The 72,089-nt window shown below is 40.9% G+C and overlaps 1 long non-coding RNA gene across 1 annotated transcript; it reads right to left on the bottom strand.

The window, feature by feature from the left end:
- Positions 1 to 25,185: 25,185 nt before the first annotated feature.
- Positions 25,186 to 49,784, bottom strand: LOC106849887 (uncharacterized). Its single transcript, XR_015804927.1, has 4 exons — positions 49,691 to 49,784; positions 39,108 to 39,256; positions 34,768 to 34,805; positions 25,186 to 25,444 (listed from the first exon to the last, which is right to left on the bottom strand). It is a non-coding gene; the product is annotated as an uncharacterized LOC106849887 (long non-coding RNA).
- Between the last annotated feature and the right edge of the window lie 22,305 nt (positions 49,785 to 72,089).

Genomic DNA, 72,089 nt, shown 5'->3' with positions numbered 1-72,089 from the left:
CTCCAACACTGACATTTTTTACACTCTCAGTTTTCACTAATACCAAAGTCTAGATTTTGTCAGTGAGGCTGAGATGAAATATTTCATGTGATATCAGCTTTTTGGCAGCCACTGGATTTGTGTACCCATCAAAACTTCATCTTCTGAAAAGAGAAAGAATTAAGAAAAAGTCATTTACCCAGTTAATTCTGTAACTATCGATTTCAGTGTAAACCCCTTCCTCTTTATAAGATTAATTTAGTTCTTCCCATGCCCCACAGAAAAATCTTGTGCCCAGAGAAAACCTGCTATGAAAGGGATACAAATGAATCTACTTAGATAATTGTAATTCCAGTCAGACACTGGCACCATGTAGTTCATGTTTTATCATAAGAGATCAATTTCTAAGATTTAGCCATCAGTCTAAAGAGTACAAGACAAAATTTCACCCCCGGGACTGTAAAGAAATCAGGGCTGACTCTAGCCCACGAGATTGTACCTGAGACTTGGAAGATCTTTGAATAAGAGAGAGTTTTTGCACTGTGAGAGTGAAAACATCTCCATCAGTCTCATGTGTTAGTGTTGAACATGCATTTTTCTATAAAGTGAGGATCTCTTGCCCCTGTGGTCCATCAGTGATGGGTAACCAAACCAGCAGTCATGAAACCATGAGCATTACAAATGCCTGCCCTACATTTCAGAAGTAAAATCAAACAAAAACCTCACCAGTTTAATGTATTTTTGTAGTGGAATCACAGCACAAGGATTTCCCCCTCCTCTTTTTTCTAATCAAAGACTGATTAATTAATTCTCATTATCTCCATCTCTGTCACAAAGATAGCATGGTGACACTGTCAGAAAGCTGTTGTAATTTGCCTCAGGCACGGCTGTAATTTGGTGGTGGTTGGAGTGATCACTCACTATTTTTGTGGGTCTCATCACCCCCATGTCCACCAGAAACACTCCCAGACAAGAGCTGTGTGCACCAGTAGGACAGAAATAGGTGGTAAAACCAGTATGAGCCTCACTCTGCACAACCTCCAAAAGAGCTCAAGGGAACCACTCACAGCCTCAGATATTCCCACAACTGCACCAAAGGCAGTCTCAGACCAAGTCAAGAAAGCAACCAGCTCAAAAAGGAAAAAAAGCCCTTTTCCACAGCAAAATGTTTTCAGGGAAAACTTCTCTGCAGCTGCTGCTGTTGGGAGAGAGGGAAGAGCGAATAAATGCTCTGTCCCAGCAGACTGCAGAGCAGCTCCCACCGAAAGGGACCACACCAGGAAACAGCGCTCACCACAGCCCCGTCAGGGTGAGCTGGGACAGCACCACGGCTGTGGGAGGACCAGGAGCACGGCTCCTTACTGGCAGTACGAGCTGAAAGCATCCATGGCCAATTGAAACCACATGGCACCAATCCCCCTCCAAGCCCAAGGTTAGCGCCGATCCAGCTTTCAGCTCAGCCAGCTACATAAACCAGACGAGGTGCAGCGAACAATGGCTCATGCGGGTGTCCCAGTTTCCACCAACAATGTCAGCCCCACTGGTGGGGACTCGGTTTGTTTCCATCTTATGCTCTTCAGAGTCGCCTCTGGCAGCTTTATTTTTCACACTCCTTCACCAAGTGAACGTTGTCCAACAGCAGCGCCATGAGCTGGCACCCAGGAAAACGCAAACGAAGCTCTGTGCTCAGATCACACCTCGCAATTCCAGGTTTGAGGGTGGCTCCTCCTCTTCCCAACCCTTCTGGCTCGGTTTTGGCTTCATGTCAGGGCATGACATCTTCCCATGCTGCTGTTCTGTAAGGCAAAAGGACTCAGCAATACCCATACAAAACATAAACAAAGAAATGGGCTAAAAATGGATCTTTATCCTATGTGTACGTGTACCTGACTTTTATATAGAGCTGTGCTACATCATCTTTAGTGTAGAAGGAGCAAAGTACTCAGAGCAAATAAAATAAATATATATCTAACCTCAGTGAAAAAAAAAATCTTCTTTCTCAGTGTAACATACCGTAACTTGAAGTTTGCTCTCCCAGCATTATTTGTTTAATAGAAATATTTTCTGTACCACCTTGTTCTGGCAGAAAGTCAGAATTTGCATTTATATGAGGTAGTTTATCAAATATAACATACAGAAGTCTGTTAAGTACACATTGCATTTTGTTTGTGAGAAAATCTGTTTGTATTTAATGTAGTTTTTAAATTAACCTTAATGAAAGCTTCTGAAAATTGTTGTTCTAAGCATTTGAAATATGCAACAAGAACTAGTGGAAGACATAAACATGTTTTCCATTATATGTTATCAGATAGTCCAAAATTACTACAAAAAGAATGTGGGACTATGTTAAATTAGAAAGATAAGCAAGCATTTAGTTAAAAGGCAAAGGTCTTTAGAAGAGTAAAGCATCTGACAGTTAACCCCAACATCTTATGATCTCCTACCAAGAGTAGGACAGCACTTGCAGAATACAGTAGGGTGTTTTAACCACATCCATGGCTAAGAAAAACAAAAAAGAAATTGTGTTTCACAGAAATCTAATGGTGTGTGTGTTTGTTCAGTCAATATTTACAGAGTGGTAGCATGGCCACGGCCATTTTTAAAGATCTTACTCAACCACTATCAAATATGGTCTGCCCACAGTATTTATGATCTTTTGAAAAGAACCAAAAGTATGAACTTTACAAACGGCCTTACAAAAGAAATAAAAATGTATAATCCCTTCAATTATCAAAATAGCATTTTTTTTTATTGTCCTCTGCTGTCTGTTGAGTTTATTTTGTCCTTTGACAGGCTGCTTTCTGTTGATAGTCACAAGGGTGGCTTCATGAAGAACATAATGTAGGGAGCAAAAATCCCATTGGTATTATGGCATTCTTCCCATCTTTTCCTCATATAACCAATTAAATGTATTATAAAGAATAAAAGGGTATTGTGGAAAAATTGCCAAACAAGGACAGGCATCAACAAGACATTTAATATATCATGTGAGGAGTGAGGCAAGCGGTACCTAAGTAGCTCGTGGATGAGTTGTTGTTACAATAATCATTCAAAAAGCAGCAATAAAACCATCACTGGTAATGATCAAGTAAGGGAAGGAAAATCTGACTAACAACGTTGTCTTACTATTCTGGTAACCCTTTGCATAGAGAAAACTCAGTCAAATCAGGTTTTAATCAGGGCGATATTTTTCTGGAAACTCTTCCTTCCCAACACATCCTGGCACTTAACCAGTGCTTGAATAACATTCCCACAGCAAGTCTCGAGTCAAGCTCCGTTTTCATAATCAACTGCTCTGGAAAACAGAAATTTAAGGGTTTTTCTCAGAACATCATTAACTTCTCCGAGAGATAAAAAAGGAATACCCAGTTACCAACCACAGTTTTTAGGATGAAAAAGTTCTAAGCTCCAGGTGATGGAATTATGCACGAATCTGTCCAACATGAGGGCCACTTCCACTGAGCATCAGAAGCTGCTCTTTGACTTCCTCTCACTTATATTTTCTCACTAACACATTGGAAAATTGGATCATTTTCCATTTTACTTTTGAGCATAATATAGGCAGGTCAATCCAGCTGTCATCTAGGTCGTGGAATACTGGAAATCCTGTTTTGGATCGTGTTCTCAGTGTCTTGTTTAAAGGGAGTGATTTCCTATAACTGAGTTACAGATTGCTGTGCTCATAGGGTGGTCACAGAACTCCAGCTCTGCTTTGCATTAAAAGTGGAATTTTTAATAGCCAGGGAGGAAAAAGGAGAAAGAATTGAGAAGTTGCAGTATGAACATTTTGCAGTAGAGACCAAGCCTAAATATCACACAGGCCCATTGCCTGTCATGTCCAGGGATTCTGGGGTTCTTTTCAGTTATATCAGACAAAGGGTGGGCTGGAAACAGAAATTTTGGGAGAGCCAGCCTCCCAAACCCCTCCACCCTCTGGCTTTCCTGAGTTTTCTTGGAGGCTGTTAACCAGACATTTACAGCCATGAGAAGCAATAGAAGCTCTTGGATCTTGCAAATTCCGCATTAAGAGGAGAAAAACCCTAAAAACTCCCACATTTTGTGCTTTTGGCTTCCTAACTGAGCCTGGAAGGTTTAAAGGGCTTGACTCAGTTTCCCATGCTTGCAGGCTCCACATTGTAGATGGGATGGGGGATGAACAGAGCTGTTACAGGAATGCTGAGAAGCCAGACTGGGCGAGGGCAAGACCTCAGAACAATAGCAAAGAGCTTGGGGACATCTTCCACAAATAAGAAAGTTCTTGGCATACACCACAGCCATGCTTAGGAAAGTTTTCTGAGCCTTTCCTAAATAGCTAAAGGAGATTCTTTTCAGGCTTTTTTTATATATTTTTTTTCTTCTTTTTAAGAGCTGGAATGAACAGAATTTGCATATTCTTTCGGACACTGCGGGGAGAGAGATGGAACCAAGTTTTCGTGGATAGGCCAAAAGATAATTAAAGCAATTATATACAGTAAAGGAATATGTTATGCTATTCCTAAAGGAAGACTTTTGGCCAGATAGAACTGATGACAAATATTTATTTTTTTCTTTTGGCATTAATAGTCCTAGTAGGCAGTATTAGGAACATTTATCAGTATTCATATATGATATTTAGGGTGGCATTTTTATTATGTTTAGTGCAGAATTCTTTCACGTGTTAATTGAACACCCATTTGTTCTAAGATGATATTAAAGCCTGTCTAATGACAGAGTGTGGAAAACAGGGTGAGCAGAGCTTTGGGGCAACTTCGGCAAGGTCTGGGGTTGCATCACTAAAGCCAAACCAGGCAAGTTTAATACAATGGGGAGAATTACCTGGGAAAACACGCTGGAGCTGCAGGGTGATGGCCCGTGGCACAGAAAGGATACAGAGATCTTTGAGCAGGAAGCAATTTGGCAGGCTCTCAGCCTTAGCTGGCGGAGAGCAGCCAGGAGCTGATTTAGTCAGTGGGTAGGAGAGGCAGCTCCCGGTGAAGAGTTGAGAAAGCGAAGGCGGTCCCAGTGAACTATCAAGAAATACCGATCCGGAGTTATTATGTAACATTAGGGTCAGGACTGCAGATAAGAGGCTGATGCATCGCAGCGTTAGCAAACAGCCAGTGTTAATATGTTTGCATAGATAAGGCAGATTTGGCGTGGTGCACGGGCATAAAAATGAGGAGCCAACACGAGCTGAAACGGAGCTCAGAGCACCACTGCCAAGAGATGTAATTCTTGTCTTCATCTCCTTTGAATATCAAGGTTTATTTAGTTTACAAACATATGGGTTTTCAAAGCTATTACAACTGTGACATCGATTTAGAAGCTACAGACATGCAAGAGGTTAAGATTAGAGCTGGCCAGGAATTTTCTTACAAAACAGAATTTTGCTTTTTAGCCAGGATTAGTTAAGACAACTGAGCCTTACAACATCATCCTGCCAGGTGAAAAAATGACTCACTTGACAAGCACAGTGCTGCTGGGATGAGTCCTTTTAAACTGTGTATTTACATAAACATTTATGGGCTGTTATGATTATTAAGAAAAGATGTGATAGGGAGAATTGCACCTTTCAGTTGCTCAGGCAAGTGAAGGATAGTTTGGGAGCCACTACCTTCCTTGGATTTATTAAAGTGGTGAGGAAACTCTTGCTTCTCTATGCAGCAGGGTGGGTTATGCCTTCGTGACATGCCCTATACCCACTATAAACTGAGGTTTTTCAAAAGGGCATAAAAGCAGAAGAATTATAAATATTTTATATCTGAACTTAATTAAAACTGACATCTAAAATCTGAAATAAAAAAATATAATAAACAAAGAAAAGCTTGTTTCATAAAAAATTCTTTACTGGAACAAATGCCCAAATATTAAAATATGAGAATCACAGAATCATTTAGTTTAGGAAAGACCTCCAAGACTATTGAGCCCAACCTTAATACCACTGCTACTACTAATAATAATAATAATGATAATGAACAGCATATCTGTCCTTTTTACACACTAAAGCCCCTTCTACAAAATGAGAAAAGCAGCAGAATCCTGTGCCAAATCATCACTACATTCTCAATCAAAGAATTTTGAACTTCAGCTCAATTCACTCAGGCGCTGGGGATTATTTGGGCAGAACCCGAGATTACAAATCAAAGGGCACTGAGCAGCACATGTATATGCTCCAGTTATGAAAGCTGCTTAATGATTAAAGTCATCTATGCTAAAAAAAAAAAAAAAAAAAGGGAAAAAAAAAAGAAAAACTGATGCTGAGATCTGGAAGGATGTCTGTGGATTGACGTGGCAGAGGTTAAATCCAGATGAGGGTCACTCAAGCCTGGTGTTAGTCGAAATGAGTTCAGCATTAATGTTGAAAAATCCTGGCGCTGATCTCACCACCTGTCAGCTGCAGAAATCTGAGGTTCAGCTCAAACTTGGGGGTTTCTTGCATTTACAGCACTTATGTGCTGCTAACCAGGCAGGAGGAAGTGGGAAAATCTGGCTGTTGTTTCAATCGCTGCTACCATCCTTAAATTACTTTTGTTTGCTGCCTTTTAAAAAAGCACCACTTCTCAGTTCTAGTGCAACAGGATGCTTGTACTGTGCAAATATGAGAGAGAGCAGGGCTTTAAATAGTGAATCCTGTCAGGAAAAGACAGCACAATCTTTCCACTTTTGTTATTTTTGTTCTTCTTATACATTTTTCCTTTGCATTCTTATTTCCTTTTTTTTTTTTTTTTTTTTTTTTTTTTTTTGCAAAAAAGGTCTGAAAAAGCTAAAGGAGAACTGCCAATTTTCAATCCCAGCAGTGATGACAAAGCAAACATTTAGGTCCTGATCTCAACAAGAAAAATGCCTTATGGACTGAGAACTGAGCTTTGTGCAACATCAAAGGGTTAAAATAACCAACACTTAAAGGAAAGAGGAATAGATCATTTACAACACATATTCTATTATTTGTTGAAAACTTGTAGGGTGGATGTAAACTCATTATCATTTACCAGAAGATAAAATTTGCTGCAGAAGGTACACACTTTGCAAGAGTAGAACAGCTAATCTCAGACCCCTAATAGATTTAACCTTGTATATTCACAGATATTTAAAAGTGTTATGGTTTGAAGGTCAACTCCACTGTCTCTGAATACAAGGAAAGGAAAGAAAGGAATAAAAATTAGAAAGAATTAATTCTTCAAAAAGTTTTTACAAATCAAAACCCTGCAGTTTCACACTGAGAACAAAAGAAGCATATTAAACACCAAAGTTTATCAAGACAAATTAGGTCCCAGTTTCAAATTTTCTTTAATCTTTTGCATCTGAACGTTTTTTTGCCTCATGCTGTTTTCCCTAGTTAAATGTTAAAATGAATTCTAGCCAATACCATTGACTTCCTCCCTTAAAAATATTGAGACACATAATAAAAAATTAATTACTTCCCCTAATTTCCGTGTGATTCTTTAAAAAGATGTAAAATTCATTTAAAGTAAGTGGTGACTTTGTCTTTGAAGATCACGACAATTAACATGGATCAAAGCTTAGGTTCTGTAACGATGATAGCTTATTAGCATAATGAAATTAACTTAGAGACAAGAATCTTTAATAGGTACAACAAAAACGCTTTAATAATACTTGAAGAAAATTATGTATTTGCTAGAAGTACAACAGTTTCAGACTTTCTATCCAATTAATAAGTTGTTAATTAACTCCTTTTCCAAACAATGTGCACTTTAAGTTAACATCTGCCCATTGGATAACACTTTCCAATGGTATTTTTTTTTAATATACTGTAGAACTGCAACGCTTTTTTACTGGGAATTCCTTGTAGGACTATTCTTATAGAGGGAAACAGGACCCAAATATAGCAATATGCTTTCTACAGCCAACCAATTAAAAAAAAAGAGAAGGCTTATTTCAAAGATGGGGAGGAGGAATGGGTAATTCCTTAATTCTGGCTGCATTGTTTGTGTGTAGTCTCAGATTTCTTTGCATTTTCAATAGGAATTATTTTCTGCTGTTTATATTCCCCTGCAAAATGGCTCTTTGCTGATTAGTGCCTTATATAGACCTGGTTTGGGAACAATTTTCATATCTTTTAAAAATATCTATTCGTAGTTCTGTGGTACAAGATTTTACAGTCTTGTTTTATAAGATTGTAAATCAATAACTATTGGTTTTGAAGATACAGAGAGGGAAGATTGTTCACAAAAAAAAGTTAAAATAGAACTTTATATATAAAAAGAGTATTTTCACAGACTTTGCTTTGTAGTGCAGAATAAGAAGGGCTTTCAGTGCCTGAATTTTAATTAAAATTACACATTTTTGTTTTAGGGGCTTCTGCCTATAGAGTGGTGGGGGGGATCAAAAATGTCACAGAGCATTTTGCAAGTGGATTTGTGGAACACACGTGACTCTGCACTGCACGGGCTGCTTAGGCCAATGATGGAACAATTAAAGAGGCCTTATTTGAAACAAATGAGTTATTATATTCTATTGGGTCAAGGATTCATGTTTTAATAAATCCCTAATTACAGTAACTTTTCATTTAATCTGGCAAATTCTAAGCAAGTTAAGAATTTATGAGAGTTGGAATCAGCAATAAAAAATATTCCTGTCTGCCATTCTGCTCAGGGCCACACAGGTTGAACTCATTTGAGGAGCTTGGAAGCCAGGAATGTATCTCCTGAACAGGGCACTGTGACATGATTACATCTGTGCATGTACAAAATAGTATTATGCATTTATAAAATAATATTGTGCATGGATAAAATAATATTGTGCGTGTATAAAATACACTGTATATTAAATTATGCATAAAATTATATAGCAAATTATTATGTTATAGTCATTATTAATAATAGCCTGGAAAGCCTTCAATACTTTTTTGGGTTTTTTTCAGAAATAAAATGAAACAACAAAAACCAACCAAATCCCCAGCATAAACATGAGAGCATTTTTGAGGTGGGTTATTTTTTTGCTTTGGCAAACTTTTCCACCACGAACCTGTGACTACACAAAGCTTTTTGTGCACCATCCAGCCAAAACTCTTCCAGTCACTACTGGCTGAGCTCAGGATTTCTATTTCTGATCATGTGTGGTGCTGGCCAGGCTCCTCTCAGATCCTATTATGTGGCTGAGTACAGACACCTTTGAAAAAAAAACCCCAAAATTTAATTGTAATGAACATTTTCATATGAAATTCTCAGACTTAGAATTTTAGCATTAGGATTTGCTGGTTCAACACCACCTTGGCAAACATTGTTTCCTCTAGAACAATACCTTTATGAGAATTAACTAATTAACACCCAGCAAGCAAACATAGCACAGGCTTTGCCATCCACTGAAACACCTTTTTGGTAGGGATTGAAAATAAGGTGCCACCAGTAACTCACATGGAAACTGCATCACAATGGAAAGAAATCAAGGGAACTGCTGTTCTCTGCACACAAACAGGCAACACCTCTACCTTTCCAAAGTTTCTGGTCTCTTTACTGAACATAAATATGCAAAGTCCTGTGAATTACATCTCCAGATGGATTAAATTCCTTTTTTTTTTTTTTTTTTTTTTTTTTTTGTGGTTGTTTCAATTTGAAAGTTGCTGGGGTGGGTTTAGCTGGTTTGAGCTTTTTTTTTTTTTTTTTTTAATTGTAAATCAAAATTGATAATTTTTCAAAACTTCTCCCAAAATATCAAAGGCTGAAAATCCTTGTTTAGAAATGAAATAGAGCAAGAGCTGAGCACTGCAAGCCCCTTTTTGGGGCCTGAGCTTCTCAAGAGCAATGGGGACAGCACAAGGGACATTGGTTGTGTCCCAGATTACTCAACAGCTTCCAGGTCTACCTCGTTCCTTGCACCTGGAGCATTTCTGCCACCAAAATTGCTGCAGGGATCAGCAAAATGAGGAGCCCCGTAGGCAGAAGGTTCACACAGAGGAGGCTGGATTTGGCAAATCCTGGCAGGATTTGGGGCCATCCCCAGCTGAGCTCTCCCCAGGCTGAACTCACCCACTTCCAGCAGAATTTTTCTGAAAACAAAGACACCTCCTTTCAACTCCTGGCTCTTGGCACACCAGGGGGTTTTTGAGGTAAAACATTTCCAACTCGTAAATCCATCAGATAATTCCCCTGTTCCAAGTACTTTGATATCCAAGAAATATGATACAACCTTGGCTGGGAAGGGCAGTCCAAAGAATATCATCACCTATTGCCTTTCCTGCATACTTCCATGCTATACCTATTTTTCCCTGGATGACTCCCAAGCTGAGAAAAGTCTCTCTCCTTGCTTAACAAAATCCAGTGCTTCAGCTGTAAAAGACACTGATTGCAGGCCAGAAACATTACAGGTTCTTCTAAATAAGACATTATTATTCTTTACAGGAGGAAAAAGGAGATCAAGCTCATCTCTAAGCAAAGAAATGCACTTACTCTTCCAAATTTTGAGTCAATATTCAGAGTTAGTTTATACATAAGGCTCTAGTGGAGATTGACACAGTGCCAGAAGATACTAAATTCTCATTTTTAGTGAATGACCACTACACAGAGTTGCCAGCCGTGAATTTCCTTTATGATAACAAAGAGCTTGCCAGGAAAACCCTTGGTGAAAAAATGGTGCTGATAAATACATTGATTTAAAGATAACCAGTACAGCATTTCCATTGTTCACACATGGTTTCATTTTTTGGTCAGCAGAACATATTTCCCTTGCCCAACTTCTCCTTCCAACAAGGTATTTCAGCCTTTTTCCTGCTTTGGAAACAGAAAACTCTATGACTGAATGATGAGTACATGATTTAGGTTGGCCTGACTGGACACATAGCACGATTTGGCTGTTGAGAAATGGTGACCTAGCAGGTTTTTGAAATTATATTATAGCTTTCTTCACCCATCCTATTCCAAATTATCTCCACAGAATTAAAGAAGGAAAGTCTATTTGTCATTGATCATCTCCTTCGAAATATCACCTTTGCCCATCCATGTGGTGGTGTTAGTCCCAGCTTTCTGTGATTTCTCTCAGTTGTGCCCTGGATTTGGGATTCTCTTGATGGCCCTGTTCTTTCAGTGATGCTGCTCCTGTCTGCTTCCAGAATAATTTCTCTTTCACACTTCATTTGCATGTTTTTCTCACTGCATGGGAAAAAAACCCAAACAAGCACAAGTTTCCTTGTCTCCAGCTTCACAACTGAGCAAAACATATATTCCCCTTCCTTCCCATTCCCCTTACCCTGCCTAGAGTTGGAAATGTTGCTTCAGACGTTCATGTGCAGCATTGTGGAAAACCATGAGCAAAAATCCTGGCTGTGAATTGGGAAAGTCTGAGCTGATTCTCTTTGGATAATGACCTGAAGGTCACATTGCACTAAAAGGACAGAAGCTACTCAGGCTTCAGGTGAAGGCAAAATTTCATCTTTTTCAATTCATATTGGTTTCAAACCTTTAAGTTTTACTTGCAGATTTGGATAAGTACCTCCTAAATTCCACCTTTTAAAACAGGAATTTATCTCCAGTACTTATGTTTTGTTGTTTTTTGTTTGTTTTTTACAAGAACTTCCTAAATTTCAAGTGCAACACGACAGACAAACTGACTCAAAGGAAGAGCCCCATGGTGGGCTCAGCCCAATTACAGTGATTTTAGTCACCACTTGCAATTTAACTCTTTCTCCCAGCAAATACTGCATCACACACTGAAAGCTTAAGGCAGAAATCACATTAGAAAAGTTACATCACCCATTTAAGAAAAACAAACAATCTAGAACCTGAGTTATGGTGGAGGTGTTCCTGCCTATATCCAGAATTGTGCTGTTACCTGCCCCTCCTTTTCCCCTCTTGAAGGAGTTGTAGACCAGGATGAGTCTCCTCCAGCTGAACAGAGCAAGTGACTTCAGCCACTGCTCATCTTCCTCTTCTTCTTCCAATACTTTTGTGGCCCAAGTTTCAGTTTGGGGCTTCAGGGTCCTGCCCAGCAGTTTTTATTTGTTACTTGTGTTATAGCAGCAAGAAAAAGGCATCAAGATCTTGCTCCATGTGCACCCCTCACTGCTGAGTTACAACCCAGCCACAACCCACAGCATTGCCCAGCTCCTCTTGGCCCTCATTACTGAGCACTCAGCATTCTCACCCTGCTTGTCTGCTCTTTAATAAGAAATAAAGTTGTTTGTTTATTTTATACCTATTTAACTTGTCGTTTAAGATTTGCAGAATGCCATCAATCTCTGCCTCAGCACGTTGACCTCACTTTAATTGGTGGGGCTCTAAATTCTGCACAGATGTTATTACTGTGAATTTAACTTTATATAGCAAGAAATTTGGGGCTGCCATATGCTGTCTTTTATGAGCTTGCAGTTTGCAATGAATATCCATGACTAATGCTTGTGACCCAGGTAAGCCCGTGATTAGGGAAGGTAAAAAGTTTACCAAACTTTATTGCAGGGCTTTCAGTAATTTCACCAACAACTAATGAACACATCTCCCCTGCCTCTGCGTTGGTACAAAAAACTGCTTAGCTCTTCTTAATATATCTGTCAACATCTAGTGCCATTCTGGGACTCTCATGAGTCAGCCAAAATTTTCTACATTCATAGATTGCATATCAGAGGGGATAAGATGATTTCCTCTGATATCCAGCATAAATCAGACCTTTTTATGTTTTTCTAGTGGTTTCTAGTTGTGCTTGGGGGGGGTTGGCTGTTTTTTGTTGAGTAAACCAGGGCAAAACTTTCTGAAGGTTAGTAGGATTTAGCCAGGTGCTAAATCCAGAATTCAAATACATCTACTAAGTCTAGACAGAAGTAGAAAAACTACAAATACACGGAAAATTAGGAAAAACTTTTTATGAACTGTGACCTATCATAAACATCTTAAATTTCGTTCCACCCAACAGCTTCAGTTTAGCTGAAGCTCCAAGAAAACCTGTTCACTGTTAGTAAAATTATTGGCCACAAGGCCCAGGAAAAGCAAACATTATTTCAGCTAAAGGGAAAACTGGAGAGATAAAAAGTAGGAAAAAGCTGGTGGGTTTGAATTAGTCATACATATATTTGCAATGCAAAGTAGGAGAAAGTCTTCAATCAACAGAGAACTGAGGTTGTGGTGCCTCCTCACTGCAGGAATGGAGTCAGGAAACCTCACTTGTCCCAAGATAGAATTATCCAGGCTTTCAAAAGTGATTACACAGAGTGCAGCAGCAGATAGAGGCACCTGTAGATCAGAAGTCCTTGCCCAGTCTTATTTCCATGTCTCAGCCTTGCCCCTGCCCAGCCATCAGCAAACAATAATAAATTCCTGCTCACTGTCAATAAAATTTATCACAACCAGAAGCATAGAAAAAAAAATCCTGAAAATATTAATAAATCTGAAGCACCACAAAGTTAAAGCTGCTGGTTAATAAGTAGGAATATGTTTGCATCAGGTCCTGTGTTCCCAGCAGCTCTTTCACATCTACAGAGTCAGCTCAAGAAACAGGAATTGGAGTGTTGCTCTCATGAGTCACTCTGCTTGGAAACCTTTACATATCTAAAAAAAAAAAAAAAAAATCCCCAATCAAAAAAAACCCATGTGTTAAAAGTATTTTAGCCAAGCATGTTATTTCTCTTAAATATATAACAAAACACAACTGTCCTCAAGGTAAATATCCTCTGTTTTATTACTTTAGATCACTTTTCAGTGCTGTAATCATGTCATTAGGATTGCAGTTCCTGGCTCCAGAAGAAATAACCACCTAACTATAAAATTCTGGTTTCCCAGTCTATTTTGAGGGGACAACCAGAGGTCAGTGGATCTGAGCCCCTACCACTGAAACCAATGGCAGTAGGTTCAAGTCTCCTGCTCCATGGTCTGTATTTTTTTTTTTTTTTCTCAGCTGCAGTTTCTAATAGATGTTCAGGCAGCTCATGTCATTCTTCTGAACTGAATTAGAGAGCTGTGTCAGGAAAAAAGTGTGGACAGCCTGTGTCACCCACAGATGCACCAGCAACATTCCTGCTGGTACCACCAGGGGCTTCTGTGTTTCTGGTGTTTTCTTTTGTAGCTTTAAAAAGAACCCAAATTGAAATGGGGAAAAAAGCAAAGTTTCTTACTTTGCCTTATAGGTGGAAACGAATTTGAACAATAAATCATTGAAATCAGTCTGCATGAGGCCACCACAGTGACTCTGAGGATCTTGGCTTTTCCTCTGAGACCTTTTACCTTACTGTGCAATATCCTCGAGGATAAGAGCTCAAAACCTTTGGTTTCAGCCTATTATAGCTAGAACAGGCTCACAGTGTGGGAATTCCATATTTCATATTTCATAACATATTGTAATGCGTTATGTTTTATTTTCACTACCTCTGGAGCCAGGAAAGTTGCATCTGTCATAAGTAACTTCTGCAAAAAAAATAGAGTAGTGGAGACCAAAGGATAACAAAAAATGATTTCACACTGAGAGGCCTCTCCCTGCAACAACAGCATTCATCAATAATGGTAAGAGCAAGTGGCAGCAAGACACAAATGTCCTTAAACTACCTTTATGCATCTCCACACTGTTTTCTTGTCCCACCCTGCAGACAAGATCTGGATCTGCCTTGTGCAAAGGTGCCCTCCCAGGTGGTCCAGATGTGGGCAAAATCTGCATCAACAAGTGTTAAACAGCATGTCCATAGACCAAATCAGCTCAGTACAGCCCCAAGAGGTGCTCAAAGCTACTTTTAATCCCAGCCACCTCAGCTCCTGCTGGGCTTGACAGGCCTGACCTACCATGGATGTGCAGACGAGGACTCCAGTGGCCCTTAAATAATGAATTTATTCATTCTTTTTTAAGATCAAGATTGTGGGTATACTTCAATCCCCTTTCAAGGTGATTTTTAACACCCCAGTGTATATTTGTTGTGTTTCCTGAGGTCAAATCAGTGGCAGCTTTAATTGCACTGACAAAGAATGTTGTTAAAATGGGCACAGAGTCCTAAACTCAATGTTTTCTTCATTATTTTGCAACTTTGGGAGCCTGCCAACATCGTTGCGAGATTTGGCATGCACTTACCTGGAAAGTATGAGGCTTAATATTTCATTTCAGCTTTGCAAGGTTTTCTCCTCCCGCCAAAAAAAGAGCAAGCAGAGGAATCAGAAACACAGGCAAAGGGCAAGGCTGGTCCCTCTGATGTTGGTGTAGACCAGCATGGCTCTGCAAGGTTCTGGGGAGCTCTCCTGGAAAATCAAGAGCAGCTCCACCACAAGTGGCTGCACCTTTAGCAGCTGCTTCTCCACCTTGCACATTCATGTGCCCAGGGAATATTTCTCCCTCTCATTCCTAAGGCTGCATTGGTAGGTCACAGAATTATTAAGGTTGGAAAAGACCTCTAAGATCATCAAGTCCAAAAATTAAGAGGTGAGAGGTTTGTCACGCTTGGAGGTGTGAACTGCAAAGGCCAAGCTGGGAACCTCACCTGCAGCTTAAAACCAGATCTGTCTTTAACTCCTGCTTTAAACCTTTAATTCAGAAAATAATCCTCAGACAGCTGTTACTTGGTGCTTGGAACCCATAGACTACTTTTTATTGATTATTTTAATGTAAAATGTTTTGACAGCCTCAAAAAGGAGGTGGAAATAAAGGTTACCATCCCCACATCCCACAAGAGCTGCTGTCAACCAGTACCTTGACAAGTTAAGGCCAGGTTAGACAGGGCTTGGAGCAACCTGGTTTAGGGGGAGGTGTCCCAGCCATGGCAGGCAGGATGGGACAAGATGAGCTTTAGGGTTCCTTCCAACCCAAACCATCATGTGAGTGTGTGAAGTCAAATTTCTGCTTTCCTGGGTTGCTTCAATGAGGATTCAACCCACCCATGCAGGTTTCTCTTTTACTGGTTTAAAACAAGGGCTCCATAGGGCTGGGGCCCCTCTGGAAACTCATGGAATTGGAGCAGGAAGGTGCTGCTTGGAGCCAGGGTAGTTGCTGAGGATCCTGCCTGGGGTGAGCACCAGGAAAGGCAGACCCACTGCAGTGCCAAGGAGTGGATGCTTCCTCCGTTGGGATGCTTCAGCTGTTAAACAAAAATATTTTCCTGGTTAGAGATTCCCAGAGCTGTGCTTCCCCCATCCACAATGTCCGACTTTCTCCATGCAGGCTGCAAAGACTGACTCCTGACTCAAGCAAAAATAATCTACCAGGCCTAAAATTTAAGCATAGCTGTGTCAAAATCCTTCTGTGGACCTGGCCTTCCCTCTGCAGCAGCCTCACTGAAAGGATTCAGCTATTTGGGAAATGAAACACTGTTCAGTGGGAATAAGGATGTCAGATACTGCTTCCAAAGGAGTGATGCCTCAGTATATTTTGGTTTAATATTCTTATGTCAATGACACTGGTAGGAAATGGGAAAAGGTAAAAGCTCTGTGAGGCATGTAAATCAGGAATGGGAGTGTGACAGCAGGGGCTGGCACGGCTGTCACCAGGGCTGGCAGAAAACATTCCCTAAGGACCTGAATCCCTACCAGCACTCCTGACCCCAAGAGTTAAATTCTGCTGTTCGCCTCAGCGGGCATAAATCCGCAGCATTTTGACTGAATCCCATAAAAGTAAATCAGTGTAAGCGAGGCCAGACTGTGGCCCCACAATCCTGCAGGACCAAGGCTGGGAACCAGGGCCGGCGATGGCAGCGAGCAGCAGCTCCCTCCACGCTGGTGGCAGAGCACGGAGTCAGCCAGGGAGCAGCTGGGAGGCAGCCAGATGGGCAATGAAAAGGGCACAGCCAGCACCTCAAAAAAAAAAAAAAAAAAAGGTTTTTAATTGTAAGAAATTTTGCAAGGCGTAAAGTTGAATTATTTTCTTTCTTTTTTTTTTTTTTTTTTTTGCTCCGGCAGCAGAAATGTAAATGCTGCCGTTTGCACAGAGAGGTTTTTTTTTTTTTTGCTTTTTTTTTAAGTTGTTGAGAGGCTGAGCTTAAAAAGGGGCTGGTATTAATCATCTCTGCGTCAGGCAAGTTTAAAGGGGCACATCAGGCAGTTCCTTGGAGGAGCTGATGGACAGGGGGCTATTTTGCTGGCTGGTGATTTTTTTTTCAGAGCGGGTATCAAATGGGTCCACGTGGCATGAACAGAACATAGCTCCAGATGGGAGAGCAGCTCCCATCTCTTGCAGAGTAAATCTGCTGTTTGAGACTATATTCTATGACTGAAATTTTATACATATGACTTTGTTGGAGCTGGGATCTCTTCCTTTGAAAATGTGCTACAATAATAATTGCATTTACCAGTTGCCAGTCGTTCTCGCAAAACGTGGGGGTATTTTTTTTTTTTTTTTTCTATTCGGATTGTGAAATTAATTGTCTCTAGCTAATATAATTAAAAACAAACACTTCGGATTTCAGCAGAGGGAAAGGGGAAGGGAGAAAGAGGGAGGGGGAAAAAAAAAGCAAGCAAACTGCAGCCCTGATTTTCTATTGACAACAAGAAAGCTCTGCCATCCCTGAACTGTTTAATTATTGAAATGAACTGTAACAGTACACTGGATTGTTGCCGAGGTCACCGAGTAGTACTGGATGTCAAGAGGAAAGCAGCAGCTCCAAGATCCCTGCAACGCCCCAGGCTCCGGGTGAAATCCCACACACTTTTTCTCAAGCATTCGGGCTCTGATAGGTAGCCTGATAGCACGGCTGCTTTGCTGGAATTACAGAGGTCCAACGGTGCTTGCTTGTTTTAAGACGAGCCAAACTATGCTCTGGTGGCCACCGTGACGCTGTGATTCCCATGCCCTATCGCATTCCTCTTTCTCAGATCCCAGGCATTTTTTCTTTTTCCCCTACGTGCAGTCCAGGATGTAGACAAATGAATTCCAAGTGACCTATGTGGGGGTGGACTCTTTGGAAACAAACAACAAAAATAAGATATCTCCTGTCCTCACTCTTTCATTTGCTCGTTCCCTGGATACAGTTTATTCGTGGCAATGAAATACACATTGTGTCTCTGGAGTTAGGTCTAGCAGCAACATCTTTACCACCCCCTAACCTTGGGGTGTTTTTTTTTTTCTTCCTTTTTATTTTTTTTTTCTTTTCTTTTCCTGATTTCCTATTTAAGCCTTTACAAAAGACATCTTGTTTAACATTATCTGCTCCTTTGGAAGTCAGTCTGCCCTCTAAAGCCTATCAAATCAAGGCTTGTTATTTATTTAAACAATGTTTTTTTACTGAAAAAAAGTTTAGGAAACTGGAAGTTTTGTAAAATATTCTGTATCTGTACTGACAGGAGGATCTACTGGACAAATAATGACTCCGTTTGCAGGGAAAAGGAAAAATTTATTTTGAATTTTTCATAGTGAAGAAAATCCTGTAGATAAAAAAAACGCTAAAAAAAAGCCCTGCAGTTGAGGAACAGACAATAAACATTTCAGATTGCTTTATGGTGCACTATTACAGGCAACTATCTTGCTTAAGTAGGCATAACATTTCTCACAGTATATATTTAAGGTTTTGTTTTTTTTTTTTTTTTTTTTTATGGGGTAGATTAACAGCAGAGAAACATAGCTCTTAAAGGGAGGGCAGAAATAATTTCTGCCACTCTAGTGGCCTGAGAGGTCACAAAAAATCTTTCTAAAATGGCCAGGAAAACGCACTGCATGGTCAAGCAGGAACAGCCTCCATCCCACCCTGATGCTCATGTCGTGGGCTGCACACAGAGCCCATGAACAGCAGAAGCCAGGAGTGACCCTGGCATCAGTTCTGGCCCTGCAGGCTCTGGGGAGGCTGCACTGGTTTCCAAGGGTGCTGCTGGCACACCAGTGGAAGATGCAGCCCTGCAAACTGGTGAGAGCAGCCCTGGAATGGGATTCCTGCTGTGAGACATCCCCCCTCTCCCAGCACCAGCACTCTTGGAGCATCCATGAGCCCACTGGCAGCATCCCCTGGTCCCTGCTGTCGGAGTCAGCCTGTCCTCCTCAGCACAGCCCAGATATCAGCCTGTCTGGGCCACCACAGCCCCTCATGGACCTCAGAGTGGCTCCAGAGTGGCTCTCGAGGACAGTGAGCTATGTGGTGACATCCCCTTCCAGGCTGCCAGCCCTGCTAGCTCGAACAATGGAACAGAGAATAATGGGGAAAGAACAGCATTGGGCTGGATTCCCTTTAGCTTCATAAAAATTAGTGATGTCCTTCAGTTCTGGGTGCTCCAGAGCTGTCCTGGCTGTGCACAAAGCAGAGCTCAGAGTGGCAGGACCCTGCCTGGCAGAGGGCTCTCAGCACTTCTCCTCTGCCCCTGACCCCACAAGGGAGGGTTTGCCAGTTCACAGAACCCCAGAAAGGTTTGGCATGGAAGGGACCTTAAAGTCCATCTCATCCCACTCCTTTCCACGTGCAGGAACACCTTCCACTGTCCCAGGTTGCTCCAAGCTCAATCCAACCTGGCCTTGGGCATTCCAGGGATCCAGGCGCAGCCTCAGCTTCTCTGGGCACCCTGTGCCAGGGCCTGCCCACCCTCACAGCCAACAATTCCTTTCTAACATCTAATCTAGCCCTGCCCTCTGTCAGTTTAAAACCATTCCCATTTGTCCTATCACTCCATGCCCGTGTGAAAAGTCGTTCTCCAAATATTTAGCTAATTTTTTAGCAGTCCAAAGGAAATGAGAGAAAACTGATTTTTATTATTCCCCATGGAGTAACAACTTGCTCTGCTCCCCAGTTTACTTTTACCTCCTTGGAAACACACACTATTTACTCCAGATGCTCCCACCAGTGGCTGGGTCCTCATGGGACCTCCTTCACCTTCCCTGGAATAAGCAGAGTTTCCACAGAGGCAGAGGAGCTGATCTCTTCATAAATTATGTGCCCTGAACTAAACAATTTAACAGTTCATTCCCCCAGGTAACCAGTGACCACTGTACGTCCATCTACTTAATTTGACAATTAATCTTTGGAAGGCTGGTAGTCATTTTAGATTAACTTTTTTAACTTAAAAATCAGTAAGCAACTTTCTTCTGGTTATTTTTTCTTTTCATTTTTTAGTTTTTCCACATATTTCCAGTGGTCATCTTGTCCACTAAATTTGTTCATCCTTTTCAATGTGTCACTTTAGGGATCCAAGGTGGGGGGAGGAGGGAGACTTGCTGAGAAATTGGAAAACATTTCACATTTTTAAAGTAGGTAAGATTAAGTGTTCGTGCCATAGTTTACAATTATAATAAAATAAATCTAGAAACTATTTCATGTATGAGAGCATGTGCATTAGAAAACATATTTCTGTAACAGATAACCATCTTCTGAACACTAGAATGTTGGTAATTTGTCAGTTTTTCTTTTAATTAAAACTGTGTATATAGTTCATGCTCTGTTTGATTCAGTGTCAACATTTTGGATGGGGGCTAAAACTGATTTCCTCTTAAATCTTTGCATTTCTCAGGACAACTGATGAAGTGTGCCTTAACATTAAGCTCATGAACCCATGAGGTTTTGCCTGTTTCAAGATCAGTAAATCAAGAGATATTAGAGCAACAGCCCTGATAAGACTCAAGACTTCTAACACTTCTGTAAATGCTCTCCTTACCAAAACTGCATCCATTTTTCCTCTCAGACAACCTGTTTTAATTCATTGCATCATTACCAAGCTGGTCCACTGTAAAATGAATTAAAATTATGCTAGTTAGGAATTCAATTCTGACTATTTTTCTCAATGCAACCCATGAATAAAATGTTCAATATTTTTTTTCCTTAACAAAAGAGAAACCTGCCTGGTGTTTCTCTAAATAATTTTTTTAAAATATTTTCTTTTTTTTTTAGTTTTCAGTTTAATTTTAATTTTTCTTCCTTTCTGAAAATATGAAAACTTTCACAGTCTGGGTTGGAATGGACCTTAAATATCATCCAGTTCCAACCCCTGCCATGGGCAGGGACACCTTCCACTGTCCCAGGTTGCTCCAAGCTCCATCCAGCCTGGCCTTGGACACTTCCAGGGATCCAGGGGCAGCCACAGCTTCTCTCGGCACCCTGTGCCAGGGCCTGCCCACCCTCACAGGGAAGGATTTTTTCCATATATCCAACCTAAATTTCTCTTCTTTCAGTTTGAACCCAGCACTCCTTGTCCCGTCTCCTACGTTCCTGATGAAAAGTCCCAGATCTGGGCGAGTTTGGAGCCCAGCCCTCCTGATAGTCACACACAGAGTGGAAATAACCACCACATTTCTTAAAAACACACACATTTCACCACATTTAGCTCCCAGCCCCAGTTCCTTCTACCTTGCCTATTTTAATAAATACTCATGGCACTCAATAAAATTAAAACACCAGTGAACAAAACAGATCCATATGAATTTTGCCCCAGGGATGAGGAATGGAGAGGAAGCACATCTGGTACAGGAGAGTCGTGTTGCTAACTGTGCTCACTGAAAGGTGAGTCCAGTGATAATTTCATTTATCTGCAATGTACCTGAATGTTTCTTGGATCAAAGCCTGGGGAAGGCAAGGGAAAAGACTGAAAAGTGAGAAAGCCCACTCAAAAAAAGATGGCAACTTCCAGATGTAATCACCGTGGCAGTGAGGTGCTTGGTTCCCTGGGAATTACCTCGAGACAAACACGGTGAGAATTGCTGTGGAGAGGATGTGAGGAAAAGCACACCATGAGAAAGAGGAGCAGATGCATCTTTTGAGCTCAGTATTCCTCCTGCCTCTAACTTCACATGCCCTTTACACAGCCTTCTACTAATTTTTCTACACTGATAATCTATAGAACCTAATTACACAAAGTCTAAAAAAGCTCCTTCTACGAAAGGCATAATGCTGATATCTGAGTCACGAGCACAGTTAATGTAATCTAACACATATTGCAGGAACCTACTGCACACAGATATTACCAATTAGCACATGATTTTAACAATCAACATTCATGCAATTAATAGAACACTTCATATTCCTTCTAATTTTGAGCTCTGCATGAGCATATGTTATCATGACGGAATGTGGGATCATTTATTTATACTGGAAGCAAGGCACCACATAGAAATCAGAGATGCTGAAAGTTAGCCTGAAAGTGAAACAGGCTCAGCTTTGCATTGAGGAAAGAATATTATTAGTCTGACTTCTAAAAGTTGAACATTCACCTTACCTTCTTGTTGATCCTTGCTGTTGGTGAACTTCTGGAGAGGAAACTGTGTCCTGATTACAGCTGGGGAATACAATAATGTGCTCATCAACAAGCACTTCTCTCTAAAAAGGAAAACTATAGCATAATCATCACTCAAAGAAAAGTAAATAAATATGCCTTGCTTAGATATATATATATATATATATATGTATATATATACTCAAAGATAACAATAGATACTTTGTTTTCCATAACATATGTATTATTTTTCTTTACTGTGAACAGGGATAGAATCACTATATCTATAGGACAGATGAAGGCATAGAGACATTAAACCCAGATACCCACAACATTTAGCCACTCACTCACTTTGAATTCCATAGGATTTAGGCATTTGATACCTTTAGGATCCAGTCCTGCCTATTTTTCTGGCAGCAGAGGAAGCAGGGAACCAAATAAATACCTGTTTCCCAGAGAGGTTGCCAGCCTACCTTACCCATCTCTCTCTCCTTCCTCCTTGGTGCTGACATCAGTAAGAATGAAACCTTACTTGAATTACTCAAGTCCTAGCTGTGTTACTGGCTCATTAAGGAGATGAGATGCTCAGTGAAGAAGCTGTTTTTTGCGTGTAGACTGCAAGGACTCACACTGCACTGCTGCAGTGGCTGGAGTTGCTACAGTGCCTATCTGGCTCTGAGAAGGAGAATTTGCTCCAGAACGTCTCCACATCTCCAGCTGCCTGGTTACAGAGATGTTCCTCACATGGTTCTGAAGACATTCCAGCAGGTCTCCCCAGCCAAACACCTTCCAGGAGCTGCTCCTGGCAGCTTGGGTGCACACATGTTCCATCCCACCATACCAACCTTCCCTTCAGGTCAGGAAGATCTCTCCTCTGATCTTGCTCTCAATACATTTTGGAGAATGTGACAAGAGTTGCTGTCACCAGGGTGGTGCTGTCACCAGGTTCCTGGAAAGGGACAGTCCCTTTCCACCTTCAGGGGAAGGTGGTGGCTGTCCCCTCTTGCCTTTCCAGTGGGCTGGGAGCAGCATTAGAATTCCCTTGGGCTTTGCTTTGGGAAGAGCTCCAAGCCCACCATAGGGAGGCTGTTGGTGCAGGGAATTCTCTCCAGCAGCAGGTACCAAAGCAGCTTAGACTGCAGATGTAGACTCTAAATCATTGTCTTTCCCTCTTTCAGGACAAGCTCCTGGGAGAATTTGGTTTACCACACATCTGACGTGTGTTTATGAACAGGGGAAAAAGCAGCCATTCTCTGGGTATAACTATTTTTAAAAAAATGTCAGGGGAGTATTTATGTCTCCCATTACTGTCTCCCCCCATTGAAGGAGCCTTCACAGAAACATCACTTTTTGGGCTGCTGCTGTTTCAAACAAGGGCAGATTACAGCAATCTACAGGTTGATGAAGAGAGATTTCACCTGTGACTGCACCTCTCATGTTTATCTCAAGGGCTCTCCAACCCAGTATTGATAAAAAAAAGGTGGTGAACCCTCTCTGAAAATCAGTGTCTGGTTGTGCAATATCCACATTTGGAAATAAGGATCCAGTTCAGTCAGTCCAGATTTCCATGACGACCAGGGGAGATGTACAGCTATAGACAAATGAGAAGGGGGAAAAAAGGAAGGTCTCAAATTCAGTTTGTCTGAGGTAACTTCACTGAAGGTAATAGAGCAACATGAGTGTCACTGACAGGGAGGTAAACTAAGCATAATGGGTTTTACACTGAGTAAATACATTAGCAGTGGTCTTCCTGCCAAAAAGAAATCAAGAAATACTTTTTTCCACCAATATCTTCAGTAAACTTCCAGTTTTCTTAACCATTATTTTTATTGAAGGCTTTACTGCACAAAGAATCCAGGGGGAACAGGAAATCACATAATGGTGCAGGTTGGGGAATTCTCTAAAAATACGTAACCATGGCACCCTTGTCATTATCAATCAAGTGTTCTTGATAAAAAGTAAAGTAATTAGCCTTTGAGAAGAGCATAAAGCTAATTAAAAATGACAACTTAGTCATCTCAACAAACAACAGCACAGAACCAGTCCAGAGTTCTAACTATAGCACAACGTGATAACCTGACCTGCCACAACCACTTGCCTTCAACCCCTTTAAAGAAACCACAGTTTGTGAGAGTGAAACTTTGATAACCTCTTCCTTCGTTGTAAAATTAAGATTCATCTCATCTACCATCCAATATTTCTGTTTATTCTCTGAGTTTCTTCATCTTTTTCTAAGACAGTTTTGCCCAGCTATCAGAATTTTTTCCAAGTGAAATGATGGAAATTCGTGTAGTCTCCTAACAGGAGATGACAAAATGTGAAGCATGAACATATGCATTGTCAAAAAAATTCACAAGTTGCAAATGGGTTTAGTCTCATAACAAAGTTGCTTGCTCAGAATTTATAAATAATAACCAGGAGCAAAAAGAAACCTCTGGTCTCTCACTTATAGAGCAACCAGGGTTCTGTCCTCTCATAGGTGATAATGACGAGGTTTTAATTCAGTTCTGTGGAGAAAGAATGAATATTTCTTCCTTTCTTGCCCTACAAAAAAACCTTTAAGAGTACACATTATCAGAAAATTATTACAATTACCAGCATTTTTCTTAGCAGGTGTATTTACACACATTGCAGGTACTGAAGGAAACAAGTTGCTGTATTTTCATGGAATCATAGGATGACTTGGGTTGGAATGGACCTTAAAAATCATCCAGTTCCACCCCCTGCCATGGGCAGAGACACCTTCCACTGTCCCAGGTTTCTCCAAGCCCCATCCAACCTGGCCTTGGACACTGCCAGGGATCCAGGGGCAGCCACAGCTCATAGAGGGGGATTTTTCCCCAATATCCCATCCATCCCTGTCCTCTGGCAGTGTGATGCCATTCCCTGTGTCCTGTCCCTCTACCCCTTGTCCCAAATTCCTCTCCAGCTCTTCTGGAACCTCTTCAGGCACCATCTTTAAATCTTTCCCTTTTCAAATCACCAGAGTCTACTAAATAACATAAACACACACACACACGCACATATATATATATATATATATATATATATATATATATATATATATATATATAATTAAGTACATTAACTGCAGCCAGCAATATTCTTTAAAGTTGTGAGCTCATTCTCTTTAAGAATTAGAGTTCTGGAATCACAAAATCTTTAAGGTTAGAAGCAACCTCTGAGTTCATCAAGTCCAGCCATTACATTAACAATGCTGAAGTGCCCTAACCCAAGGTGTGGGCACATAACAGAGTCTCCCCAAAGTTTTGACACAGCTCCTGAGCTCATACTCACAGGATTAGATTTAAAAAAGGATAAACCAGTGTTGTGATGGGCCAAGCCCAAACACTGGCTGCTGAACAGGTGCTGCTGAGTGATGCTGATACTTCATCACGCTGACAGGGTTTCCTTGAGCACGCAGGAGATGGAGATTTGATCCTCAAAACAAGGATTGGCTGGAATAGGAAAAGAGGTAGAAGAGATTATGGTTATGTTTCGAGGATCCCACACTAATCTTTCACTATAGTTTCAGTTCCTGCTTGCTGGGAAGGTCAGAACAGTGACTTAGAGAAGGCCTGAGGCTGCTGAGATGCAACACATCGGAAGCACCCCATGAAACAGAGTGATTGCAAAGCAATGCAAGAAGTGAAAACTTAATCTCCTTTGACTTACAGTATATATGAATATATGAGAGGGTAAAATACTTACAGATGTGTATCTAGACCAAATAAAAAGGCCTTGTAGAGACAGGGAAATGTGTATCTTATGCTGCGCTGCTTGCAGTCCTAGGAAAGCTCGAAGCAGAAATAAAATGTTTTCTTATATTCTGAATAAACGTTGGATGAAAAGAAATTCTGAGCAGCCGTGAAGTAGATAAAGACCTTGATCCTGCTCTGTAATGCTTGGTAAGACACAGCTCAGGAAGGCCAGCTCAGGCTTAGGAAGGAGAGTCTCCCTAAGCCCCCTCCAGAGCGGGTGGAGAGAGGGATCATCCATCCCCGGCTGGAATGAGGAGGCATTGCTCCACTCCAGTCCATGGAAACAGACCAACACATACAGGCTGAACATCTTAGGCTGGGATCCCAAATCTACAGATCTGCACCTCTTAATAATTATTCACATGCCAAATGTAACAACCTTGGACAACCTTCCTGAGCCCTGCTTTACAAGCTTTTCATGGAAAACGTTTTTGGGGTCAAATTTTTCCTCAAGCTGAATTCTGTATCGTGGATTCGATGCAGTTTTGGGTTATTCCACTTTGCCTTTCCAATTCTTTAAAGTGTTTTCTCAAACATGTTTGTAAAGACTTATGACTAAAAAAGTTTTAAAGGCCCTAAAGGAAATGCAGTTTCTTTGCATACGCCTACAGGACAAGCAGGTGTTCTGGTCTCAGACCTTTACATGTTATAGGACATAAGGGAAGATAAGAGAAGTGCTGCTTTTCTCTTCCTTTTCTGCTTTCCCCAAGCAAAAATTAAAGTTTTACAGGGATGAGGTAGTAATCTACAACACCTGCAAGGAGGAAGCAGGTGACTTGATCTTTTGATCATTTCCCTGTGTAGGGATGATGGAGATGAAAATGAGGTATTTTTCTTGTTAGGAAAGGAGAAAAGAGTGAAGTCTCCACTTACTCATGTACCTCTCTTTATACCTACAGGCTCTAAACTTAATTCCAGGTTTAACCTGGAGAAAGAAATGGAAAAAAATACTCTGTAATGAACAAGACTGCTTTGGCAGCCGAGTGGATTCAGTGATCTAATAGTTCTTTTTCCATCTCTGATTTCTTTGATACTATTTATAAAAAGGGAAGAAAAATGATGCACCACTCCAAAGAAAATTGTTACCATAAACCAACAGCAAACATCAGAATTGGCCCTTTAAGAGTTGTGTGGAGAGAGGGAGACGACTAATAACCTACCTTTCCTGGTCCTGGGCTATGTTTATCTCCCATATTTATTTAAAAGCAAATCAAAATACTTTTAACCAAGTCGACTGGTTCCAAATTTAGGAACAATTGAACAAAGAGGAATCTGCTAATTCCAGATGGAGTGCATATAGTCCCTTGGCACTTATTACTTACCAAATGTTTCAGAAAGCAAACACATGACCTAAAAGATTTCGTGAGTGTGGGGTCCTCAAAAAGCTTTTAACAAGTCGTGTATTTCCAACCATATTTACTTTACCCACACACAAAACCCCTGCTCCATTTTCCTTTCCTCTTTTTTTTTTTTTTTTTTGTTTCCCTAGGCAGACAATGCTGCCTTTAAAGACTATTTATGGATGATTCAGTTACCCCATGAGGGCAGGAGCTCTAAAGGTGTCTCCTTTGAAAGGCTTCAGCTGTGGAGCATCTGCTGCCTGCCAGGGCCACCTTCCCCAGTGGGTGCAGGTGTTTTGCTAAAGTGGGATCCTCCTGCCCAGCCCTGCAGGAAATGGGCACCCACAGATGGTTTCTCATCTCAAAGAGAAGCAAAATATTTCTCTGTTGTGGGTTTTATTTTCTTTTAAACCTGCTCCCTTGCACACCAAAGTTGTCCTCTAACATCCTGCACGGGAGTGCCAAGCCACCATCCTGACACACCTCCAGGCAAATTCATTGAGATTTTTTTTTTTTTTTTCATGTATTTCATATTCGTTGCTGAGGTGTTTTAAATTAGTTTAATAGGAAAATTAGTATAATGAGCAGAACTTGGAATTTTTTTAGGGAGAATTATGTTATTATAATTGTTTCCTCCCCAGATCAAATAGTTCAGGAGAAGAATAAAGTAGAAATTCTTGATTTTTGAGGCAGTTTGATGAAAGTCAGTGATTTTTCACCAACTGCCCCACCCCAGGAGAACAGAGGTGGCAGTGATATTGCCACCTGTGTCTGTCCCAAGCCTCTGGAGCCAGCAGCTTGTGTGGGTCCTTGTAGGCAAAAATCCCACCTGGGTGACTGCTTTGGGAGATCTGCACTAAACCCCTTCAGTCTGAGAGGGTAAAAAGTGTTCATTTCTGTTTTAGGCAACAATTTTCATGACACAGATTACAAAAAACTTCAAGATTTCTGCTGTTCATACTTTTCTGCGGGAGGGATGAGCCTGGTCTTGTGAGAGGGGCAAAATCAAAGACAACAGAAAAAAATACTTAATAAACATTTAATTCTCAGTTGAGGTGGGTTTTTTTTTTTCTAGTTTTACTTCCAACATTCTAACATGTCCTTTCTTAGAAATCAAGCCCCTTCCATGGTTCTCAAAGGGGAAAAAAATCTAAAGGCAATGAGTTGTGACTAAGAGACTTAAAAGAGAAATAACTTCATGGAGGTATAAACAGGTAGATGTAATTTAGTTTTGAGTTTTTGATAAGCTGTACCTCTTCCCTTTATGCTTTTTAATATTTATTTTTCCTCTAGCTCTTATTTTAATAACCTTCCTTCCAGTTAGGCTGCAACCCTTTCCTTTGGGCTTCTATGGTTTTCATTTTTTAAATAGTCACACACTCATCCCAGAATGAAACTGAGGGCAAACACTGCTATTCCAGTTTGAGTATCTACAAAAAAATTTATCTGCTGACAAAGACTCTTTGTTCAGGAACTCTTCTCTAACTGTGTGCAGTGTGATAGTCCCCAAAGTTTTCCTACTGCAGGCATTTCCCTGCAAATCCTTAAGCTGCACCAGCAAACTCAGCCGAACACGTTATTTTACATTTTTAACTGAAATGCTTTTTGTTTTTATTTTAATGAATCCCCTAACTCCAAGTTTAATTAAACTCATGTTTTTTAATTAATTACCAACAAATGCAAATAAGGCAAACTACACAAACATGTATTCACCGTTCCCTGATAGATACGTGGGTGGGTTTTTTTAATCCTGAAGTGTCAGGATTTAAAAATCTCAAAGTCTTGAGGGTTACAACCCAAAAATTGTTTTCATTTGAGGTTTTATGATAATATTTTAGTAGTGTATGACAGGGAACTCGTCTGCTTAAGGGAGGAGAAAGCAAAGGTTCTTTAGCTTTTACTCACATTATTCTTGCTAAACAACAGTGACAGCAGATTTAGGCCTGTGCATGTATTATTATAAAAGGAAAAAAAAAAGTAGAATACAAGAATTTCATAGAATCACAGTTATTTTCACATAATCACAGTTAACTTCCCTAAATGCTGACAAATGTGGATTCATGAAATGCTCTCTGGTTATTTAAGTGCAGCTAAACCAGAAATCCTAAATGAAACACATAAGAGTTCAAGCATCTAACTCAAATGCTCAAAGCCCAGGAACCCCAAATTTAAGACGTGTAATGTGATCATGCTTAAAAATTAGAAACTCTCTCCTGTGAGGACCATACCCAGTTTAATTGCTTTTTTTAACTCCATAAGTATCATTCTGAGAAGCAAATATTTCAAGATCTCATGAACTATTACTCTGAAGAGTTGCTCAGAAATTTCTTAGCTCCTCTGATTACTTTTTTTCAGTCTAAACCCTGCAAAAGCAGCCCATCTCTAATATGTGGGATTATTTAAATCATTAAAGCAAGCAGGAATATTTGTTTCTGCTCCCTTCCTGGGCTTGACATGGATGAATTTGGCTGTGTCCACATGTCTAGTTCAGCTCGATCTCACAGTCCCAGGATGGCCTGAATCCACACACAGAGATCTCGAGTTTGCTTAAAGCCAGAGCACAGAGCTTGAGCTCTGGCCCTCCTGGATCCCAGCCCAGAGTCCTGGCCCTCTACACCCTGGACACGAAGTAAAGCCAGCACTGGAGTGCTCAGAAAGTTCCCTGGACAATGTATTTTCCCATCAGTCAGCAGGTAAGAGCTGTTTTTCCTACTTGGCAAAGGATTTTCTTATTTGCAGCAGCACTACTCACCTTAGGGAAACATGTTCTGCAAGTGTTTGCAAGTATTCATGTTTCCACTTCTTTTTTTTAGTCATTTTAGGTTATATTTTGACTTTTATGCATCTCTATATTTATAGATTTTATAGATTTTAATAAATTTTGTATTTTTTATACACATACACAGCTCTCTATGTACACATCCATAGAACTTCTTTTACTTCTCCCCATCCATAATAACAGGCAGATTTCTCCATCATTCACCACAGGCTGGAAAAAAGAGATTAAAGGACTGACACTAAACCACCTTTGCCTCCATAAAGAGGTTTTCTCCCCCCTAAGATGCAAAATGTGAACACACAAATTTGTGCTACCTCTTTTCCCACCAAAGGGCAAATAACTGAAAAGGGAAATTAACTTAAAAATTTGAGACCTGCCTATATAGAAAACTTTTGGGCTAGTGGGAGTTTTTCCAGCCCTCTGTCCTTCTTTTTGCCCAGATGAAAAATGGGAATAAGCCACCCCTCATGATCTTATGCAAAAATTTAATAATGTTTAGATTATCTAATTGATGTCTTTTGAGGAGCTTGGCTAAAAGATGTCATATGTGCAAAGCTATTTGTTGTGTTTAAAGATATTTGTGCTCCCATCCTTGGGAAAATTCCTCACGTTCCCTGTTCCTGCTGCACTTAGCAATGATCCTATCTTGATTATGTTCCAGCTACCCAGTGTCAAAAATAATCAGGAATAGGCAAGATAAAGCTCAAGAGTGCTCTGTGGAAGGCTGTGAATCAAGTGGCTCCTCCTTCCCCTCCTTGTCCAGTCTAAACACATGCAATCCTTTGGAAATAATAAATAAATAATTAAACCAGCAGGGCAATGTCCACTCGTCTCCTGAACAGCTCCTGTAACATGATAGTCCTTAGGCAGTCATGCGAGATTTATCATCAGAATTTCAAGGCTTGAGAAAGCCCTTAAAACACCCCACATCCCCCGGGACAGCTCTTCCAAAAAAACGAGGAAATAAAGATATTCCCTCTTTCGCTTTTTCCCAGTTTCCTTCCAGCTCACAGGTTGGCGAGAGGTGCAGGGACAGCAAAACCATCTTCGGCAAAAAGGGGTTTTCCTTCCTTAAGAAATATTGCAAACAGAAGATTCCCATGTTTGAAAGGTCAGAGGAAAAAAACATAATGCACTCATGAAGAGACAACCTCATTAATCCTGTTGTTCTTGGCCCAGTCAATAGAAGAAACATAAATGCTGTCAACACTGTGCTGCTAGATAAAGGATAAAAAGTGGGAATGAAATGTTTTACTGCAAGGACTGCTCTTATGGTTTGAGAACATTTCTGGAAATAACCTGAGCTGAGAAAATGTTCCCTAGGAGGAATACATTCTGTGGGAAACTGTGTGGAAGATAAAGTTTGGTCAGTGACCTTCTCACTATCCTCTAATCACACAGCACACACTGCTCCGAAGAGGAAAAAAGGGATATTGTGCAGCTAGAGACACTTTACCTTCCCCACATTACATGAATTGAAGTGGAAAACACAAGAGTATCATAAATCTCTATTTCATGCTTTCAGATACTGTAGTGAAATAATAATCTACTGTAACTCACCGGGAAAAAGAAAAAGTGACTTTTGGTTTAGGGCACTGCAATAACACCAACCGTGATACACCTTCGGTGAGCATAAAAACAAATGACTGGAAGTTGCTAAAAGGGGAACTTGCCTTTTCATCTGTGCAACGTTAGAAATGGAGAAAGAGCCTCACATTTCTCATCCAAGAGCAGGAATGACAGAGAAGGGAAAGGCATGAGGAGAGACCTCTCCTGTGCAGGCAGCTCCCAGGGATGAGACAGAAAATCTCAGTTTAAATACTCACGCATTAATGCAGCAGCAGCATTCAGATACTGTATCTGTACCGACAGAGAGAGTAAATATTGGCTTATGTAGTTACTCCTGGGAAGATTAGGGAGACATCAAATATGGATGTCCCCAGCTCTCCACACACAGGGAGGATATTGGAAAACTCCCACCTTTAGATATTTGTGGGGAATATCGCTTTTCCCCTTCTTTTTTTTTTTTTTTTTTTTTTTTATTTTTTATTTGTCCTTTGAAACCAGAATTACTGTAATTACTGTCTCTAAAAGGTGGTTATTTGAAGACTGGTGTTACACGAATGGAAATGTCAAAGCTTTTTTGGTTTCTGCAGCACGAATCTCGGGAATGCAGTGTGATCTTCCTGAAATGGCATTACTGGGGTAATGCCACAGCACAGAAGTTGGGTAAATATTTTCCTTCTGCTCATCAGTTCCTGGCTGTTGACAAATACACTACCTAGAGCAGTAATGCAGGGTAATGATGTCATTACTGGGGGATAAACATTGCAGCTGCCGTGCGTGCCTGTAGTTCTTGCAAAACAGAGCTGAGGGTGAATTAGTTTGTGTACTCCACATCTTTCAAATATTTCACTAATCACCATAGAAATAATTGCAGGAGCAATTCGTGAGCTAATTCAGACACAGACGTATCTAAAGTGCTCAAGTTTGAAATTGCCCCCCCCCCCCTTTTTTTTTTTTTTTTTTTTTTTGTAAGGATCCTTAAAGATAAAGAGAGTGGAGTGGACAGAATGAAATAGCTTTGTGTCGTTGTCCCTTGCTAGTTTCCAATGGGACATGAAACAGGGAGGGTGCAATGAAATAATCTCTGATTTTACTTCCATCCATCTGGAACCAAGAACTACCAGAAGTCTGACAAGACAGGCTGATCTCCAGCCAGATTTCTAGAAATGTTAATAAGAGATCGTTATTCAAAAAGCACCTTCAAAACTTCTTAACTACCAGGAAGAGAACCTCAGATGTCTCATCAGCCACCACAATTACTCCTGGAAAAAGACCAAGAAGTGCCCTGCAGAATTCTCCTGCTACCAGACCTGTGAATGTCTGTATGTAACCAAACCCACATACATCATATCAGAGAGATATATCATCCATATACAAAATAATGCAGGTAACTAGAGATCAGGGATAAAACCTTCTGAAAAACCTTCAAGGGATGACAGAAAGGAACAGCATTTTAACAGATATTGTCTTGAGAGCTTCATTCAAAATAAATTTCAATTTTTTAATGTAAGTGTTTAAGTATATTAATTTATATATTAAGGATATTCTTCCCTTTGCTTAGAGCTTTCCAAGCATATACCAGGAACATCTCAGAGACTCACAGAGCATGGAATACCATTTCCAGCGCTTTGGTCAGGTACATATCAGCTGCAAAATGAGGTCAGGACCACACAGGACCTGCAGATGCTTTCTGGGGTGGTTTATGGCAATAGCAGAAAGTCACCAGCAGAATTTTCTCGCTCCATTTTGTGCAGTGTAACTTAATGGCATTATCGACATCTTCTGTGATATACATCCTGTGATCAGTGCAATTACTGCATGTCATCACCACTGTAAATTTACCCAGCCTGAAACCATTTTAAACTTAAACTGCATACTTAAGAACTACTATCCACCTCCTCTTTGTAAATTAGCTGTATGATTTATCTGTGGGAACCATTTCAAAAAGTATACATTCAGAAATACATATACCACATGATGTCTTTTCCATATGGCATCTCATAATTATTTTGCTGTGTGTGAACATGATGAAAACAGTTTCATAATTCTCTAAGGGTTAGGGTAAATTATTTCAATTAGACATATTTCAGAGCAAACATTACCTTAGGGTTTATTAATAATAGTACCTGAGAAGGAACAGCTGCCTTTTAAAGCAGTGAGAGCTGTCAACTTCTCACTGCCCCCCTGTAGCACCCCTTTTGTGACACTAAAAAAATGGTAGATTTTCTCATGCTTTACCTAAACAGAGGACTTGGCAGCAGAGACCTGGTTGTAATCCTCAGCAAGGGAGCTGGTGGGTGGATTTTTTTCTCTATAAACTCTTGTATAAACCACACCAGTCTCCTGGTATTTATTTTGTGTAATGTTGGAAATCATACACAGATCCAACAGGCCATGTAAAGGAGTTTTGTAACTTCCTGAAATGCTTTCAGGCAAAATCTTTTCTCTAACAGCAGTCCCAGGCTGTCAGGATAATATCATCATTTTTTAAAGGCAAGGTTCCTCAAATATTTGTAATAGGATAGCTTTGAAAAGACAAAATGCAAATCTAAATTAGATCAGCTAATTATTAGGAATTGCTATTGGAATTAAAAAGAAAAAAATCAAAAAGAAAATTAGCTCCATTGTCAGAGTGTATGGACTGTTTTGCAAGCTTGCCTTGCAGTTTTCTGTGCTGCATTCCTCATTTAGTCGTTTTCATATATCAACACTGTAAAATGATGTGCCTTGATTTTGAATGACCAGTTGTGTGGGAATACCCCTCTGCTCAGATCAACCCACCTGCTTTGATGCTCCACACAAATTCATCTCCCTCTTTGCAAAGAATATTTTAATTTAACTCCCAAATGCCTAAGGATCCGTATAAACCCCCAAATCTGAAAGGGAAGTGTGCTGAGAGCCAGGCAAGGAGCAGGCATGGAAAATCCCTTCCTCTCCTCACCCTCCAGAGCGTGCAGAAGGGTGAGTGAACTGACCCTGAATGCACAGTCACTAAAGATGGGTTGAAAAAAGGGACAGGGTTATGTCTGTTGGCTAATAAATAATGCAGGTACAATCTCACAGAGGGCTGGTGTGACTGAACACTTGTTACAACCTGTGGGCTGCAGGAAAAGTGTTGTGGAGCTGCAGGAAAAGTGTCGTGGAGCTGCAGCTCTCAGTCACAGAGGAGGAGATGAGGGCATCAGCCCTCCCCAAAATCCTGCTTATCCCTGCCTCACACATGGAAGAGGGATGAAAGCCAGTATGGTAAAAGTACAAATTTAAACTGAAATACCTCTAGTAAGAGTTAAACTTGCTGAGTTTTAAAATTAGTGTGTTGAGAAATCAGTTCTCACCTTGGCTGCCAGTCTTTGATCCAGCAATGCTTGTGTGCCTATGGGGAGAAGGATTCTTATTTAGTTAATCAATTCCACCACAAATATTTACACACACACACACACAAATAGCACAAAAAGAGAGAAAGAGGATGTACTTATATGCAGAACTGTAGGAGTTACACACAGAATCACAGAATGGTTTGGGTTGGAGGGGACATTAAAGCCCATCCAGTCCTGTCACAGGCAGCGACACCTTCCACTATCCCAGGTTGCTCCAAGCCCCATCCAGCCTGGCCTTGGAAACTTCCAGGGATGTACAAACACATGAAAGCCAATACCAGGCTATCCAAAATGCTCAGCTATCACCCAGCCAAACATGATTGTTCCACAACATCATTATCATACTTTAATCTTTTCATCTCAACCGCAAGAGGAAAAAACATTTCCAAACAGAAAAGAAAAATTGATAGGTAAAAGGAATTCAAGATATAAAATATTGCCTTTTGATTCAGGGCCTAGTATTTTTGCCTGGCTCAAGTTCAGGAGGCTTTATAAATTTGCTGAATAATTTCAAAGGCCTCTTGCCTGTGTCTTTGCTCAGGAACACATTTAGCTTTGAAATTGCCATTTTAAATATGAGACAAGCCATTTGCTCCTCCACCATCTCTGGTGCAGTGAAGCCTGTGGATTTTTAGAGAGGTTTTTGCCTGTTCCTTCTCCAGGAGGAACCCAGACAGGTCCCAGCCCCACAAGGACCTTCAGCACTGGGTGCTCCAAACTCAAATGTCCTGGGGCAGACTTTCTGTGTCCTGCTCCAGTGTGTAGAAACCCACAAGAAGTGAAGGAATGGGAACCCAAAGCCTGAGATCTCTTTAATAAATTGAGTAAACAAGTTTTTGTCTAATGTTTGGAGTTTGAAACTGGTTTTTAATTTGGGGAAGAATATATTCCCAATCATGGAAACTTCTAATCTCTTTCCCCGTGTCATCCATGACCTCTGACCTTTGCTTTCCTCTGTACTTAATTCCTTTATTTGTTCTCCTTCACTCACTCCCTAACCAGGCAGTCTGTGTTACAGTTCAAATGCTGCTATACATTTCAAAATCCCACACTTTTCTGGGTTCAATTCTTTTTGGGCAACTCTCCTGAAGCAATGAAGCTTTCACAGTGGCCCTGTCTGCCAGACCTTTTCTTCCTTCACCATTTGCCAATTCATTGGCTTATTTCAATCCAATTTAATAGAGAGGTAGAAGCCCTGAAGATAATTAAATTCCTGTAACTTCTGCAAACATTGGCAGCTGGAGACAGGTAGGGGATTGAAAAGAGATCCTCTGCTGCAGCAAAAACTGCAGTTTAGCTCGGATATTGGGAAAAATTTCTTCACCAAAAGGGTTGTCCAGGGCAGAGGTGGAGTCCCCATCCCACAAGGGATTTAACAGCCACATGAGTGTGGCACTTGGGGATATGGCCTTATGGTGGCAGGGCTGGGGAATGGTTGGGCTCAAACATCTCAGAGATTTTTCCAACCTAAACATTTCTAGGAGGTTCCAGGAACATTTCTGCTGGTCTAGACTCAGCCAAGAGATTAAAGTGAGACACATCCCCTGGAGGGAACTGAGGCACTATGGCAAAGAATGGCCATGCTCAGATCCTTCATATCAAAAGATGAAGGATCCAAATACTGAATCTGCAGTGGCAATGAGACTTCAGGAATTCTGCATCTCAGGGTCCAATGTTAACTTTGCTCCTCCTTTCCACAAGTGCTGATTCTCAAGTCCTAGTTTCACCTAATTTCTGCAAAAGTGTATAAGAACTGATGACCTGGTACCCAAGGAGGAGAATCTAATTCCAGATTCAGTATCTGTGCATAACCTGCTGTCCTCAGCCTGTAGTTTTTGAATCTGAAAGCTAATGACAGCAACACAGTGAGTATTTGTATTGTTATTGTCTTTACAACCACTTCTGGTGTAGGACATGGTTTGTGCTACTCTCACACCTGTTCACAACATCATTGCATGAATGACTTGGGTATAACCTTGTGTTCAACAGTTGCACAATATCCTTTACTGCCAATGGGACTGGGCTGGGAGTCAGGAGACAGACTTCCATCTGTTAGCAAAAGGTTGTGGGACTGTGAAAAGTTATCTTTCTTTTTTTTTTTCCTTCTCTGTCCTTTTTTTTTCTCACACACTTTGCCATTTTAATTAGTTGGAGCTAAAAGTCCTTGAGCAGAAAGGCCTCCTTTTTGCACCAGATGTTTGCATGAGCCTAACACATTGGGAGCATTTCTTAGTTCAGGTCCAGATGGGCTATTGCAAAGAAGATAATAACAAGACTAGCAAATACTGATGTTCTCATATCTATATGACAACATCACCTTTGTAATGGGAACACTTGTCTGTATACGTTATGAGAAAACATTTTTACTTGCATATTTAGCTGTAACAGCCCCACTGAAGTGCAAACATAAGATCTTAAAAGTACCTCCATCAAAATTAATGGACAGCCTGACAGAGATCAAACTTGTTTTCTGCGAAGAGATTAATAATCTTACAGCATCTAAGATTTTGCCATGCCTGTCTTGTTTCTGTTTCTCTTGCTCTGAGAGAAAGGCTGGACCTCTCCTGAATGTTGTCTACCACCCACGAGCCCGGCTCAAGACCCATCTATAAATTTCATTTGCCTTTTGAAGAGACGAAATTTTCCTTGACGAAGGTGATTATCAGGTATTAAAGGCTAATCTTATAATAAATTTGTGAATTAGTAAGCTTATTTCTTAACTAGTCAAAAGCAAATCCCTCTTGCTCATACCTTGTTAGGCTGGCATTGCGTGCTATCGTATCTCTGGAATTTAATCATTTGTCAGGGTAAAAAAATCCCAGGCAGAGATATTTGCTCACTGAAATGAGCCAGGGTGGCCAGGTTACTCCCCACAATGTGGTTTTTTTTTCAAGATTTTTTTTAAATTTAATCCCAAAGGTCTTTTATTTTGTGTCAATTCGTACAATAAAGTTCTCTTTTATTAGAGTGACCTTGCTCATGTGTTGTTAGCACACTTAATTAAACTCTGAAACGCTTAATTCTTTCTGGGGCCCTAATTCTGCTCTATACAAACATTGCTGTGTGCCCTCAACGAGGGAAAGTCAGTGTAATTCGACACAAATTTCAAAGACCTCCCCAAGGCATTTGTTTGTGTGTTGGGCAAAGGAGAGGGGAGGGAAAGAGTTGGATCCTGGCTTTGGAATTGCCCCCGTTCCGAAGGTGAGGACCGTCTGAAACGCTTGGACCCACTTCCAAATCCCCCTGCAGCCTGGAAGCACGGCTTGACTCCGGCCCAGCTGTACCCAAAAGCAGGGATAAATTATGCATGTGAGGGGCTGCAACAGCCTTCACATTAAATATTGATCTGCTGGTCCTGTGCCATGCTGCGAGCCCGAGCATCTCCAGATCCACCTGTCTGCTCCGCGGTGACGGCCGCTCCCGCAGGACCGGCGCTGCAGTGGCACACAAAGCCTCTCGTCTCAAATAGGTGGGTCCAGAGCAAATCTCCTCGGTGTAATTTATTCCACGCCCTTGCTAGCATAACAAGTGTTCCTCAGCCTCTGTGGATGTGTATTCGAGAGGGAGCTGTCTGTCTACATTTGATTTTACATTTCCTTCGGCTGGTTCAGAGATCCATAAGCAAAACCTGGCACCCGGGGACGTTCAAGGGGATTGTGAATTCATAAACAATAAACGGATTACAATCAGACATACCTTAACGTTTTAATCTCTGGCAGATAGGGTTTGGATAAGTGCTTTTGGGTAGCTCTGTGTAATAGATTTATTCACCTGAATACATATTTTACTTGGCCATTTCTGAGCAGAAGGATTGCATGGGGTGAGGAAACAAAAAGTCTCCTCCAAGGGTGGCCACCTGCACTCTGTCATTGCTGGCCTGGCAGGCAGAGCTACCTTTCAGCCAGCTGGAGCACTGGAGCAAATGCAACACCATTTTCAAAGGAGCCACTGGGCTCATCATCCAACAAGAGTAAGGAAAAACCTCTTTATAATCCTGCCACAGCACTTTTTGACCTGAGCCTCCTGCAGTGGGGGCCATATCTTGGAAATTCCGTGTGGCCTAGGAGACAGATGCTCTTCAAGCCTTCCTTTCCACACCTTTCCCCCAGCCTTCAACATAAAATGGCCATTTTTTGGTCTGGAGGAATTTCTGCAGCCACAAACCACCTCTGACCTCTATGGGTACAACTGCCCCAAGAGATGGGCATACTGCACCCAATATGACGTGGGTTGCAGGCACCAAAAATAAAAATTATTTTTCCTGAGCTCTCCCTCCCATCCTGCAGCAGTTCTCCTACCTCCAGTCGCAGGTCCTCGAGGTACATCAGAATGTTGGAGGCAGATGTCTTCTCCAACCCACTTGCTTGTCTCCTCCACTTGTCAATGTGCTCCTTGTAAAGGTGCTGACGTTTGTTTGAGACATCAAAACTGTAAGACTGAATCAGACCTGTGAAGAATACAAATAACTGTGAGTGTTAAGTAATTTCCCTAACATGAAATAACTGTAAGCAGTTTTCCCAGAATTCCTGCATTGCATCCAAATTTCTAAGTTATAGTTAGTCATCAAAACCGTTTCCAATTCTTTTATAAGATGCTCCAAACAAAAATCTGAGCAGCCTGACCATCTAAGAAAGGCTGGAAGGGTTAAAGTAGGGAACTTAATAGCTCACTTGAGTTAAACATTTCCAGTTAAGTCACATATTGAAGTTTTTCCACACTTGAAAACATAGAATCTTTCTGAAAATTACTTAGTAAAGAATTAGTGTGGCATGCCCATTGATTAGGTATTCCAACCAGATGGAAAACTCTTACATGCTCAGCCTTCACTAGATTTCCTTTTTTCTTTTTTTTTTTTTTAATCCTAATTGCAACAAAGCCAAGAAGGAACAAAATTGGAGAAAACAATGCAATAAAAAAAATAGGAGAATCATACTTTTTTATTATTTTCACGGGAAGATTTGGGTTTAACTCTTGGGAGGAGACTCAGCTCAAATGACATTTTCACACAACCAGTACATCTTCTCCTATCTGCTGCACTGAGCTGGGTTCAAAATAGCTGAATAGCAATAACTACCAGGCCAGTTGTGGATCTGACATTCAGAATCAAGCAGATGGCAAGCACAAAAATACAGTCTGGGTTAAATACTGACCACATTTGCCAGAAGCACAGACAGAGAAACCCCAGCCACATCCAGATCATAGGCAGAGCTCATCCAGATCTACCAAAACAGTAAGAGCAGAATTCCATCTAAATTATTCTGTGCTAATAGTACATGGACATCTGACAGTATTTTTCTTTTTATGCTCTTCCTTTTTTTTTTTTTTTTTTTTTTTTTTTCTTTTTCCCCTTCAAAAGGATGGAATTTCACTCTGTACCGGACAGTTTGGCCAAGAGCTTTTTCCCAAATGGATGCAATCCCCTTTCTGATGTGAGTGCCTAAGACCAGTCTCCTGCCATTCCATGCAGACACGCTGCCCCCGCGGCGCTGCTGGGTAGGAGGTGATATTTAAAGCCATGCCAATGGAACACAACAGGGGATAGGCAGAGCACCAGCAACAGAAGGAGGATTTTGCAAGAGCTCGCTAGGTCACGTTAAACTCCTTCTCTGGCCACATCCAGTATCCAGCCCGTATGTCTGAGGATCTTTGCTGGAAAGGCTTTGTTATTTATTTGGAAATTTACTGTGGCTGTGGCTTAACTCTGTGTTTTGGAGCTGTTCTTTAATTGATATCGGGCGCTTCATCCTCCATAAACAACAATCAAAGGAGGACAGCGAGGCAGGTGATCAATACCAGTGGATGACCCGGTCTCTATAGGAATGTTACTTATACATCAAAAATTTCTACTGAAGAAGAGGAAGCAAGTGCACAAGAGCTGTATTTATGAGGTTAAGAGAATCCTACCTTTGGCTAAGCATCAGTAAAAGACTCGTAGAGAAACTTCTTTGTTTCTGGCACAAATAAATATTTATTATTGCACTGGGGAAAAAAGTACTCTCACAAAGCCTAACTATTTTAATAAAAAATTTAATATGTTTATTTCTTCCAGACAGGAGATAAAAAGCTGTCAGAGAAATAATGGTTTAAATTACAGTGAGATGTTTCCTTGCCTAATCTTTCTCTTTCTTCTTTCCCAAAAATCTACGTGGCATACTCAGAAATTTTATTTTTAGTGAGAAATGTCAAGGAAACACTTTATGGTAAGTGGCTGCTCTCTATTAATTCTTTTGTTATTAAATGTGGGAACATTAATTACCATTAATCGTTTTGGCTCTAGTATAGATTTCCCACAATAAATTCTTTAAACACATATACAAACCCTATAATCTAATCAAGTAATTTTCTTCTACCTACTTGGAAGAGAGAAAACAGCAAGACTGTTATTGTTATTTCTATTTTTTTTTTTTAATTCTGAGGAGGTGGAGAAGGAACTGGCAATGGGACCGCTATAGGAACAGAGAAAAAACCTAATAACTATTCCAACAGACAGTGTATGTGCTTGTCAGTAATTATCATGCCTTATAAGAGGTAAAGAGCCTTAATAAAATGTACAGAAATTCAGTAAGGAAGAGATTTTTTTCAGCTCTAAGTCATCAAGGAAATATATTGCTCTGCAAAAGCAAAGATAATAATTAAACTTTGTTTTTCCTTGAGAAAATAAAAGCAATATCTGAATTAATTCTGCAGCAATTAACAAGGTGAGTCCTAATGTAGCTGTAATACAGACTACATTTCCAGTGCTGACAATAAAAAAGTTCACATTTAGTGACATAAACATAAGTTTATTGAGATAAAGAAGAAATGTAAAGTTACAAACACAGGTTGCTGTTGTCAGGGTAGTCACAGGAGCTTGTGCTCTGCTGTTTTTCACAGGGTAACACTGGGCTGCTGAACTCTTTTTAAACCTTCCATCACCAGATTCCCAGATTTTCATACTGGCAGGTGCAATTTTTAAACCACAGCGGGTAACTCTGCACAATAACGTTGTCATTACTCCTTGGAAGCCCTAATTTGAATAAACATGATGAATGAATACACTGCATTTCTCAGAACAAACAAGCTGCAACCTCCATCTCAAGCATGGAAGCCACCGTGTGACTGATTAAGTATGGATGCTGCTTGCCAAATCTCACTTTCACTTTTGAACTTGTAATTGTTCTCAGAATGAAGTTTCCATAATGAACAGTTAAAACCATTTACCTCAAATATTGATTTACAGCTGGAGGCCTTGCATTAATACGTGTCTGAGGCACTTTGGGCCTTTTCCACTAATCAAGGTCTGTGCAGGGAGAGGAGAATAACTCTGTGAGGATTCCCTTCACTGGGATGTGATCCACACATTGCACTTCAAAGTCCAGAGCCACTCATCCAAAATCCAGGAGCTAAAAAATGCAGCCACATCCCAGCAGCTCCTCAAGTCCTGTCCTCTCACCTCATGTTCAACTCTTTAGCCCATCCTTGCATAAGTTTAACAAACAGGCTTTTAGTCTCTCCACTCGTGCCTTTCCCCACTCCAGACAGTTCCCACTGCTTCTGCCTCTAAGCTTCAGCTTTTCTATAGCATCTGACCTCCTCCACAAATTTCCTTTTGTGCCCTAGGACTCTGGTGTCTTTTCAGCCTTCTTTCAAGGCATTCTAGACACATAAAAAAAGTCCTTTTTTAACATAAAACTCAGCCTTCTAAGGAAAGATAGCCAAACATTACTTCTTTCTTTTTTATCTTCTCTTCCAGAAACTCCCTGAACTGACATAACATTGCACAGCTGAGTCAATTCCTATATCATATCCTATTTCCTTTCCTAAATCTGTTGCTTTTACAGACTGCAAACCACTTCTTGCAGCAGGCAGTTCAAGAGTCTTTTCAAGTAACATGCAGCTGCTGAGCTGCTCCAGGGGTTCTAGACCATCTATGTGAGATGATGCACGGATGTTCCTTAATGAAATCCTCTGGAGGAGAAATAATGAGGGTCATCACAGGTAATATAAATTCCTTACTGATGGAAATATATTCAAAAATAATAGTTACTCCAGTAGTTCCCAGAGATGCACAGAACCTTTGTGGAGAACATCAACAGAGATGCAATCCTTCTGGACACTGGAACAGCCTGCCCAGGGCAGTGGTTGAGTCCCCATCCCTGGACCTAAAAGCTGTGTGGATGTGGCCCCTGGGGACATGGGTTAGTGGTGGCCTTGGCAGTGCTGGGGATGGTTGGAATTGATGACCTTAGAGGGCTTTTCCAACCTCAGTGTAAGAATAAACCCCATGATTTGCCAAAGCATCGCTGGGAAAACCTGACTTCCCATCTGCTCGGCAGAGAAATCACACCGAGGCCCCCCAGAAACGTGCTAGAGCGTGGATCTGAAAAGGCAGGGAGGTGAAAAAGCTCCTTTTCACCCCTTCCATCCACCAGCAGAGCCGAGGGTAACCTACTTTCCCCCAGGAGTCCCTGTGCCTGTGAGGAGCTCAGGCACAATGGAGCACACGGCGCTACCTCACACACAATATTTGATATTTTAGCACCCACGGCTTTCCCTCCTCCCAGGATGTCACAGAGCTATTGACATTGACAGAACCAGGTTAACAGAGACTAAAGGAACACGTCAAATTCCTGCCCTTAGCAGGAGGCATTGAATAATGGCTTTTTTCCCCTTTCTGCTTGTTTGTTTGTTGTTTCTTTTTCCCGGTGTAAAAGTTCTCAAGCTCTGGACAACCACAAGTTGCAATACAAGTTGTTGCCCACCGTGCTGAAAATGTGCTTTGGATTTTGCACCCTGATCAGGTAGCCTGGACCCCTCTCAAAACGACTCAGTAAAGAGGTAAATTCTGAGATGTAATTTTCTTCAGCTGTATAAACCTTAACATTTTTAGAAAAGATAATCTGAGATCACATAGAATACCTGTGTTATAAGAAAAAAAAAATTTTGAAAAGAAATATAGTTTTCTTCATTTTTCAGTTTATCTCAATTTATACCACAGATAGTGAAAAGTACCCTTATCTCAGTATTAGTCAGACAGATTCAGAAAAGAAAAAAAGAAAAAAAAAAAAGACCTGCAATATTTACCAGTACTGCATTTTTAGTAAATTTAGTCATCTTATTCAAATCTTTTTCACTAAATTATGGTCACTTTCTGGGAAAAAAAAAGAAAATAAAAAAGACAATAAAAGTGAAAATTCCAAATATTTCCTGCTCCTGCTGTAGAAGAGACAAAATGCCTGTGACTTAGAGAATCTGTCACAAGTTACAAGCATAAATGGCACAGTTTTATATCTTCGGGAATAACATCAAATACACAGAACAGCCCCCTGGTTTTAATCTTATTTTTTCCCTTAATAATTGACCTACATAAGCAACCAAATCCTTGGTACATTTTAGTGGCATGATTTAAATTTCTCTTACGTGTACTGTAGAGTTGTCACTGAAGTCCCTAACCAATCATTATGGAAGACTGAGGGCTGGAGTTGCTGCAGTATTTAGGGGGGGGGGGAAAAAAAGGGAAAGGAGGGAAAAAAAAAAAACAAAAAACCAAAACCAAAAAAAACCCACCCTCTAGAAATGAACAACCTGGTGGAGGTTTCAATCCATTAGCAGCATTGAGCTTGCCAGTTCTGTGCTGCAGCATTTGACAAGGCTCTGAGCCAGAGATTAAGGCACGTCTCCTGAGGAAGGAAAAGAACAGGAGCTTCCACACTTCATTAAGGATATGTTTTATTTGCAAACTGCCAACCCACAGAGTGGCACTGACTTTTGGGTCACGGAAAAGGTTGCAGTTGTGCACTTGAGCCGTGCCAAGTTGCCGAGTTGGATAATACTCTTAAAAAAGGAAATCAAAGGAAAAATGATAAGGAAAATAGGGAAATCCACGATTGCAAACCACCTAAAATAGGACATGAAATGCAACTTGTGCTCCAGTCAGGATTTTCCTCCTCAAAAATCGTGCTAAAGCAGGACAAGAGCCCAAAACAACAGGGAGCTGTTAACTGCAAAATGCATATTCATTCTGGTTTTTCTTTTTATAATTTAAACATACATTCTTGGATTTATTTCACATTGATTGCTTTAAAAAATGTTAATATCCCTATAGAATCGAGCTTTATCTCTATTTGATGCTTTGCCAAAGACTGTACTAACATTCCACAACTGTACACTTTTTTTTTTTGCTAAGCTATTGTTGTTTTATCCTGGCTTGTTTTTCAAAATCCAAATAGAAATACATAGTTTATATGGTTTAGAGCATAAATCATAAATCATTTGTCATAAAGGGCCAATTCTTGGAGTCTTTGTTTGTTGTTTGCACTGGCAATTTCGCAATCATTTTCACAAGGACCAGCATTTGAATAAAGACATGGTTGCCAATAAAGGTAAATTTTCTCTATTCCAGGAAAAATAAAAAAAGCTTTAACAACAATATTCTGGGTTAGGTTCCAGGTTCTCTGCACTGACATCAACGGGATGGTTTGAAATGAAAGGTGTTCAATGGCTAAAGAGTACCCATGGGACTATCACTGGGAAGCTTGCCTAAGAAGAGGTAAATTATATTTCTGGTATGTCCATGACCTATTTCTTTGGATTTGAAATAGTGATCACCAACAAAACTGTGAGTTGTCCTGCCTGTGCACCCACCTGGTCCAGTTGCAAGCACCACTACAGTCACTGCAAAGCTGGCAAAGGTGAAGGTGCAGCTCTACCAAGATCAAAGCTTATGGCTCTGTATCATCTTCAGTGCCTAAAGAAACCAAAGCTATTATTTTTATTTTTAATCTATAGCCGAAAGGAGACCATTTATGGAGAGAAAATGGTTCTGCTGTGTGTCCTTCAGTACTTAAGAAAACATGAATTTGATAACCTATTGCTGCAAAACAGCAGTAATTTTTTAAGTACTTCAAGCTCAATCACCTTGGTAGAATTAACATTTTTCTTTTTTCTTTTCTTTTTTTTTTTAATGCATGCAGATCTCAGGGCATTTTCATTTAACATGCCCACACATGTGTTTACCAACCACAGCTGACTGGTGGTTCTCCTCTGTTGAACTTCCTGATTTTCCCCATTTCACCGCCTTTAATGATATTTTCAGCTAGAACTGGTACTTTCTGTGTTGCTCAAAATGACAAGATGTCATGGGAGCCATAACTGGCAGCAAAAGTAGCACCCTGGCTCAGTCCAGGCAAAGGCTCTGGGAAGCATCTTTAATGAGATCTGTGGAATATGTGCTTTGTCTCTCCTCTCTATTAGAGTCATAAAGAATAGGGAAACTCAGCAGCTGCAAAGATATTGGTCTTTTTGGTCTTCTTCATTCAGTATAAGCAAATTTTGGACCTTTGAAGGAACAGTTAAACTATTTGTAAATCTGAAGTGGATAAAATCATCAGCCAAAACAAAATGTTCATCCAGAGCAGAATCATGGCATCTCCTCAGTCTTAGGACTTGAGAGAGAATCAGTGATTGGGAAAAATATCAAAAGCTTACAAGAGAGAACTTTTGAACTGTGGGCCAATTTTGATTTGCTCCTATAAATTTTCTTCACTTGCCATGTTCTACTTGCATGAAAAAAAAAAAAAAAAAAAAAAAAAAAAAAGAAGAAGAAGAAACAACTAACAACAAAAAACACCAAACCTATAACCATTAGTTAGCTCTGTGGTGAGGTGTTTGTCTGCCAACCTGAGGTCAGAAGCAGAGCTGAGATCCCAAGGACGAGGCTTTGTATTATAGCATTGTATTTTTGATGCGGTATTTGAGAGTCAATTACTGTTTCCATTATAAACCCTGTTTTCCAAGGGTTTATACCTCAACTGTTTTCATTTTCATCATGCTGAACTTGGCATATGAGCATTATGGGTTCACAATTTTTAAATAGACCAAATGAGGTTGGCCCATTTTTAGATACAGAGTAGTCAGAAACTGTTTGTCAGTTGGTTTTGATTTTTACTCTTTGAATTTCAGAAACTGAACCATAGTTTCACTTTTAGAACGACATTACTTCAGAGAATTAGTCTCTGTGGCTGTGTCTGATACCTCTCAGCACTTCTAAGAAAAATTTAATTGCATTTTTTTGTAAATAAAAAAGCCTGTTGACAAAATTCTCCCTTTAAGAGCTGATTTTCTTTGTGCAATTTCAGATGCTGAGGCTCCCAAGCCATATGTCCCTACAGAGACTGGTGCACATCAAGCCACTTTTACAGCTGAGAGGTGGATTTCAGCCGAGTAACTTACCTCATTTTGGAAAACTGGGGGCAATGCATCAATTCAGAGGTCAACATCTCCAGTCATAATCTTTCCGGTGACTTCAGAAAGCTTTGGACCTGAGAGACCTGGAGGAATTGTCTCACTGTTTCCCCCACCAATGACTCAAGGTTGACTGTGCAACGTGGGGCAGAGGGAGGGCCAGGTGAAGCCCAGAACAGAGTGCACCCTTGATAGAGACCAAAATCCAGATGGCCACTGGCTGCTGAGCCCTCCATCTGGGGCTGCGTGTCACTCAGTAATTGCACACAGCAGATGCTAATTGCTTAAAAGCTCCTTCAGCTCAGAAAACTCACTTTGCCAAGGCCACGATGAATATTTTTCTTTGACTTCAATTTCCATGCATTCCTTCCACCTGAATTTCCTGCATTTTTTTCTATTAATTGAAGATAGCTGGAATCACAGGGCAATGACACAAAAGTTTCACAATTTGGCTGCAGAACTGTTGGACTGACTCATATTCAGTTCATCCCTGTGAACGCCTGTTTCTGGAGAAAAGGTTTGTTTCGTCAGAAGTCCAAAGAACTCAAAGTTCATTTTTACTAGAAAGGTTTCTGGTATTTTTCCTAACAGAGCTGCTCTATAGTCTAAAAGCAGAGCAGAGTCTGCTCTCTATGAGCTAGATCTCTACTTTAAGGTGACCAATAAAACCTTTAACTTCTAAAACACAATTCCATAATTTTTTTTTATTTTACAAATCATTCTTAGAGTACACTAGTAAGATCTGCAAGTTGGGTCATACTAATTTGCTTCATTGGGAAAATGAATCACAGCAAAATTGTGACTCGCCCAGAACCACACAGAGGATCAGGGTCAGAAACAGGAGGAGAACAAACATTCCAATTCCCACTGCCATGGGCTGCTTTCCCAACACAGAAACTGAACAGAAAGCAATTAGATTTTATTCCAAACTTTGCTGGTGGCAATTGATTACAAAAAGATCTAGGATGAACCACTATTTCTCACTCATCCTGGAGGAAGTGACATGAATTTGTCACCTCTCTTTACATCCCCCATCGCAGCAAGGTGAGGCACCGAGCCAGTAGGCAGCACCAAGCTTCATCACTGCTGTAGTTTACATCTTATTGTCAGGTCAATCCAATTTTTCCCACATGTGATGGACAGGTGCATTTCTGAGTTTTGAGCTGCCATCTTCCCTTTCACTGTGTACGATCACCACGGGCTGTATGTGCACAGAATGCTTGCCCAGATCACGGTTTTGTCAACACTGACAAGAGCAACTTTCTTGAAAGCTATCAAAGGCATCCTCATTATCCTTTATGGGCTGTGTAGAAAATGTCTCCACTATTAGACATTTAACTGGAGTGCAGCAGAATGATTTTGCTGGCCCCCTCCAGTTCTTCGGGTAAAAGCTCTGTTCATAATCAGTTTCTGCTTTTTTTAATGACCCTCAAGAGGTCCCTTCTGGTACACTTCAGTTCCCTTTCTAGTGTCCCATTGATTTTACAGACTTTAGGAACTTGCTCTTAACCTTCTGCTTTTTCCCTGGATCACTGCTGAATGATTAGGCACTATACAGCCCTTTGTTACCCAGCACACTGAGAGTGATATCTGGAGAATTAAAACACCAGTTACAATAACATTTGCTGGGGAAAGAGACTGTTCTTCTCTCAGGGCTATTGACCCCATTTATGTGCATGATTTTCTAAGAGGACAAGAATGACTTCAGACTCGGGGAAAAAATACAGGACAGTCTGCTTGAGCACAAGATTGAAATCCACTCAAGAGCCTATGCTTGTACTGTGAATTTTAGCAGCAGAAGTGGAAGCATTTAGTGTAGGGAAGGGTAGGCCAGAGCCTGGAATATGGTGGGCAGTGTGCAAGAATAAAAAGTAGAGATTAAAGAAAAGGATTTTAAAGGATTTTCCAACTAAAGTGTTTCCAGTTATCTGATTTGATTCACATGGAGCCACAGCAGTGCCAAAAATGCATGCTTGTTGGGTTTTTTTGAAGTTGGAGAAGTTTGAGAATTACTTCTTAAGACATGCCAGGTAAATTCAAAGAGAGGGACGCTTGGTGCAAGGACATCCTCCTAACCACAGAATAGCAGTGCCACAGGCTGTGATTAAATGTGCTGTTCCTCCCAGAGATTCTGATCCTTCTCAGATGCTCTCATTCCACCCGAATCCTGGTGCAGGAATCACAGAATGGTTTGGGTTGGAAGGGACCTTAAAATCATCTGGTTCCACGCCCCCTTCATCATGGGCAGTGACTTTCCCATGCAATTTTAGGGCTTTTTTCCTTTGCCATGCCCTCCCCAAGTACCACATCAAACTTTTTCAAGGTAGATCAGTTCTTTGTTAAAGATAAAAGACCGAGCTCTGATATCACCCCGCAAACTTCCAGATTTTCCCAGGAGGGTGAAGTTCAGGAAACTCCATTTGCATCAACAGGTTTGAACCAGAGTGCAGAGACGGCTGCAGCCCAATTACTGCCCGCCCTCGGCTGCTGCTGCCTGGCTGAAAGATGCTGGGAGTAGGGGAGGGAGGAAAAAAACAAAACACCCAAGCTTAAAACCAGAGAAAGAAATCGCATCGTTGTTGTGGTTGTTGAGATGCCAGCTGAAAAGGAATCATTATAAAGAGGCTGATACTTTCGGGGGGGGAGGCAGAGGACTCACCCGAATGATCCCAGTTAAGGGCCTTAACAGAGAGGAGGCTTTAAGGGCTCTTTGGAACTGGTGAGTCTCCCTGCTTGGCTGGGTTTGAATTGTGTGTTACTGCAGTAACATCTCACAAACAGGGACACCCCTCCTCTTAAAAACTGTTTGCTCCCGAAATAGCAACGCAATTTAGCAATATTTTGTATCAAGACAATTACATTGTAGTATTATTGTAGTCTTAGTACCTCATTAAAACAAAAAAATGTTAAATCCTTGTTTTGTTGAACACAAGAGATGAATAGTAAATATTGATTTAGAATGAATGCAAACATTTCCCTAGGAGTGGATAATTACAGCCTTTCTATGCAAAACACTTATATTTGAAGAAGCACTTCACTTACTTTGCCATGTGGTATACATTCTTTAGTACATTTTAAATTATACGTTGTCCTGGACAGTGTCTGCTCTATAATTTCTTGTGTCTCTACACCAGAGTCAGTATGTAATTTTAAACTGCAAACTTTCTGCCAACGAGAAGGGGAGAACAAGCTTAACTCTTTCCCTTAGCTGGGCTCAGAAATCAATTCAGACTGCACACAGAGTCCTATGACCAGCGAGCTCAGGGCTCGAGCAGCAAGGAGCAAGTTCAGAGTAGCTGGAATTTAACAAAGATGCTGCTCCCAGCAGAGCTCGTTTTCACACGGCATTTTCTGATTACATCCGAGGCTCCATGTGCTCCAGTTTCCAGCCAGATCACAAGGAGTCCAAAAGTTGGAACAAAAAAACTCGACTTCCAGAGAACTTACAAATGAACTGAACATGTGAAAAAGAGCGCTGAGGTTGAGCACATTCGAATGTATATCTCAAGGAAATAATTTATTCTACTTATTTTGGCATTCAGATGGGCAGTTCCTTTGCAGACTGACATGGGAGAGACTCGGCTCTTTCTAAGGAGGGTCAGGCATCCATATGGTGCTTCAAGAAAATAGAGGACAGAGTTTATATTCCAAACCCTATAGTCCTTGTCAGGCATTTTTAATCATGTATGTCTATTACGTTGAAAAACTGGAATATAAATTCATGATCAGGCAACATGAATGTGAACACAATATGCCCCTGTAGTAACTTGAGAGATTAATCCAAATGAGTTATGAATTTTGTTATCTTATATAACCACAAGCACCCTCACTGCATATATTTAATGGGCCAAGTTTTCCAAACCTGGGACCTTGCACCTAAATTACTTTTTTTTTCATAAATATTCAGGCCCTCATCTCCCCATCCCAAAACTGAGAAGAGCTTAAATGGATGTTTAAACTCATCCTAGTTTAAGCAGCATTTAAGAATGCTTTTAGAGCCCCTTGACACATCAAGCAAGGACAGGGCTCTGTGTGTTGCTGGATGCAGAAACTTTAGGCCCCACAGAAGATTAGAGACTCTGGTTAATTCAGTGCAGTAATGAGCAGAGCAATGGTACTCAAAGGAAGAGCAAACAAGCGTTGAATGTGATTCCAGACATTGACCACAAATTGCTTTGACTAACCCAGCACTGGATAAAGCACAGCCCTGGCAGGAGGCTCTTACATCTGCCATATATTCTGGATTTCTCCAACTTTTTCTGTAAAACTTACAAAGCAGACTGTAACTACAAGACAAGAGGGAACTGCCTCAGGCTGTGCCCAGGGAAGTTCAGGTTGGACATTGGAAAGAATTTCTTCACTGGAAGGGTGGTCAAGCTGCCCAGGGGGTGGTGGAGTCACCATCTCTGGAGGTGTCCAAGGAAAGACTGGACGTGGCACTCAGTGCTTTGCTTTAATTGAGGAAGTGGAGATGTCAAAGATTGGATTCAGTGATCCTGGAGATTTTTCCAACCTTAATGATTTTATGTTCTATGATTCTACAGGTCTTACACCCACACATGTACACTGGCACACTCGTGTTTGTTCACAAAGCACATCCCAGTGTTACTCCTGCTGGATTTTTAGCCAGAGAACTCATTGACTATCTACTACTGTACAAAAGAATTAAATACAGGCTTAAGGAAATATTGCTGTATTAGGGCAGAGGTAGAGGGAGGGGAAAGAAACTAGATCAATTTGAAATAAAATAGATTTTACTATTTCAAAATAATTCCCTGGACAGGGGAAAAGGGGGGAATGAAGAAAAAAAAAAAAAAAAGCAACATATCAAAATACAACAAGTTCTAACTGAAACAGCAAAAGATTGCTGGGTAAAGAAGCAATGAAATGCTGATGCCCCTTATTTTCTCCAAGATCTTTCTCATGAGCCTCACACTTCACCCACCACCAAACCTTTTCCACACAGAGGTTTTATCCAGCAGCTGATCATAAGGAGGCACATTTCCCTAACGTGTGCTTCCTTAGGCACAGCTTTGTGCTTCCTGAGAAGCTTAGCAGAGCATTAAGGCAAGAGACTTCAATCCTGTGGGCAAAGTTATGCGTCTACAAGGAAAATATTCAACCTCCCCACTTGGCACCTATCCCTGTGCTATTTGGAGGGAGCCCCATTGCCACAGCAGCACCCAGGATAGTCCTGCTCAGAGCAACTGAAGAAATCTTCCACTGGAATTTACTGGCATTAAAATTACCTCTTCCCTTTGCCCCCTATTCCATGGATTTGCATAACCATAGGGGAAAAGACGACATGAGATAAAAATAAATGTGGCCACTGCAAGTCCAAAATCAAGGGGAAAGTGTCAGGGCAGTGTTTTGCTTTGGGTTTTAGTGGAGACAAAATAACTGAAACTACTAGGAAAGATAACGTATGACTAAGAAAATTCCCTGAGCAATCAGAGGATGTGTTTTCAGCTTTTTTACATTCTAGTTTTATTTTCTCACAGCAATGAAATAGGATGAGATTGGAGTCCCATGACCAAGCTGGCGCAATCCACGCACCCTACCTGGATAATCACGGACTGTAAATCATCATTTTATAAGAATTTAACTTTTCAGCTTCCAACATAATCAAACGTAGTGGTGAGGGGGGCCACTAATCATGACAAAAAATATACTTCAGCTTCTTTCTTGAAGTGCCAACTCCAATAAGTTCTCCGAGTGAAATTAAATGCATGCTCTTATTCCAAACCACAGTTTCCCCCTGGGATGGCCAGATCTCAAGTGGGGGCTGAAAGGCCAGTTGAACCACAGCCCAGGGTTACACCCATTTTTGCAGTTTTTTTTAACTACTGCATGTAGTATAAATTGTATCCCGGCCCACTCAGTGACTGTGCTTTCCAGCATTGGTAATAAAAAAAGATGTCTTCATAGTTTCCACATTCCAGCACTAACGAGTGGGCCAGTCCATATCTTCCCTCGGTTTCTCACAGTTTTGTGTTTGTTTGTTTTAAAGGCTTCTCTGCAAAACCAAGGGCAGAAAAGAAAGAAAGATCTGGTGTGTGGCGTGACGGTTGGCGCCGAGTCTGAGAACAGTAACAAAGAGTCATTTTAGAGTAGAAATTAAAGTGGAAAAGACCCATTAGTCCATGTGCTGCGTGTCCCTGCCAAGGCGAGGGTGCTCCACGGAGCGATGCTTTTCCGCAGGCTCAGCACCAAGCTCCAGCGCCGAAATCGCGACATTTGAGTGCGGAACGCGGCCCTCGACATCCCAAACCCTCAGAGAGGGCGTTCCACCTCCTGAAGCCTCCCAGAGACTCGGCATCTCCTCTCCAACGCTGCAGGGGGCTGGGAGGACCCTGCCCTGGCCTCGTGGTGTCGGCGTGCCAGCTGCTGCCCTGCCGCCGCACCGGCCAAAGCAAACATCACACCATGCAAATTTATAACAAAAAGTGAAGCAGAGGCCAAACACAATGCCCTCCTGGTGGGAGGAAGTGTGGAGACAAGACGTTTTCCTTTTTTTTCTCCCCCTTCTTCTTGGAAGGGAGGAGAAATGTTTTTTGGCTCCTCACTGTGAAATACAGCAGTGGCAAGGGAAAGGGAGCAACTCCAGGCACTGGCTTCTGCAGATATTGATCTCTGTGCACTCTGAAGTGGATTGTGACCTTTGGCAACCTCACCCCCAGCCAGACAGCGGGGTCAGGGAAGACTGTCTGAGATGGAAATAGCCATTTTAGTCACTTTTTAACCTTGCAGTCCCACAGCAGGGTATGAAATCCTGGAGATCGTGCAGGTTCTGCAACACAAGGCAAGTGCTGCAGCAGGGTGGGCAAATTGGAAGAGAAGGGTGGAGTGGGGTCAAGTTTTTCCATCCCAGTTCCCAGATCATCTCCAGAAAGCTGATGGTGTAGAGGGGAGTTAGAAAGGGTGAAGTCCTTTGCCTGCGGCATGAGTCAGATGTAGAGGCAAAAGAGAACAGTGGAAGCATGAACGGGCTCACACTGTTGCAAAAAAAAAAAAAAAAAAAAAAAAAAAAAAAGAGTAATTTTTTCCTTTAACAATACTGGCACTCAGGAAAGATGCAGCTCTTGAAAGCTGTCATGTGTTTGGGACTCTAGTATTCCCCTCCAGACACATCTATCCTCCATTCACAGGACTGATGGCCAACGCATTCAGGGCTAATTCGGTGCATTCCTGATCCCTGGGACCCGCTCTGTGTGTGCAGAAGAACTTCTCACAATGCAGGCAGTTGATCTGCACACACTGCAGGCTTTGTCCAGGACTTCTCCATGTCAGGCATCCAAACTGGAGCTGCTGAAGTCCGGAAACAGCCCAGACAAATAGCGAAAACACTATTTCTCTGTATGCAGAATATTTTTAAGCAGAATAAAGGCACTTGGATTATACTGGCTGTGTAGGGGAGCAACCTTAAAAGTCCACGGTAAGAGTGTAAGCACTCAGCAGACAGGCCAGCCAGGGAACAAACCTCTGTATCAAATGATAATCGTGGCTAGGGGAAGCAAATCCGAATTTCCTAAGCACAGAGAAGGCTCGCAGGACTGGTGGAGACTCTACTTACCATACGAAAGTGTTAACAAGCAGTGAAAGAACTGAAGCGCATCTAATTAAAAATGCATACCAAGGCATAAAGACAGAGTATAAGAGTAAACAAATGGCAGAGACCAGATTTGTTTGCAATAAATGAAGAGGAAAACACCACACAATGCAAACGCATCCAGCACAGAGGATACGGAGGGAGGCGGGCAGGGAAAGGCACCACTCTGCAAAAACCTCCCAGAGCAAAGTATAAGGCATGAAAAAAGCAAATGGTGCACTCGAGCCTGGAGGAGGGGGGACAAAGGGGTGGAACAGGTTCCAAGACACCATCCTTGGTAGGAATATTTGCTGTTTCCAAGCAGGTACCACACTGCAATATGGCTTGACCAAAAGACGCTGCCAAGCAGAGCTCCAGCTCAGCCACCACGGGACACAGAACAAAACAAGGCCTTCTGGGAAAGAGTACATTTTAATATTTCTGCTGTAAAATATCTAGAGATAGGCAGGGACACACTGATTTCGTCCAGGAGGTTGGGGCTATCAATGAAAGAGCCACTTCTGTTTTACTGGCTGGATGCATGGAGTTTGTGGCTTTTTACATGTGTGGCACTGCCCCATCTGGATTGGATTTTCAGAAATTAAAAGATCTTCAAATCGTAGTATGATTTGAGTTGGAAAGTTCATCTGTTCCCACCCTTGCCATGAGCAGGGACACCTTCCACTATCCCAGGTTGCTCCAAGCCCCAATGTCTAACCTGGCCTTGGACATATCCAGGGATCCAGGGGCAGCCACAGGGGATCCTGTGCCAGGGGCTCACCTCCCTCACAGGGAACATGTGCCATTAGAAGAGCTCTTGCATCCAGGAAATACTGACACCCTCCTCTGCTGGTCTGTTCATCATTCCTGACTCTGAACAAAACTGGAAAACAAAGCCTGGACACTCTGCCAAGACTTGCTGTGTCACACCTTAACCACAAGGAAAACATGGCCCATCGGGGACTCAGGCCCATTGGCAGCAGCTTGTACTGCCTTCCCTCACCCCAGTCACAAGGCCACCTTCTTTTCTTCAATAATTTTCTTTCTTTTGGGTCTTGCAGCACTGAACAATGGTGATCACACCATTTCCCAGAAGCCACGTTTGCTCGATTACTGCAGAGCACTGTCATCTCTTTGTTTTTTCAGCACATGATAGGCCACTGCCTTCATCCCCTTGGGATTCCCAGCCAAGCTCAGTTCCCATCCAAATGGGGATAAAAGTTCAATTTTATTTCACGGTTTTGTCTTCCTTACAACAAATCTTTTCTGACAGTGTTTTCTGACTGCTAAACTGTTCCGTTTTGAGCGATTGATCTAAAACATCTGTCTTTGAGATTAAAAGCAACGTTGAAGGGATACTGCAATGCTATTCCAGAGGTGTGGAAGGTTTTGAACACCAAACTAGTAAGCAACAGAAGGGACCTTTTAGGAAAATTCATGCACCTCACCACTTGGGTTTTGCAGCATGCATCTTTATCCAGAAAGTTTTGCCAACTGCCACATAATACAGGAAGTCGTGCTTCAAAATATTTAAGGTTGCATTTCTCACCATTTCCTCCTTATCTTTCATAAGACTCACATTTTAAAATGTCAGCCTACATATGGGAGTGTTTAATCTCAAGGATGCTGATCCTTTGGGAAACTTTTTTAATCTTCTCCTAAAGTTGGGAGCTTTATTGTTTTTTTTTTCCCCTGTTTGCTTCTCTCCTCTCTTAATATTTTGCTTCTGTTTAGGCTGTACCTTGTTTCTTAGCAGCTTTGAAACCCTCCAGTCTCAAGCTCTTCTTCTCTTAAAGAGGACTTAGATATACCTTTTGTAATATAATTGAAGGAATATTACATTCCCCTGATATTTTAGTTTTCCAAGAAATACAAAAAAATTATAAAACAGCAAATTTAACTCAGAACATTTAAACTGTGAAAGTTTGTGTGCAATGGATGCACAGTGTTAGTTCTGCAATGGGCCTGAATACCAGTCTCAATGTTTGGCATCACATTTTTGTTTAAATTCCATTACTTCCACTTGTCCATATTACTGCATTTATTTTTAGTGCATGTGTTCCTTACTGCCAGTTTAAATTCATTTAATGTTAGGCACACAACAGTTTTTCAATACCTTTCTGTTATTTGGCTGTATAATTAGCTTTCCAAAATATGATTTATTTTAGTTGAGTTAAGTTTTGGCAAGAAAGCAGGGGGCATGGGGGGTTCTTCAAGCACAAATTTACTACTGGCAACACTGCTATGAATGGCATGGAGAGCAGCATCAGAAATCCATCTTATTCACAGAAAGGGCAAATCCACTGGGGATTAAGTGTAGCCCCTTCTCCACCCTCCCCTTCCCTGTCCCCCTTGGCTACCCTCCATTTACCAGCTCAGACATGGAACTGGGACTTATTCCTTGATTCAGGAAAAGGAACTATTAGAAGGCAACACCAGTTCTGAGTGTGCTGGACCCCGTCCAGGCAAAATTTGTTCATTTCTTAATAATAACAACATCGTATCCTTGTAGGTCATTAATAAATAAAGGGTTTGGAGGGGCAATAAAAAGATTGTTCTTTTTACCTTTACTAAATTAAACTATTGCTATAAAGGCTTTACATAATTCTCAGTAACCTGTGGTATCATAATAAACTGTTCTTTGGACCCAAGCTCACACAGTGCTTAAGAATATGTTTAACTGAGGGAGTGAATGTGGCTTCCATTTAGAAAAATAAAAAGAGGTATTTCTCTGCCTTTCAAGAACAACATATGTGCCAATATTTAGATATTTGGGCACCTGTGCACCTTGAGTCCTGGAAACAACCACAGTGAGGTCAGTGACAACCAAAAGTGCCAGATTCTACATATTGTAGAAGATAATTTTATGCAAAGCTTTTTTCAGAAAGCTCCAAATCACATCAGGAATGGACTCAGGATATCTTCCCCCAAAACACCAGTGGATCAAAAAGAGCAGCTATCTTTGACCAGTGTTTAAACTTTCTCCTTCAGGCTAAAGGACCTCTCCGTGTGGATGGGAGCAATCCTGGACACCAAAAAAAAAGACAGTATCACTATCACACACAAAAAAGCCATCAGCAGCTCCAAAAGCTATAATTAAATAAATTATATTTGCTATAATGAAATGGAAAAATTATATAATGAGGAACATATGTGTGTGTATGTGTGTGTGTATATATATATATATATATCTCTCCATTTAGACTGGGCATCAACAGACACCCATCTATACCAACACTGTCTCAAGGGCTGTCTCTAGAACATATCCTTGTGGAGTAGATTGTTTTCTGGGGATAGTTTTCTATATCTTCTGATAGGGTCCTTTAAAGGCCTTCTAGTCCAAACTCCTTCCAACAAACAGGGGCATCTTCAACTAGACCACGTAGCTCAGAGTCCCATCCAGCCTGACCAGGAACAGGGCAGCCACCACTTCTCACCACAACCTTCTTCACCGTTTTACCCTTCCTTATTAAAAAACTTCCTTATTTCCAAGCCAAACAACCCTCTTTCAGTTTATCCTTTGCCTTATCACGACATGTCCTGCTAAAAATTTGACCCCATCTTTCTTGTGGGGGAAAATATGCACAGTCTTGACGTTTTGATGTCTGGCAGCCTGAGGATATGGTGGACACCATGTAGATCCTGAGGTGCCTTCTCTTCCCTCTGTTTCCTCCTCTGATGGAGCACTAATGAATGCAATCATGTATCTTTTGGATTATTAATCTACAGGCAAAAATGCAGTCCTGAACCTTCAGAAAAAGCCATCACACTCATAGTTTTGAGATACAGCATAACCCTGATGACTCCTGCCCTGCATCCATCTCATCAGACCCTCCAGGGTCTGAGGTTTCAGGGTGAGAGTGTGGCTGTGGAACGGGGTCGGCTGCTGCCTCTCCCAGTCTCACCTTTCCTGTGTGGAAAACAGGATGTCACTCAGTGATGTCTCATGCCTTTCCCCCTGTCAGACTGAGAAATGGGGACACTGAACATCCTCTTACACCACTCAGCTGCAAAACTGGTGTGGGGCTTTGAATAATTAACAGGAACGACCAGCCGTGGCTGCTTACAGGAGTCATCAAGAGAGATTAGCTGGAAGCAAGTACTGATGCTCTTAAACTTCTTATGTCTACAGCTGGCCTTGTTTTTTTCCCTCCTGTTTCATTTAGCACCAAATTCTCCAGGTGCTCACAGGGCAGAGCTGTACCAGGGGCTGGTCCCTGCTGCCACCCCAGAGCTCAGTCCTGCTCAGGGGCTGCCCCACGGCAGCTCTGCTCCCCACATTGGTAGACCTGCCCCACCTCGATGTTATCAAGTTCAAATTCCCTGGATTTTATTTGCTGTGCCATAAAAAGAACATGGTAGCTGCAGTCCATCATGCTAAATCATTTTAGCACCTCCTTTACCCTACATAGACTTACAGTGCTGAGAGCACATTTGTATTTTTCTCCTGCTACTTTGGATTTATACAAAAAATGCCCCAATTTCCATTTATTTGTGACAGAATATTGCCTGTCTTCTTGTTTTATCTTTTCAGCTTAAGAAAAATAACATAGGACATGATCACCACTAACAAGACAGCACGTTCTATATAACTTCTCCCGCTGTGTTGTTTTATTTACCAGCTTTCAAATCCCTAACCTTCCTCTCTCCAACTTCCTTTTAAATGAAAGGATCCTCTTGTCTCTGTGAAGTTCTTATCATCTGCACTGGTTTGCGTGTTAAACTTTCAGCATCCATTTAGTCAGTGATGGTTATTCTGCCTAATGACTCCTATACCCCTGTTAATACTCTTTTATCTGGCTCTAATATTTTAAGATCTTGTCTAATATTAATGCTAAATGCTAATATTAAAGATTTGCTACTAATATTTTAAGCTCTTGCTGGTGGTGTACTAATGTTTGGGGAGGTGCTTGGGAGTTCATTGTATTGGAAGGACTGCTGGATAAATTTCAACAGCCTGTATGAGTATAGGATAGAAATCTAGGCAAAATAACTGGGATAGAGGGACAGGTTTTAGCAATTTATTTATGGAGTATCCTGCCAGCAATGAGCTCAGAATCAGGTTGAAAATGTACGTGTGTGTGGGCATGTGAGTGTGTGCCTCTCTGCATCTCTCCAATAAACCAGGATAGAGAAAAATAAGAGGCAGAGGTGGGGGCACCTGGAGCCTCTCCTTCATCAGGTTCCAGCCAGTGCTGCCACTCCAGGTGATGCTACAGGGACAGGGAAGGAGGTGGCTGCTGTCCCACAGGAATCCCAGCCCTGAATTGCAATTCCTTCAGTATTGCTGCTTCACCAATTTTCCCAATTTACCTACAGACAGCCATGTTTATCTCTTAGCAATAGCACATCCTAAGGGTTTTTAAAGGACTAAGAAAAATAAAGATTTAAAAGAAAAAAAATAAATTAAAACCTCCTGTATTTCAATATCAGTTTATTAACGTGAACCTCTGCCACATGCAAAGGGAGAACAGCATCCAGTGTGCCTCTGAAGAACAACCTCCTCCACTAAAAATAAAATACAGTGCAGCGTTTATTTCACCACGGTTTAAGAGTTAATGAAAGATTTGCACCTGTACAGCTGTTGCAGACTGAAACGAGCTTGTGGAGAGAATGTGTTTTCTGGTTGAGACAGTTGTAAATGCCTTGAGTAAAAACACTGAGGACTGCTAATGGATAGGTTTATTTTAAAGCATGCCATCTGCTATCAATCATAGAGAAGTATAGGAAGCAAGTTTGGCTGTGCTCCCTCCTTGTGAGCCTGATAAAGATAGGGCTGTGGTACTCTGGAACATTTAGTACTCAAGAGAATAAAACATCAAACCTACTCAGCAGCTCCACTAACAATAATAAAAATGCCTCTGCCTAAAGGTGACATTCTGAATTTACGATTATTTGTGTCTATAAAGTGTATTCTTTGGCTCCTGACTCATTCTGACTGTCTCACTACAAGAACAATACATTAAGCCTGCCTGAAGTAAATGGAAATCCTATCCTTTTATTAAACCAGCAGCCAGTACCTGAGATGTTCTAATGCCCTGTAGGACCCAAAGAAGGTTTCCTGCTTTGAGTGTTAATTCTTTTGGTAGGATTAAAGTCAACTGCAGAGAAAATGCTTATTTTGTGCACTCAGAACTAAGCCCTTCTCCAGGTAAATGTACTTTAAAAAGAATAAGAATAAAAACAAGAAAACCCAAGGCAGATTCTGAATATGCAAATACACCAAGCAAGAGCTGCAAAAACTGCAATTTACCCTGATAGCTCGTATTTTATGCTACTTAGCATTTGAGACAGGCAAAGCTTACACTGTAAGAACCTGCCCAGGAAAACCATGCACACAACTCCCAAAAGGTGTGTGCCAATCTTCCTTGCTAGTGCTGAACTTCACATCTGCTGAGATTCTCCAGAATTGAATCCAGGGATTTTTTAATTTTTTTTTTAATATATATAATTTTTTAATGCAATTTTTTTTTCCCTACACTGCATTTTCCCCAGAAAAAGGCAGTTGGAAGATGCAGAGCTACTTCCCGGAGATACACGAGCATTTGGTTAACTTCAGAGGTATGAATCATTCCCCTGGCTAACACCACATCCCTCTTCTCTCACTCACACTCTGGTACCCCACTGATCGGGGCTTTTCAGGCTGCCTGCTTGAAAATAATTAAATATATAACACTTCTTGGCAAATTCACCAGATATTAAAAACACTTAGCAATGGAGAGCACCGGATCTGATCACATTAGGCTCCTGTCTCCTTTCTGCAGCTTAACAAAATTCCCTTGCAAGCCTGCTGCTGATTGGAAAACATTGCTGTGGAAGCATGGGAAAAACCCACCTGGTGATTGAGCTCATGAGCCTAATTAAAGTTAGTAGAGAAATTAAAAGTGGGAAAAAAAATTAGAACAGCAGCATGGAAAAAAAAATGGAGTAAGCACTAGGAATAGGGAAAAGATAAAAAGCAACGGGAAAAGTGAGCTTTCCTTTGAAGTCTGCTCTGGAAAGTGATGGTGATTTATTTCAATGTCCCCCACACCCTGAATTCTTTACACTGTGGGCCACACGTCCAAGCAGAACAACAGAAAGTGGAGGTTTAGACTTACAAAGTTCACAATATTAAATCAAGGCTGATTTTGGGCTGTATTCACCGTTTTGGTCCTCAAGAGCTTCACTGTCTTTAAAGTCCATGGTCAAATGACCACTGGTTTCAAAGGATATCTTTAATCCTTTTGTCTGAGGAGCAAAATAACTCAGAAATAAGTTTCTAGGGGAGGATCAAAACTAGTACATACTTGGAATGAGTAAGATGAAAGATTATGAAAAAAATTTAGGAGACTATTGAGACAGAGGAAAACCACAAAGATAGAGAAGATTGTTCTACAGGGAAATGGATAAGCTCTGAGCATGTTGGGAGCAGTGTGCATGGTCACTTGGCTGCAGAAACACAGAAATACTAGAAACAGTGCAGGATTATAGAAAGGCACAGCTCAAGTAACAGGAAAAACTGGAAAACAGGCTGTTATCAAGAATTCCATGCTCAGCAGTACCTGGAAAGTAACTCCCTGGAGATAATTCTCACCTCTAGGTGAGGATTTCCAAATAACTCCCTTTCAAGAGCAACACCCCAACTTATAAATAAATAAATATCAATGAGCATCTCTCATTACTGAGCTCTGTACCAAAACCAATCTGTTCCATGCTCCAAGAAGGGGGACAGAAAGTCACACAAGGGCACATCATAACACCAAGGTCACAGACCAGTCACAACCATTAAAACCTCCAGCAAAAAGAGTTCATCAAAACTCCAGTTGATCAAAAAAATTACTATAGCATTGAAACTTTCACAGAGACGTAGCTTTTGTTCAGGAAATGTCATTGCCAGGATTTTAAGTCTGGGATGAGGGGCTTGGATAGCCAGAGGAAAGACAGAGGAAGCCAATCCAGACTCACCCATAGACTGATGGTTACACGCCCAGGGGATGGAGGGAGGTCCAGGTCGAAATCCCAACTCTGAAGACATTCCCAACATTGCTGACAGCATCCAGAAGAAAAATATGTGCTCCACAGACTTACTCCACGGCATTTTGCAGGGAAAAAAATAAATTTCTAAGATTTTCTTTTTTCTGTCTCATGAAAAAATGGAAACAAATTAAAAGGCTTGAAGATTTTTCATGGCATAGACTCTTTTCCATGGCCAGCCCTAACCCCACACGTCCCAGAGGTTCACAGGAACTCTGCTCCTACCAGAGCTCGTATGGTGAACTCCCCATCTTTTGCACAAACTTAACAGGATCATTTTAGACTCACACAGAACATTTTCCTGTGAAAGCTCGCAGCCTTGGAGCAGCTTGTCACCAGAGTTCAAGTCCCTGGCACACAGTTCACTGCAGCTCTAATGAAAAAGCACAATGATTGAGCCTGCGTTGCTAAGATTAGACATTAGTGGCCATATCAAGAAGAGAAATACCTGCAGATTAGCAGAGCAATTTGCTGCTCTAAATCTGAACCTTCTAATCTCTTTTTTTTTTTTTAAAGTAAGTAGCAGCCCATGAATATGGGAACAGAATTAAAACTGCATTTACTAAGTGATTTCTAAAATACTTCAGCATGTGTTTTAGAAAACTGACAAGTCATTAAAATATAGTTAATAAACATTATTCAGAACTCATTGCTTTAGATTAACACTGCTTTAAAATCCCAGACATTGATTGGTTCAGTGCACTGCTGCAAGAGGAACTCCGGCTGGTGTCCATGCCTTGTGGAAGGACATGTGATGGGCAGCTCGGAGTTTGTATTTCCTAAACACAAAAATATTGCAGAAATATTTGCAAAAGACTTTAAAACTTGGCGTCCTGGCCACTGAAGGCGTTCACAGAGGCTGTAATCACAGGTGAAAACCATGGAAAGATTGAAGGGTGGCAACAGACCGAGACAGTCAGGGTTGGTCAGCCTACAGAAGAGAAGGTTTTGGGGAGAACTTAAAGGCACTTCAAGTGCCTAAAGGGACTCCAGGAGAACTTGAAAGGGGCTTTGGGCAAGGGGGAATGGCTTGAATCTGAAGAAGAGTAAATTTATATTAGATTTTAGGAGGAAATTCATCCTTGTAAGTGTAGTGAGCCCCTGGCACAGGGTGCCCAGAGAAGCTGTGGATGCCCCTGGATCCCTGGAAATGTCCAAGGCCAGACTGGATGGGGCTTGGAGCAATTGGGATAGTGGAAATTGTCCCTGGCAGGGAGCTTGGAGTAAGATGAACTTTAAAGTCTCTTCCAACCCAAGGAATTCTATGATTCTAAGAAAACTAAAATAAGAATAGGGGTAGCAGCCCCATTTCCAGTGACCAATTCAAAGGAACCTGAGCCATTTTTGATCAAACGTAGGTGAGAGCCATCACTCACAGCTTTCACTGATGACAACTTTTTGAAATTTATTGTGTGACTGTCAAGTAATTTTCTCTTTTAGAAGCTCTGCCCTGAGCCAATTGGAGCTGACTGCTTTTCTTATTTCATGCAAGCGTGATCAGCCCAGATACTGTGGGAGAAACAAACTCAGGCACAGCTCTCGACTCTGGACCATTGCTGGTGACCTGAAGCCATCAGGTGAGCTCCATCACCAGGTACCCTCCCTGCTACAAAGCACAGCAAGCTGGTTTTGGTGGTTTTTTGCTGATATTCTGAAGGAAAGGGAAGGATTTAGTGAAGTATTGGTGTTTTGAGAAGGGGTTGATCAAACTCTCTTTCTAGTACAGCCTCTCACTCTGTTCTACTTTTTTTTATCCAAGTACTGCAGGTCAAACTCCAACAGGAGAGAGTTGAAACTAAGAAGAGAGACAATGTAGCCCAAAAATGAAAATATTGCTATTCATAGTTGACTCAGTAATGTAGCTAAAGAGAAAAAAAAATCATGGCTTAGTCAAAATTGTGCCCATCTAACTTAAGCTAAGATAAATATTTGCAAATGCTCTTAATGACCATTTTTAATCACTTGCAGGATTTAGTGGGCAGCTTTCTTATGTTTTGGTTTTTTTTTTTTTCTAATAATAAACTGTTTAATAATCAGAAATGTCTGAAACCTGGTGAATGGTTTTGATTTATGACATCTCTCAGACATCAGAATTCTGGATTTGAAAGATGAAATATGAGGGAGATCCAGATTCTCCAAATGATTTTATTTTTCAGTCTTTTAAAATGACTTGGAGTTCAAAGTCTTTCACCATTTCATATTACTACTTGTATGGGAAAAAAGAATAACACCTTGCACCCAACTAAGATCATTTGGGTGATATCAGTAAATTTATGCTTGAAGGTCCTTGTGAGATGGATGTGATTAAACCCATTTTACCTTCCCTGATCCAGGGTGCCATTTTTTGTGGCCACAAATCTCCATGAAACTCTACAAACTTGCTCATTCCCTCCCTTCACCATTGTGGCTTGGGCATGTTTGTTCCACAGGGCTGAGCAGAGCAAATCGAGGATCCCAAATTGGAAAGGACCCACCAGGACCACCGAGTCCAACACCAGGAAGCTTTAGCAGAAGGAGAATTGAGAGGGATGTTACACACATGAGGGTGCTGGGATTGGAGCAAGGCAGCCAGGTGAAGGGTGACTCCTCCAGTGACACATCTAGAAGCAGCAGGAACATTTTGAGGCTGTGGGAAGCTGCTGTGCAAGGAAAACAGCCTGTTTGGGAAAAAAAAAAAAAAAAAAAAAAAAAAAAGAAGGAGAAAAACAAATCTTTATGAGAGAAGAGGAGCTCAAGGTCTTGTTTTCCTTAGTCTAGTGGTGAAGGAAAATTGTTGTCAGAAATACAAGTATTTAAACAGCCTGTGACAGCAAGGAAGCAAACGACAACTTCTGCCAGTGACCGAGGAGAGCTCAGCTGCTCCCTGCCAGAGGGATTCACATCCAGCCTGGATCTGGGAACAGTCTCCAGAGCAGAAATCCCTCTCCTCAGCCTCCCTGGTGTCTAATCTCATCATCCACGGACCCAACCTCGAAGCTCCTGATCACATGAGAGTGCTCCCACCTGGATCTGTGCTGCCTGGTCCCCACTCGGCGTGGGGCTGAGTCACCGGCGTCTTCTGCAACTTCCAGCCCTTCCAAACGAGCCAGCAGTGCAGAAATATGTGAAAATATCCCTCGCCCACTCCCAGCCATGTTGAAAAGAAACCTGTTGTGGTTAAATGACTCGGTCAGTTCTTTAGGGATTTTCCAAGGTTTCCTATAAAAAGAAATCTGTGGGAAAATGAATGATTGCATAATCACTAACACATGCCAATTCATCTAAGCCTATTATCTTTTATGGCATTTTGTACTCTATTGTCCTTACTCTGGTGAGTTTCTGTCTTACAATTCTTTTCCTTATTAAATTATTTACACATTTTGCTCTCTCCGACCCTTTTGCATCGCTGGGATATTTAGCATCTCCACAAGGAAAGAAGGCAAAGACAAACAGTCCTGCCACCTTTTCTCACACAATATTTTTCCCACCTTCACAGGAATATCTCAACAACAATCTCAGTGAGAATGTGAAGGACCTGTTCAAGTGAGAAGCTGTATTAGCTGGGTCTTGATGCCACAAGAAATAAGTTTTTTCTTAAGGAATATTCCTTTTTACAGAGGTTTTCTAAGGTCCCTGACAGAAATGACCAGCACTCATAGTTTTAAAATTACATAGTCCCTTGAAAATGCTGAAAGTTGCCTACAGGTCATAATTTCTTAGAAACAAACCCCAAGTGTCTTGAAAGTCTTAATTACACTGCATTTCAATTGGATTTGGGCTGCTAAACCACAGATTTTAATAGGAACTTCAGATCTTTAAAAACCTTTTGATTTTCAACTTTAGGACCCTGACATTGCCTGAAAGCCAACCAAGCATTCACCTTTAGAATTAATATTTAATCATGTTTTGAGTGGGTTTTTTCACTTTTGAGTGGATTTTTTTCTCAGTTTTGAACTCTTCCTAAGAACAACAGGTTCATAAACATATGAATCATGGCTAAGCACTCACCTCTCCACAAGGTGTGGCCTCTGGCATCACTGAATTTTTAAGTAAGGGAGAAGTGGAGAAGACTTGTGTGATTGAGGAGCTACAAAGCTTTTTTTTCCTAAAATCCCAGATATTTAGAGGAATTATCCCTGATGACTACTAACCATAGAGCTCTAAGACCAGGGAAGAGCCCAAATCAGCTGCAGGAATCTTTAAATTAAACTAAGAAGTAATTCCCCATAATTGCAATGTGAGAGAGGGGACTGCACAGCAATAATGGGTTCTAGGGACATTCAGGTAGAGAATAAATGAGATACAGGTTCACTGTGCAAGGCTCCTAACCCTAAATATGAGGTGAGATAGCCAACCTTTGGTTATACCACTCATCTCTGCATTGGAAACTCCAGAGCAGATCTGTGTGAATTTTCCCCAGAAATGTGGCAGGAAAACAGGAGGGATGAGGAGAGACCTCATGTCCCAGACACCTCAATTCTCCATCTCCCAGTGCAGGGCAGTTCCACCTTAGGAAAAGAAGCAGAATTGGAAGGGTAGCCTGGATGTAAGATGGGAGATTAGTGGGGATCAAACCTGGTGGTGCTGGAGACAGGGAAGAGGAGGAGCAATGGTCAAATATTGAATGAGTGCAACCAGGAAAAAGCTCTGTTGTTCCACAGCATCCTCCCAACCATGCAAACCCTTGGTGCTCCTGCAGCAACTCAAACAACTGCAACAAAAAGCAGCTCTGTCCTCTCTTTTGCCATTTTCGAGATAAAAATGTCTTAGACTCCATTTCCCATTGAAGAGGGAAGCAACAACCAGCAAGTCCTCAATTTACTGACAGGTTTTACCAACTCCAGCAAGCCATCAGGACCTACTCCTAATTTACCCCTGACTCCCAGCAAGCAAGAGCAGAAAAGTTCAATATCAAGAAACATGTCAGGCCTAAAAGTCTCTACAAAAAGTAGAGACAAAGTCTCTACAAATCAGATCAACTTTTCCAGAAAAAAATTATTATTTCCATTGCCCTGCCATAAACAGGTTTTCACAGACAAAAATACCCATTTTTTGTTCTCCTGTACTCTTCCATCTATTCTAGGTGTTTCTTTGACGTGGACATTTCTGAAACCAAATTGAATTTTCTTTTAATCAAAAATAATTTGCAAGACTATTTGGCAGCATTCACACCCTGCAAGTGTTTTCTTGTTGTCAAGGGCTCCTGAGGATCTCCAGCACCTGTCATCCTCTGCCAGCATCAACCCTTTCCATATGGGCAGGTCTCCAGAAAAGATTATGGGCAGTGTAAAATCCACCCTTCTGAAATCACCACTTCTCTGATGTACATCAGGGGTTCAGAGAGGAGAGTCCATTCAATTTTGTTGCTCCTCCAGTGTATCTTTCTTGATTTTCCCTTCAAAAATAGATTTACACATATTTCTATTGGTTTTTGTAAGATCTGTTTCTTTTTTTTTTTTCTATTAGTTAACTATTCAGTTCACTGGAAACACTTTAAAACACTTTATCAGTCTATATAATTTTATAATAATTTTGTTGTTTTCACTAAAAAAAAAAATGTAACTAGTCAGACACCTAATGCTACTTAAGTGCAAATAGATTTTTTTGTGATTGAATAATAACATCTGTTTTGATTTTCCAGCCACAAAAGTGCGTTTTATCTGGCCTTCCTTTATTTGAACTTTTCACATCTGCTCAGGCCTGCTTCCCATAAACTAAATACCAGATCCTCTCATGATGTAGGAAATTTACCTGCACCAGTAGTTGTCCCAGCTCCAAAGACTTCTTTATAAGAGCCAGATAAAAATGTCAAAAGACTAATAAACATTGCTATTTATTTTCTTCATCCCAAATGGTTGATACTCGCAGACCCAATCCTGAAAATCCTATTTTAATGAATGAACTGATTCACGTTTTTGGAATAAAGTATGTGTGGGCTGGTGTGCCCCGTTCCATACAAAATTTAGAGATAAACTTGTTGCAATGCTCTATGCCATTAGCTACAAATTCAATCAGAAATTATAGGGATGATCAGATGCATTGTGCTTTCAGTAAATAAAAAAGTCATGAGGGGAATTTCATGAGCCATTTTTAGGGTTATCTGCAAAGATTTGGTAATGAATTTTGAATTTTGGCTTGTTCTGATCTCTTCAGAGGTGAGCAAAGTCAGGAAGGATGAATAATAGTGATAATCAAAAACACTTTTACTTTTTTTTTTTTTTAAGTAACTATTTAGTTTCTACTTGTAATTCACATCCCAAAACTTAAATATGCATACTAAAGGAAAAAAAAAAAATAGAGTGAATGGTACGAAACTTCAGCTGAAGCAAAACTGGCTGAGGGGTTTTGCCACTGCTATCAGCAGATTGGGAAATACATCCTGGGTATCAGACAAATGTTAAGGATCACCCTTTGAACCCAGAGCTAAGGCACAGGAGAATTCTTCTCTGTTGATGTGACCAGGAAAATATGCAAAAAAAAGCACCCCCTCATCAGCCTCTTCATAATATCTTCATCTATTCAGCATTTCTTGCCACTGATAGAGAGATATATCTCGAGAACTCCTACGTCCCTGGGTCCTGTGCAGCTGTGTCTGAGCAAAACTGCAATATTGGGCCACTTCCCACGGCCAGATAACTCAGCAAAAGGCTCTGCAGAGCAGAGGACAGAGCCCTGGTTGCAAAGCTGAGAAGCCAGGTTTTCCTTCTCTCAGGACACCAGGAGCCTCTCTTCTCTTCAAAGTCTCCCACCTCTGTTGTAGGGAAGAGACTGAGTTTCATTCTTTCATGTTGTTTTGAATCTTTAGCAAATCTTGGGCTCTGTGATTTGGCAATCTCATCAAATACAGCTTTATCAACTCAAAACACCCACCAGCACCAGTGTCTTAAATAGATATGAGATAGAAAAGTACAAGGAGGACCACAGTGGTTTTGGGAAATGCTGGAGAGGAAAGGCAATATCCATGCACTGCCCTTGATTTACACCTTGATTTTTTCCATCTGCACAAAGGATTGAAACTGCGTCATGATGGAACAGTTGTGAGAATCACAAAGAACTTAACAAGTCAAAAATGGATTAAAAAGCACTTTATGGCTTGTTAAAGAAATCCCCCTGTTCCTCAGAAGCATTTTTAGCATCTTATTAGTGGTATTTGATCTGACTAACATATTGACTCGTCATTTGAATAGGAGATGAATCCTTTTTGATGGACCACAAAGGGAGTATAAATTCAAATGAGGCACTTCTCCAAATTTTTATTTAAGCATAACCCCAAAGAGCCCATAACATCTGTAAAGGTTTTTTCTGTGTCCCACAAAAGACTATCCTAATGATCTTTTAAGTCATGCCCTCTTTTTTTTTTCTTTAGAAGTAATCATTGAATATGTATTTAAATCAAATAATAATGAGTTGGACGTTCTCTCTTACCTGTTTTCTGGAACGTCATGCATTAATTTGGCTTAAGAAAATACTCTAAGCCAATTTTTTTTTAAAACAATCTGTCATGGAACTTGTAATTTAGCATGAGTTGAATTCATCATCAGTCTCATACAAAGTAGTTCAGAACTTGACAAATGAAAAGCACAAGACATACCAGAGAAATATGCAAAAAGCCTCATGCCTTTCAATCAATCTCTGATCTGAAACGATTTTGATCTATCCAATTTATGCTGTTTAGGACAATTTCAGTGTCACCAACACAGACACTGCTATGGAGTTAGTAAGCAGACCTACAGTTGGTTTCCCTTTGGCAAAAGCCAGAAAACTTTGCTCCTAGTCATTTTTTGGAGCAATTTTATACCATCTAAGAATTTGCACTTAGGAATAAGTTGGAGACCTCTAGCTCATTTTGAAAACAGTAATTTATAGCTACACAGACATTATGATTTTACAGTGTTTTGATAGTTACGCCTTCACTATCCACATGGAACATTTAAAAACGGATTAGAAGCCATTAATCTTGGAAATATGAGGGATTTGTAGCCTGAAGAGGAACTCAGAGCATTTGCAGTCTAAGTCTCTTTCTGCACCTAGGTGTATGGTGTTATTAAGGTATTTTTTCCTCTTCTAGAACAAGTCAAGAATTATAATGAGGCAACCCTATTGTGGGAAAAGTACTGGATGATGAATCAGGGATCTCGATGCTTTCCCACAGATATTCTTATTGACCTTGGACAAGCATTTAAGCTGGAAACCATTTTAGGCAGTTCTTGTCTCTTGTTACAATCTCCAACAGCACTCAGTCAATCGGATCCCCATATGTAATTTCATCCTTTAGGCACAACAATAATCACAGCATCCCGCTTCACTAAAAGTCTTTCATTTTAAAATGGAAATACCTTAGAGACAGGTCAAATCAAGTGTCTGTGTTTTCCACACCTATGCCTTGAAATGTGGGGTAGATCCACTAGATCCAGATCTTTGCAGCAGGCTGTTAATTTCTCCAGAGCCTGACCTCAGATGCTGGGTTCAGCTATTCCTAAACTCTGATAAATGTCAGGTCTAAATCCAAATCTGGATCCCAAACCTGTGGTATGAGCCCATCTGTACTTGAAAGCAACATTTAAAAAAAAAAAAAAAAAAAAAGAAAAGAGGAAAGCTAAGATCATGAATATTTCTATTTGAATACTGCATACACAGATTTATGAACTTAAGCAGTTACTTTTTTTCTTTGTAAAATCAAAACTACCACAGGATTTCCCGTCCATATATACCATATGCTTTTCCAACTTTGTTTAAATTTCTTAGCATCCCAATATGCTGAAGCTTCTGAGCACTACTGAGGTGTTGCAGGTTTTTTTTGCAAGCTTTATCAACTTTGCAAACTACACTATAGTCAAGAATTAATTTTTGTATAGGAAACATTAATTTTATCTATTTACTGCTGCACTATGGTAATGAATGGTGAAAGCATCATATGCAACAGAGCCCTTGGGTAACAGCCTGAAATAGGATTAATTCTCCTAAATGACAAGAGTGTTTATTTCGGTGTAACTGACTGTATACATGGGGTCAAGACATGCAAAACCAAGTCCTGCCAGCACATGCCTTGCAGGATCTTCTAAGTACAATTTTCATTTAGAGCCCAGTCAGAAGCATGACAAGTGAGACACCAACAACACTAAAGGAAACTTATAAAAGTTTGCAAATTCGTTTTATGGATTAATGACCCTACACATAAGAATTGACATTTCCAGGACAAATCACTTCTTTATCCTACTGGTATTTCAGCAGTTTTTGCTTATGCCAGAGCAGAGGCGAATTTTTCCTACTTCAGATCAAACGAGATCTAAAATCTGGGAAGATTTAACAGTAAAGTAAAAACAATGGGGATGTAAATGTTAACCATCTGCATTTGTCGCTGCTATTTCTTATGATATGATATCTCCATCAATGGTATTATATTTTTATTTTTGTTATCTCTCATAACTTTCCATTCTATTATGGTTAATCATTGATAAACAAACACTTTGACTTA

The sequence above is a fragment of the Sturnus vulgaris genome, chromosome 7 (assembly GCF_052056855.1).
Source record: "Sturnus vulgaris isolate bStuVul1 chromosome 7, bStuVul1.hap1, whole genome shotgun sequence".
Lineage (NCBI taxonomy): Eukaryota > Metazoa > Chordata > Aves > Passeriformes > Sturnidae > Sturnus > Sturnus vulgaris.
Note: the sequence above shows the minus strand (reverse complement) of the source record. Positions and strands in the feature narration are given on the sequence as shown.